This window comes from Nicotiana tabacum, chromosome 22, assembly GCF_000715075.1.
Source record: "Nicotiana tabacum cultivar K326 chromosome 22, ASM71507v2, whole genome shotgun sequence".
Lineage (NCBI taxonomy): Eukaryota > Viridiplantae > Streptophyta > Magnoliopsida > Solanales > Solanaceae > Nicotiana > Nicotiana tabacum.
Genome location: NC_134101.1, coordinates 50857510 through 50929598, shown reverse-complemented (window position 1 = coordinate 50929598; position 72089 = coordinate 50857510). Strand labels below are relative to the sequence as shown.

At 38.4% G+C, this 72089-nt stretch overlaps 3 protein-coding genes across 7 annotated transcripts; 1 reads left to right on the top strand and 2 right to left on the bottom strand.

Annotated features, from left to right (window-relative positions):
• Nucleotides 1-34569: 34569 nt before the first annotated feature.
• LOC107768397 (uncharacterized) lies at nt 34570-35112 on the bottom strand. Its single transcript, XM_016587523.1, has one exon. It carries the CDS (start codon nt 35110-35112, stop codon nt 34570-34572), a length of 543 nt encoding a protein of 180 aa, XP_016443009.1.
• An 18619-nt stretch (nt 35113-53731) lies between these two features.
• Nucleotides 53732-64489, top strand: LOC107768396 (uncharacterized). Of its 3 annotated transcripts, none has more exons than XM_075243618.1 (10): nt 53732-53868; nt 54520-54598; nt 54896-55001; nt 57636-57774; nt 59203-59311; nt 59415-59551; nt 60305-60441; nt 61594-61700; nt 61951-62078; nt 63908-64489. In XM_075243618.1, exons 2-10 carry the CDS (start codon nt 54554-54556, stop codon nt 63966-63968), a joined length of 969 nt encoding a protein of 322 aa, XP_075099719.1. In that variant the 5' UTR covers nt 53732-53868; nt 54520-54553; the 3' UTR covers nt 63969-64489. The 3 variants fall into 3 exon arrangements, with proteins under 3 accessions (XP_075099719.1, XP_075099721.1, XP_075099720.1); XM_075243620.1 differs by having other exon boundaries at nt 53763-53868; nt 54549-54598; XM_075243619.1 differs by having other exon boundaries at nt 53765-53868; nt 54554-54598.
• A 470-nt stretch (nt 64490-64959) lies between these two features.
• LOC107790740 (putative carbohydrate esterase At4g34215) lies at nt 64960-67748 on the bottom strand. 3 transcript variants are annotated; one of them, XM_016612695.2, is made up of 4 exons: nt 67610-67738; nt 66351-66398; nt 65495-66079; nt 64960-65403 (listed from the first exon to the last, which is right to left on the bottom strand). In XM_016612695.2, exons 3-4 carry the CDS (start codon nt 66032-66034, stop codon nt 65182-65184), a joined length of 762 nt encoding a protein of 253 aa, XP_016468181.1. In that variant the 5' UTR covers nt 66035-66079; nt 66351-66398; nt 67610-67738; the 3' UTR covers nt 64960-65181. The 3 variants fall into 3 exon arrangements, with proteins under 3 accessions (XP_016468181.1, XP_016468180.1, XP_075100503.1); XM_016612694.2 differs by lacking the exon at nt 66351-66398 and having other exon boundaries at nt 67610-67748; XM_075244402.1 differs by lacking the exon at nt 66351-66398 and having other exon boundaries at nt 67554-67668.
• Between the last annotated feature and the right edge of the window lie 4341 nt (nt 67749-72089).

Here is a 72089-nt window from a genome sequence, read left to right as displayed (position 1 = left end):
ATTTGAGGCAGCGTAAGTGGCTTGAATTACTGAAAGATTACGACGTCGAGATATTGTACCATCCAAGTAAAGCCAATGTTGTGGCAGACGCTCTCAGTCGTAAGTCAATGGGAAGCTTAATACATATTAAGGCAGGTAGACAAGGGTTGACCAAAGAGCTTCACCAGCTGGCCAATATGAGAATCAGATTGTTGGACTCTGATGACGGAGGTGTTACTGTACAGAATACAGCAGAATCATCTTTGGTAGCCAAGGTAAAAGCACGGCAATATGAAGATCCTACCTTAGTAATATTGAGAGAGGGAATTCAGCAGTGTAAGATTACAGCTTTCAAGATCGGAGGAGATGGGACACTGAGATACCAGAGCCGATTATGTATGCCTAGTATGGCAGGGTTGCGAGAGAAGATTATGATTGAGATTCATCAGTCCCGATATTCTATCCATCCTGGCTCGACAAAGATGTATCATGACATTAAGGAGCAGTATTGGTGGGATAACATGAAGAAGTCTATTGCAGAATTTGTAGCCCAGTGTCCTAATTATCAACAAGTAAAGATCGAGCATCAGAAACCCAGTGGATTGATTCAGAATATAGAGATTCTGACCTGGAAATGGGAGGTGATTAATATGGACTTCATTATTGGATTACCTCGCTCTTATCATAAGTTTGACTCCATCTGGGTGATAGTTGATCGACTTACAAAATCTGCCCATTTTCTACCAGTTAAGACAACTTACACGGCTGAAGATTATGCGAAGTTGTATATCAAGGAGATTGTTAGGCTTCATGGTGTGCCGGTATCTATTATATCAGACCAGGGAGCTCAATTTACGGCTAACTTTTGGAGGTCTTTTCAGAAGGGTTTAGGCACACAAGTAAATCTCAGCACTGCATTCCATCCGCAGACTGACGGACAGGCTGAACGTACCATCCAGACGCTTGAAGATATGCTACGAGCATGTGCTCTAGATTTCAAGGGGAATTGGGGTGACCATCTGGCACTTATAGAATTTGCCTACAATAATAGCTACCATTCCAGTATTAAAATGGCCCCGTATGAGGCACTATACGGGAGGAGATGTAGATCACCAGTTGGATGGTTCGAAGTCGGTGAGACAGAATTATATGGGCCAGATTTGATTCACCAAGCCATTGAGAAGGTGAAAGTGATACAAGAGCGACTGAGGACGGCACAAAGCAGGCAAAAGTCTTATTCCGATGTCCGACGTCGTGATCTGGAATTTGAGGTTGGTGATTGGGTTTTCCTGAAGATCTCGCCGATGAAGGGTGTTATGCATTTTGGGAAGAAGGGTAAGTTGAGTCCGCGGTATATTGGGCCGTACAAAATTCTTTGACGAATTGGACAGGTTGCTTACGAGTTAGAATTGCCATCTGAATTGGAATTTGTCCACCCGGTATTCCATGTATCTATGTTGAGGAAATGTATTGGAGACCCTTCTCGGGTCGTCCCTATCAAATATGTACAAGTTACAAAGGATCTATCATATGATGAAGTGCCAGTGGCTATATTAGATCGACAAGTCCGCAAGCTGAGAACAAAGGATGTAGCTTCCGTGAAAGTATTATGGAGGAACAAGAATATAGAAGAAATGACATGGGAAGCAGAAGAGGAGATGAAGTCTAAATACCCTTACCTATTCCAGAGTGAAGATAACGAGGATGCCGGGGGAAAGAAGGACGCATTATAAGGTGAAACGGCTCTATGAGGTAAGCAATAGCTTGTGAATACTCTTTTTTTAATACAAAATGGTGATATGCAGATAATGTACATATCCATAATGCTTTGTATAGTCTTGTAAGGCCATAGGTTGGGTTTAACTGCTTGCAAGTTTGGCTAGTGTCAATTTTATAGGGAAAACTCAGCCGGAAATTTCCGTCGGAATCCACGATGAGTTAGATACCCCATAAACCCTTACATTCGAGGACGAATGTTCCTAAGGGGGAGAGGGTGTTACAACCCAAATTTACGTACCTTAGATCACGCCGTAAGTTAGTCGACGTAAATCCAAGAAGATATTATCTTTGAGATGATAAGAAGTTAATCCTATTGGTCTTAAACCATACAAGGGTGTATAAGAGTGGTTAACAAGTATTAGAAGTTAAACGAATCAAGGATATTGTAACCCGTATTTTCAGGTAACACTAGATGTGATTAACTGTCCCAAGAGATCTTGTTTTAATGTATTTGAATCATATAATATCCGTATCATAAGTCTTGAAGTCAAGCGAGTTATGAAACAAAAGTCGATAAAAGTTATCGCAACTTAGGTTTATAATTTTACTTAAACTTTAGGTCAAATGTTACTACATTTTTCTCCCAATGTGCTTGGAATTATGGGGTGATCTACCTATCCAATTGAAGATCTATGAGTCTAGTTTCCAACGCATTAAATCGTTTGTCGATACGATCTCGGAATAGAGAGATATTCGCGTTTTCGCGAGAGTGCGCCAAGCTACTCTCTATGGGGCCCACAAAGGCGGTTTAAGACATATGGACATATATAAGATATCTCAACCCCGTTTTAAGTCATTATTTTTCAGTATATTCAGACCTTATAACCCTAAAAACAGTCTCTCAAGATTCTCTCATGATCCAAGACCCAAACAAAGGGCAAACAATATAAATCAAGTGTCGGGAATCCCGTGGCGCTAGTAAGTTTCTTGTTCTTCTTGTTGTTGCTGATTTTTGTGTTGTTCCAGCTCGTGTGGGAGGTTGTTTTAAGTGTTTTATGTTCTGTAAATACTCCTTCAAGTTTTTAATATCAACCCTAGGTGATTTCAAGTCTTCTAAAGTAATTCTAGTGCCGAAAAATCCGAATTAATTGCTAGTTTCGCTTCCTTGTTCTTGTGGCAGAATTGAAGGGATATTTCATGGAAAATTAAGGTCAAATTGGAGTTGTTATTTCTTTTTAAAGGTAAGGAACCTCTTACTCTATATATATTTAAGATTATCCAAGTTGTGGCTAAGTCGTTGATGCTAGAACTTGTGAAATATATATCGAAAGGCTTGGTAGTAATGTTGTTAGTTGGTGGACTATTTTGGAGGCTCAATATGATTATTAATGATGTTGTTTGGGCTGTTTGGTGATTGTATTGACTTGTGGGAAGTCATATAAATAGGGGAGGTGCTGTCCGTTTCATCGTAAAATAGGTTGCGGTCGATACATAATAGTTACGACGCTTAAACAATAATGATAGTGTCATTTCTCTTATTGTAGACTAAGGAGTCGTGACATTTGCATAGCTTGAGGTTGGGCAGTATATACAAGGTATGTGAGGCTATCCCCTTCATTCTTTTGCACGACTCCGATTGTACATAATGTAATGAACGAGCTCCCAGAGATACTCTACTCTTAGAAGCTAGCAGTACTTACATTGCTGCCCTTCTTATGAAACGATTGATATTGATGTTACTTCTCTTATTCTTATATTATCAATGTTGTTGGTAGTTCCTGATTCTTATAAGATTCTTGATGAAGAGTTAATCCTAATAACGTGTACGAAGGATACCGACCTTACGTCACTCCGAAAGGTTCAAAATGTGATTCCAATGAGTCCAGAATGCATCATATATATGTATCTATTTTACTCTACCGAGCCGCGCTATAGTCGGCCGGGTATGGCACCTATTGTGAAACCACTTATCAGTTGGGTTTTACCGAGCTCCACGTGGCCGAGTACGATTCTACCGAGCCCTATGATGGCCGGGTACGTTTTACCGAGCCTATTATGGCCGGGTACGATATGATGATGATGATGCCCACAAAGGGGTACGTTTTACCGAGCCTATTACGGCCGGGTACGATATGATGATGATGATGCCCACAAAGGCGTATGTTTTAAAAGTTTATGTATATATATATGTATGTATCATGTATTTCATGTCAGTAGCCCTCAGAGGTACCCAGATGTCACAGGTTGTATATTCCCTATCACTGTTTACATTATTGTTCTTACTTATGCTTTCCTGCCTTACATACTCAGTACTTTATTCGTACTGACGTCCTTTTTATTTGTGGACGCTGCATGTCGTGCTGCAGGTCCTGATAGACGGGTAGATGCAGCTCCCCCATCACAGTAGGCTATCCGGTTCAGCGGTTATTGGCGAGATCCCTTCTCCGGACTTGCCGTGGTCTTGGTATGCATTTTTGTTATAGACATTATGGGTATGTCGGGGCCCTGTTCCGGCAATATTGTAGCACTTATGTTCTTTTAGAGGCTCATAGATAGGTGTCGACTCATGTATGGTTTGGAATGCCTTGTCGGCTGATTTTTGTTGTATAGTCTTTCATGGCACCATGGTAGCTCGTACCTTATATATAGTTTCTTGACAGTCTTGTCGTCCCATGTTACGTATGTTCATGACATTATCTTTCATTGTTGGATGTTCATGATCCATGTCTACCATTTATATTGGTCTTGTCGGCCCTTAAAGATAATAAGGAAGGTTAGATAAAATGAACGTTGGTGCTCGGCAAGTATGGCCCGGGTTCTAGTCATGACCTTCCAGTTGGGTCGTAACACTTTTCTTCCTCCAATATGGGACAATGTCCCATTGCCAAGGAGGGAAACTCAAATATTTTATTTTCCTTCCATTTCCCATTTACCCTCTTTAAGCTATACCAAGATTAAAATTAAGCTAAGCCAAGCTTAAAAGCCCAACAATCCCCCACATGAATGGGGAATGGCTATAAAATAAAGGAATGCACGGACATGTGTGTGTTTTACATGCAAGAATTAATTGCATCTGGATATACTCGGTCATTCAGAATATTTGATATCTTTGAACCGTCGAGATTTGTTGTATACCTAGACAACATAAGTCACACAATTAACTCTTAACCATCTATGGTTCTCACAGTTGTGTTCGTTTCAGCCATGAACACCGCCTGGTTTCATGAGTGCTTAGTGAATGGGCCTTTACTTTCATTCCCCTTCAAGCGGCTTACACTTCACACTTACATAGGTGATTTCTAAACGTGTAATCCTATAGACACACTATCTGGTCATATCCTGCCAGACTTAGCAAATCATTAAAAAGCTTTAAGCTTTATTGACTCATCAAAAATCCTTAATGTTTTACCTCGATTTCTGAACATTATCTTCATCACGAGAATGGGTTGAGTTATTTGACAATATTGAACCATCATTCATAACTTTGTTTGATCTCTTTGAACCTAGCTCTTGGGATCTCCAGTCTGCTAGGTAGGATTACCGCCATGATGACTTGTCCTAGGCCTTAATCCCATTCCCTTTGATGATCTTTCAACTGCCTCTCTAGATAGGCCTTTTGTAAGTGGATCCGACACGTTATCTCTTGACTTTACATAGTCAATCGTGATAACACCACTAGAGAGTATTTGTCTAACGGTATTGTGTCTCCGTTGTATATGACGAGATTTTTCGTTATACATAACGCTCTGTGCCCTGCGTATTGCCGCTTGACTATCACAATGTATACAAATAGATGCCAAAGGTTTGGGCCAAAATGGAATATCTTCCAAGAAATTCCGGAGCCATTCAGCTTCTTCACCGGCCTTATCTAAAGCTATGAATTCAGATTCCATTGTAGAACGGGCGATGCACGTTTGTTTAGATGATTTCCAAGACACTACTCCACCCCCAATTGTGAAAACATATACACTCGTGGATTTAACTTCAGATGATCCAGTGATCCAATTTGCATCACTATATCCCTCGATCACGGAGGAATATTTGTTATAATGCAAAGCGTAATTTTGGGTATGTTTGAGATACCCCAAAACTCGTTTCATTGCCATCCAATGTATTTGATTGGGATTACTTGTAAACAGACTCAGTTTACTAATAGCACATGCTATATCTGGTCGCGTACAATTCATGATATACATCAAACTTTCCAATACTCTTGCATAGTCCAGTTGTGAGTCACTTTCACCTTCATTCTTTTGAAGTGCATAACTCACGTCAATTGGAGTCTTGGCAATTTTGAAATCCAAATACTTGAACTTGTCAAGTACCTTTTCAATGTAGTGAAAGTGTCATAATGCTAGACTTTGAGGAGTCTTATGAATTCTGATTCTTAAGATCACATCAGCAACTCCTAAGTTTTTCATGTCGAATTTGCTAGCCAACATGCGCTTAGTAACATTTATATCTACCATGTTTTTGCTCATTATCAACATGTCATCAACATATAAACAAACAATGACTTCATGTCCTGGAGTGTTTTTAATGTAAACACATTTGTCACACTCGTTGATTTTAAACCCACTTGCCAACATTATTTGGTCAAATTTGGCATGCCATTGTTTGGATGCTTGTTTAAGTCCATAAAGTGACTTAACAAGTTTGCACACTTTCTTTTCTTTACCAGGAACCACAAAATCCTCAGGTTGTTCTATGTAAATCTCTTCCTCCAATTCTCCATTTAAGAAAGTTGTTTTAACATCTATTTGATGGATTTCAAGACCATACACGGCCGCTAGTGCCACTAACACCCTAATAGATGTTATCCTCGTTACTGGCGAGTAAGTGTCAAAGTAATCAAGGCCTTTCTTTTGTCTATAACCTTTGACAACAAGTCTTGCCTTATACTTGTCAATAGTTCCATCAACTTTCATTTTCCGTTTAAAGATCCATTTCGAACCTAAAGGCTTATTTCCCAAAGGAAGATCAACCAATTCCCATGTATGGTTATCCAAAATTGATTGAATCTTACTATTGACTGCCTCTTTCCAAAACGCTGAATCAGAAGATGACATAGCTACTTTAAAAGTTTGAGGCTCATTTTCAAGCAAGAATGTCACAAAATCTGGTCCAAAGGAAGTAGATGTTCTTTGACGTTTGCTACGCCTTAGATCTTCTACACTTGGAGTATTTTCCTTTGGTTCTTCCCGAGGTCGTTTAGGTCTTTCACTTAATGACTCGCATTCAGTTTTATACGGATAGATGTTTTCAAAGAATTCTGCATTATCTGATTCCATTACCGTATTAACATGAATTTCGGGATTATTGGATTTATGAACCAAAAACTGACATACTTTACTGTTTGTAGCATATCTAATGAAAACACAATCTATAGTTTTTGGTCCGATTTTAACCCTTTTAGGTAAAAGAACTTGTACCTTTGCTAGATACCCCCACACTTTGAAATATTTCAAGTTGGATTTTCTTCCTTTCTATTTTTTATATGGAATAGATTGTATTTTGTTGTGGGGTACTCTGTTGAGTACTCGGTTAGCTGTAAGGATAATATCCGATTTTTTCTTTCTGCAATTTCATTAGATTGAGGTGTGTAAGGTGTAGTAGTTTGATGGATAATTTCATATTCCAAACATATTTCTACAAACGGAGATTCATATTCTCCACCCCTATCACTTCTAATCATTTTGATCTTTTTATTCAATTGATTCTCCATTTCATTCTTGTATTGCTTAAATGCTTCAATTGCTTCATCCTTACTATTAAGCAAATAAACATAACAATATCGAGTGCAATCGTCAATAAAAGTAATAAAATACTTTTTCTCACCTCGAGATGGTGTCGACTTCATATCACAAATGTCAGTATGAATTAAGTCTAAAGGATTTGAATTCCTTTTAATAGACTTATAATGATGTTTTACAAACTTAGATTCAACACATATTTGACATTTTAATTTATTACACTCGAATTTAGGCAATACTTCTAAATTAATTAACTTCCGCAAGGTTTTATAATTGACATGTCCTAAACGGATATGCCATAAATCATTTGACTCCAATAAATAAGAAGAAGCTGAAATTTTATTCATACTGTTAACAACCATTACATTTAGTTTGAAAAGGCCCTCTGTGAGGTAGCCCTTTCCAACATACATTTTATTCTTGCTTACAACAACTTTATCAGAAACAAATACACATTTGAATCCATTCTTAACAAGTAAAGAAGTAGAAACTAAATTCTTCCTAATAGTAGGAACATGAAGAACGTTGTTGAGCGTTAACACCTTGCCGGAAGGCATTTTCAAGAATATCTTCCCATAAACTTCAATCTTGGTTGTTGTAGTATTTTCCATGGAAAGCTCTTCTTCGGGACCAGTAGTAGAGTAAGTCGCAAATGCTTCTTTGACAGCACAAACATGTCGAGTGGCTCCAGAGTCAATCCACCACTCTTTCGGATTTTAAACTAGGTTGATTTCCGAAAGCATTGTACACAGATCATCAATGTCATCATTCTTCTCCACTATGTTGGCATGTCCCTTCTTCTTATCCTTTTTTGGGAGACGACAATCAGGGGCTTTGTGATCAGCTTTTCCACAATTGTAGCAGCTGCCCTTGAATTTCTTTTTGTTCTGCTCCTTAGTCTGTCCAGAAGACCTCTTTCTCTTCTTACTTTTTGGAGCAATCTCCTCAACAATATTAGCTCCCATGATCGTTAAATTTTCACAAGACTTCTTCTCGGCTGTTTTGTTGTCTTCCTCAATCTTGAGACGAATCACAAGATCTTCCAACTTTATTTCTTTGCGCTTGTGCTTAAGATAGTTCTTGAAATCTCTCCACGAAGGAGGCAATTTTTCAATCATTGCAGCCACTTGAAATGCTTCATTCACGACCATACCTTCAGCAATAAGGTCGTGAAAAATAAGTTGAAGCTCCTGAACTTGGGTTCCAACAGTTGTGTTGTCTATCATTTTATAGTTTAGAAATTTGGCAACCATGAACTTCTTCAAGCATGCATCTTCAGTCTTGTACTTCTTCTCAAGTGCGTCCCATAATTCTTTCGAAGTATTCATCACACTGTTCACATTGTCCCTTCTTGAATAGGTAGGCACATAAGTCATCCTCTAAAGCGCTTAAGATATAGCCTTTGCAAAGAAAATCTGCTTGTTTCCACGCCTCAACAATCAAGAATTTCTCGTTGTCCGACATGTCCGCAGCAGGCACTGGAGGTTCTTCATTAGTGTATTTTTGCATACCAAGTGTGATAAGATAAAAGAACACCCTTTGCTGCTATCCTTTGAAGTTGGCTCCAGAAAATTTCTCCGGTTTCTCGGCCGGTGGAACAGCAGTTCGGCTTGACGAGGCTATCATTGTTGCCGCAATAGTCGCAGAAGGATTTTCGTTATCAATTGCTATTTCTCACTGTCAATAACAAAAGAGTTCAATTAATGGCAGAAAACAGAATGGTAAACAATACTGTAATTTACAATAAATAGTACGTTTAATAAATAAAAACCCAAAGTTTTAATATTTGTTTCACAGAAAACGATGAAATTTTTATATTCTTCAAATCGTTTCTGAATTTCAATATTCTGATGAAGTTTTTATATCTTCAAGCCAGAATAGTAAAATTCAGAAGGAGTAGAAAACCACATAGGTTTTAATCTCCATAAACAGAATACATAATACAATAAAATAATTTCCTTAAGATTGTTAACCACTCTGTATTACTGTAATAAATAATAAAAAACTATTAAACTTTGTGAAATAGAAAAAGAAACAGAAAGTTAGTAGAACCAGTTTCACGAAATAAATTCTGAAAAATTAATATTGGAATAAATCGAGTCCACTGAATACACAGTGTGTACTTAAGAAAATTATTCCCCTCAAGTACCTGAGGTGTTGGAATATTATCCTCCCATGATAGAACGATTTAACTCACCAGCGTATTGGTACCAAAAACTCCGGTGAACTTCGAACCACTCAATGGTCGCAAAACACACTGAAAAATGTTGTGCAGAAGAAGAAGAAGATAATCAGAAAATTTAGTAAGTAAAGATTCCGGAATTCAAGGCATATTTATAGACCATTTGGCACTACTTCTGAAAAGGTTTGCAACCTTTCAGAAACAGCCATAGCTGTTGGAACAGGTGGAAATATTTCTGTTGAAATATTGCGAAAAAATAGAAAAAAGGATTTAAAATAATTCGGGAAAGAAAACGGGCCGGACCGGACCGGGTCGCAGGTCATGGGTTATTCCGAATTAAATTTTTGTTAATTAATTTAATTAATTAGTTAAATAATTGAAAGGAATTTTGTCCAAAAAGATTAATCAATCCGAATCCGAAGCCGAAGCCGAAGCCGAGCCAAGCGACGACGGCGACGGCGCGAGGCTTGCTTTCTTCTTAACTATTTAAGAGCTAGAAGAAGAGCAATCGTATATATACCCATCAAAAACCTTTTCTTCCTCGATATGAGATAATGTCTCTTTGCGAAACTCAAATATTTTATTTTTTCTTCATTTTTCATTCATTATCTTTAAGCTACACCAAGCTTAAAATTAAGCTAAATGAAGCCGAAAAGCTCAACACAAACTGCCTTAATGAGACGAAGTGGGAAAATCTGGAAATATTTTATACCGATGTGTCGCATAGGGCAACGCGGGGCGCGTCGCATCTGTGTATTTTGCATTTTTGCTCAATTGTCAATTTTCTGAACTTTTCACAAGTCTGTTTTGTTGTCAGATGCCCCAAACTCCAAGTCTCTGAACTTTTTAAACTTTTGACGAAATTGTGTACTAACGCGTCGTATTATGCTACGCCTTATGCGACACACTAACGCAACCTATCCCAAGTTTATTTGACCAATATATATTGGTCGATTCAAAAAAGTGGTGTAGCAATAACCCAACGGCTCATCTCATTTTCATTTTAGGTGTATTAGTACTAGTACGTTCAGAATGTACACCTACTTTCACTTTTCTAAAACTTTACAAGATTTTCAAATAACTTTTATTTGTTTGACTGGTTGTACTATAAATATTCAAGTTTACGCTTAATTAATTCCCTTCCCTTTCTGAATTAACAAATCAAAATGAGATTGAAGAAGCTATAAACAGCAACTAGGGGAACAAAATTCTATTTTCATTTCAAAGTTTATAATACAATCTAATATTACAAAACTTGCCGTATCTGAGTATGAATTACTATGGTTTAGGTCAAATGAAAAGTTAACCTTGAACCCACTCAAAAGCTTGTGGAAGTAACCGATGTTGGAATCTAAGAGAATATAACTGATTGATCACCTTAAAGAGAATAGTACTAATTAATCAAGTAGTAAAATTATTAAATTTCCTTATGCTGTTTCCATAGAATGGGAAAGTTACATATTCTAGCCGAAGAAGCATTATGGATTGACGAGATGCTCAATTTTGTCTAATACTCTCACCGTTTCAAATTAGATGAGTTACTTTTCTTTTAGTCTTTTCCAAAATAAATGACACATTTCTAAATTTGAAAATAATTAACTTTAAACTTTTTATTTTATCCATTTTACCTTTAATGAGAAATTTTTGTAACTATAAAAATATCATGGTCCCACAAAGCTTTTACCCCTTAAGCTTTTAATACCACAAATTTCAAAAATCTTTTTTTTCTTCTTAAATTTCGTGTCAAGTCAAACTACCTCATCTAAATTAAAACGGAGATAGTATTATTAAAGCAAAGAAATGCAAATTTTAGTGTACGCAATATGTTCAAATGAGATTTTCTGTAGTTCTAATTTCCTATAACTTTTGTATGAACTGCTCGTCAAAAAATGAGAGTGGTTATTTAAATGCCCATAATTGAGTCTCATCAAAGTCAAAACTAATACTATAACTTTAGTTTAAGGCTCTTTTCTTACTTGAAAGTGAACTTATAGGTCCCACTTGCTTGTTTTAAAACAAATTTAAATAAAAAGATAAGTTTAAAGTTCAATTTTTTTTTAATTAAGATAGATTTTGGCTTTATTTTGTCAAAAACAAATTGAAAACATTATTTGTTTATAAAATATGATTATATTTTGGAAAAAATTTTCAAGCTCCCAAAAACTAATTTAGGGCAGTTTTTGGGTGCAATTTTTTCTTCCACTCACAGAACTTCAACTTTTTTTCAAATAACATATATGTCCAAACACAACTTCAACTTTCAAAAATTATTTTTTTAACACAACTTCAAACACTCCTAATAAAATTTAAGGGTCCACCAAACTATATAGAGAACCAGGTTCTCTATAAGTTCCCACAGATATAAGTCCCTACAGAAACCACGCACACTGCAGTGAGTAAATGACAGGAGGAATTTTACGTGAAAAATTTTCTGCTTAACGGGAATAAAAATCACGACCTACCCTTGTAGGATTTCAACTTCACTACTGAGCAACTTTCAGATTACAACCTATTGTAACCTAGAAATTAACCTCTTAATCCCTCACTAACTTGTAACACTCTATTACAAGCCACTTTGTAATAACTCTATTATAAAGACTTTACGACTCGACTAACTCTAGCCAAGACACAAACACAAGGGTTTATGATTTACAAAGGGTTTCCTACGCAAAGCTTCTAAACAAGCTAAGTAGGAATTACAATTGAATAACTATTATAAAGTTACAACTCAACTAAGGACATACAATAACTTGATATGGGGAACTAGTCCGTAGTAGTGTTGTTCTTTGTTCTTGATGCACTTGAGAATCATTTTCTTGATGATCAATCACAGTGAGTGTGCTTGAGTAAATTCTCTAAGTGTTTTAGTCATTTGTTTTACCTTCCTTGATGTTAATAGTGCATTTGTGACATCACTAGGATAATGTAAGCAAGGTAGGTAAAAGACACTCCCCATAAAGTTGACTGCTACACTGTTTATGCGCTGTAACGTGTGCAGGCAGCAACTTTACAGTTAGGACAGTTGACTTGTGCAGTTTTCTCGGGAAACGGTAGCTAGCTGTTCCCTCTGTTGTTCCTTTGACTCTGAAGAGTTGAACCATATCCCAAGCTAGAACCTTTTGATCTTAAGGTTTTGAGAATGTGTAACACGTTCCTTATCTAGTTCTTGACAGTAAGTTTGTTAGATCATCAAAACATAACAGGGATATACATATAGCCTATCAATTTCCATTTTTTGATGATGACAAACTCATAATTCAAGTTCCCCCTAAGAACCAGCATTTCCTGAATTACCCCTGAATCTGTTTCCCATCCTGTTCTCTCTGAATTATTTTTTCCCTTTTTGGCATCATAAAAAGATTAGTAACAGCCTTATAGCAGATAGAAGTCTAGCTTGAGTTAACTCATGCCACTTGTGTGCACACAATATGACTAAAAACAGAGCAGAAAGACAAGACATATACAGCAAAAAAAGAAAAAGCTTCCATTAAACAATTTGGATTTGAAAACGGGGAGCAGAGTCAATGTTACTGACAACCATCCAGAATTCAGAACAACAAAAACAAATACCACAAATATCATAAAAAAAAATAATCATAGGAAACCAATACTTAAGACTTGACACTGAGAGGACACTGTTTAGGGAGCACTGGAAGGAGAGGGCTTAGAGTCAGAGGCAAGGGTTTGGAGGACGAGATCCATTCGAGCATTCGCCGACATTTGCTCATTGAGAAGTTTCTTTTTCAGGTCCTCCACCTGTTTCTTGAGCTCAGCATTCTCCTTGGTCAGACATGCAACCTCTTCACTTTAAGAGATACTGGAACCAGGTGCCTCCTGAAGCTGACTCAACTGACTCTCAAGAATAGCATTTCTTGCTTTTAACTGCCTTATCTAAGCAGTAGCACTGTTCTAAGCATTGATCAACTGAGAAATGGTAGAAGTGCTTCCAACTCCTCCAACCCTATCAATGCACTCACATTCTTCCATAGTGGACTTGGAGAAGGTTTGCTTCTTAGTGCCCACTTTAGCTTGTCCCAGAGGAACCTTGAAGTACTCAAAGACCTTTATGAGAAGGAACCCATAAGGCAACCCATGATTACCATCTTTAAAATCTACCACTTTCTGCATGTGCTCTATCATGATCCCAGGCAGGTTGATGGTAGTGAAGTTGTCCAGTGCTTCCATGAGGAACAGGTCTGCACGAGAAGTGATAGATCTTCTCTCAGCACGAGGGAGCAAGACCTTGTTCACCATCTCAAATAGCAGTTGGTACACTGGAATGAGGGCCTTCTTTTGTACCTGTTTCCCTTGCTGAACTGCTCTGTCCTTCAAGATGGCATTTCTGAAATTTTGAGAACAAGATCCCTGAACACTAGACATCCCTTCAGCAGGCACACCCAAAATAGATCCCAACAAAGCAGAGTCCATTACCATATCAACTCTATTCACCAGCACACAGATGTGATCATCCTCAACTTTGAAGAGGTCGGCATAGAAACTTTGAACTTCCTCCTCATACACCTTTGGAGCATCACTTGTGAACAAATGTGTCCACTGTTGAAACTCACAAATTTCAACCAGCTGTCTCATACCAGCCTTCTCCAAAATGTCAGGGGCAAATGTGCGGCCCATAGAACCTTTTGATTCCTCAACTTTTCTTTCCATGCACTCCTTTGATCACTAACCTTGGCCTTCTTTGAGGAACCAGGTTCCTCATCAGTATCAATTTTTCTCTTAGCAGACTTTTCCTTTTTCATCAGAATTCACAAACTTTTCACTCAATTCTTCCATCACCCTGACAGCAGACTCTTCTATCAACTTATCACCAGATTCTTTCACCATTTTTTCACTAGCGACAACATCATCGAACTTGTTCGGATTTTTAGCAGACACAGAGATACCCTTTTAGGCTTGGGGAGACCATGCTTCTGTGAGCATTTTATAGTCAAGGAACCAAGTTCCTCTTCTACTTCATCATCCACATTCACAACTGGCACTGCCTTCTCGCTCACAACTTTTCCATATTTCACTAATTTTCTTCTCCTTGACTTAGCTTGGTTGTTCTTGAGCGCAGACTCAAGAGCCTCCTTCCTTTGCAACCTTGTAGTAGGTCGCTTAGGAGTAGACTCTTGAGCAACTATTGGTCTATGCCTAGTCAAGCTAGAAATTGGCATATCATCAGAATTCTCTTCACTTTCCCCAACTACTTCTTCAGAATCAGATCTTATCTCAAGCACAACCACAGACAAAGGCTCAGCATCGAAATGAGGGGAGGGAGCAGGATTAATATTGACCTGGGGCTCTTGAGAGGACCCCTGAGTTGGATCCTCTGAGGAGGGATCGGGTCCCTCATTTGGTACCCCAGTAGTATTGTCATGTGCCGATTGTTCAACAGGTACAAGCTCTCTACCCTCTACCACAGTCTTAGACTCTTCCCCTGAGCCTCAGACCCATCCGCACTTCCTTCGATAATAACCCCTTTATTAGCTATAGATAGCATGTTTTCTATTTGTTCTTTCTCTTGTAACTCTATGGAAAACGCAAAAGAAGAAGAAGTTGTACTTGTGGGCTCAAGATTAGGAACTGAAGCATTCTCAGAACCAACAGTTTGGTCTGCATTTGAGCCTTCATACAAAGGAAGACTGGAGATTTCCTGATTTTCTTCTTCGTCAACTGTACCCTTTTCACCCAGATTTTTCGGAGAGGCAGTAGGAGAGCTCGTAGCCACAAACCTTTTAGGAGTCGAGATTTTGTGACTCCTATGAGAACCAGAACTTGATTGGGTAGGAGAGGAAACTGAGAGTGGGGGTGATTCTATCCTAGGGTTTTAGCTAGTAGTAGTGGGGAGCGAGGAGTCCAGCATTGGTGTTTTAACTGGTGAGGACTCAGTTGGGGTATTACTTTGAACACTCGAGTTTTTATGATTTTCATCCATAGTGAGAAGTGATGAATTGAAGAAAAGGAATGGGTAGTTTGAAGAGAGGAAGAAGAAGGGAGAGTTTGAAGTTTGATGTGAAGAGTTGTGACAGTGATGGATGTATTTAAGATAGATGAGGGACCGGTTAAGAAAGGGCGACAGTTTTGGGAGTCGGGTCGATTATTAACGGGTAAGACGTTTGGGTTCAAAAGAAGCAAGGAAAAGAAACTGACGCACTGATGATGTGGCACTTGTTTTAACCGTTCAAAATTGTGCATAAGAGAACAAAAAAGGTACTAACCTGTGTCAGGAGAACCAGGTTCCCTGACTAATCTTGCATCTATAAGCTTTGCCCTTTTTACCAGCGTGTACTGCATCTACTACCTATTTGCTTTGTAATCATCATGCGTGTCTATCTGTAACGGTATAGAGATGAGTTAGACTTAGCCAGAAAATACTTTTTAACTAATTTTACCTGAACATTTCTTTCATAGCCAATCATCGAGGGACCAGGTTCTCAATTGGGTTTTATCAACCCCAGTGCCAGGCTATTTCTTTCAAAATGTTCTCTGCTCAAGGCCTTGGTAAATATGTCTGCAATTTGATCTTCTGTGCTGTAGAATTTCATGCAAATAAGCCCCTTTTCAACATTGTCTCTGAGGAAGTGGTGACACACATCAATGTGCTTGGTTCTCTTATGTTGGACTGGATTTTTGGCCATATTGAGTGCACTTGTATTGTCACACAGGAGGGGCACACAGTCAGAGAACACTCCAAAGTCCTCCAACTATTGTTTGATCCACAACAATTGAGCACAGCAAGAAGAAGCTTCTACATATTCCGCTTCTGCAGTTGAGAGTGCCACGGAGTTTTGCTTCCTTGTACCCTATGAGATTAGACAGGAACCCAGGAAATGTGCCATTCCAGACGTGATTTTCATGTCCACCAGATATCCTGCATAATCAGTATCAGCATACCCAACAAGATTAAAGCTGTCACCTGAGGGATAGTAGAGAACCAGGTCCGGCGTTCCTTTGAGATATCTCAATATTCTCTTGGTAGCCTTCAGATGAGATTCCTTTGGATTAGATTGAAATCTTGCACAAAGACCCATGCCAAATACAATGTCTGGTCTGTTTGCAGTGAGATACAAGAGTGACCTTATAATCTCTCTATACATGGTCTAATTTACAGGGGAACCAGGTTCGTCCATGTCTAGATGAGTAGTTGTGGCAATAAGAGTGTCAATAACTTTTGATGCTTCCATGTCAAACCTTTTCAGCAGCTCCTTGATGTACTTCTGTTAACTTATCAATGTCCCCTTTTGAGATTGCCTCACTTGAAGTCCCAGGAAGAAATTTAATTCTCCCATCATATTCATCTCGAACTCACTCCCCATGAGTTTTGCAAACTCTTCACAAAGAGAGTCAGTTGTGGCTCCGAAAATGATATCATCAACATATACTTGAACAATGAGTAGGTTCCTCCCTAGTTTCATCAGAAAAAGAGTGTTGTCAGTTTTCCCTCTTGTAAAGTCATTTTCTAGAAGAAACTTTGACAACCTTTCATACCAAGCCCGGGGAGCCTGCTTTAGCCCATACAGTGCCTTGTCCAGTTTGAACACATGCTCATGATGCTCATGACTCTCAAATCCAGGAGGTTGCTCGACATAAACTTCTTCTTTTAGGAAGCCATTCAGAAATGCACTTTTGACATCCATTTGGAACAGTGTGAATTCCATATGTGATGCAAAGGCTATAAAGATTCTGATAGCTTCCATTCGAGCAACTGGAGCAAAAGTTTCATCATAGTCAATCCATTCTTCCTGATTGTAGCCTTAAACTACAAGCCTTGCCTTATTTCTTATTGTGTTTTCAAACTCATCAAGTTTATTCCTGAATACCCACCTGGTTCCTATAACGGTTCGATTTGTAGGTCAAGGAACCAGGTGCCATACTTTGTTTCTTTCAAATTGATGCAGCTCTTCTTGCATGGCATTGATCCAGTCTGCATCTTTCAAAGCTTATTTGATGTTTTTGGGCTCTATTTTAGAAAGAAAGGCTGAGAAGGCAAGTGAGTTTCTAGCTTTTGACTTAGTCTGAATTCCTGAGTCGAGAGGAGTGATTATGTTGTCAAGAGGATGTGAGCTTTTGTGCTTCCAATTTGGTACCTGAATCTTATTGGTAGAGGAGCCATGTATATCTGACTGAAGTTCTTGGCCTCTTCTTACTTCAGCAAGTGGAGTACCTTGGACTGCATCAATAACTCTATTTTCAGCTTCAGTTGTTGTGATTGTGGGACTAGGTTCCTCTCCAATGGATGGAGATGTATTTGCACCATCTTCACTGGATTCCTTGACATGACTCAGTATGTCTGCCTTTCCATTTGCCATGTCAATAACTTCACCTGGAACAGATAAAGGTTCTCCATCTTGGTCAACACGTCTGCCCTTCTCACATGAGAGGTGACATTCATCAAAGATCACATGTATACTCTCTTCAACACATTGAGTCCTTTTGTTGTATACTTTATAAGCTTTGCTTTGAGATGAGTATCCCAAAAAGATTCCTTCATCATTTTTGGCATCAAATTTTCCAAGAGTTTCCTTTCCATTGTTGAGGACAAAACATTTACACCCAAAAGTCCTTAGATAAGTCAGTTTGGGCTTCCTTCCATTCAGTAGTTCATGTGGAGTCTTGTTCAGAAGGGACCTGATCATGCACCTATTCACCAAGTAGCAAGCAGTATTGACCGCTTCTGCCCAGAAATTCTTTGAAATCCCACTGTCAACCAATATTTTTCTTGCCATGTCTTCAAGAGTTCTATTCTTCCTCTCCACAACACCATTTTGTTGAGGTGTTCTTGGAGCTGAAAAATTATGAGTGATACCATTTTCAGTACAAAACTCATCAAATTTGGCATTGTCGAACTCTATCCCATGATCAGACCTGATGCAGGCTATATTATTACCCATCTTCACTTGAATCTTTTTGACGAAGACAACAAACACTTCAAAGGTTTCATCCTTGGTTCTGAGAAACAGAGTCCAAGTGAATCTAGAGTAATCGTCAACTATAACGAAGATATATTTCTTTCATCCCCTGCTTTCCACCCTCATGGGTCCACATAAATCCATGTGAAGAAGATCAAGTGGCCTTGAGGTACTGATTTCCCTTTTGGGCTTGAATGAGGATCTGACTTGCTTGCCTTTTATACATGCATTACACTCTTTGTGATCCTTGAAACTTGACTTGGGCAGACCACGAACCAGGTCCTTCCTAACCAATTTGTTCAGCAACGTGAAGCTTGCATGACCCAGCCTCATATGCCATAATTCAGCATCATTATCAACAACACTTAGACAACTGAGATCACCATTCTGCAGAGACTCAAAATCAGCAACATAGATATTTTTGTATCTTTTTGCTACTAGCACTACCTCACCAGTCACTAGGTTTGTGACTGTACATATTTTTGACACAAATTCCACCTTGTTTCCCTTGTCACAGATCTGAGAAATACTTAGCAAGTTGTACTTCAACACGTTCACGTAGTACACATTTTCAATTAAGTGTGAGAGAGACTTCCCAATCCTTCCAACTCCCAGAATATATCCTTTCTTGCCATTTCCAAAGGATACACTCCCTCCTTGCAGGACCTTAAGTGAAAGGAAATCATTTGTACTTCCAGTCATATGCTTTGAGCAGCCGCTATTCATGTACCATTGTAGGTTGCTTCCTTTCACTGTTCCCTTCCATTATAGGCTGCTTCCTTTCCTTTCAGGAGTTAGATTTACGAACCCAAATGAGTTTGGGTCCCTTGTAATGAGGAAAGGGGTGAATGAGGGATCTTCTGGTCCAAGCAGGTATCATGCGTTTTTTATATGAGGGACTGGGTTCTCTACTAGTAGTTACTTTTTCAGCGAAAACTTTATTTTTCTGCTATGACTGAAATCTGGCCTTACAATTTTCTTTAAAGTGCCCAGTGTTGCCACAGTGAGTGCAAAGCCAATTATCAGGTACAGTAACGTACTTGCTATGAGGATTGTAAGGAATCTTTTCCCTTTGGAACCTAATCCCCTGCCTGTTTCCCCCATTGTTGGTGTACATGGCAGTGATAGCATCAGAGGACCAGGTCCACTTGACTGATTTCTCAAGGTCACTCTTCACTCTTTTTAGTTCTTCATGAAGTTGTTTGTTTTTATCAAGCTCAGCACACAGACTGGACTTCACTGAATTTAACTCACTTTCAAGCTTAATGTGTGCCTCACTTGCAACTTCCTTTCCCTTTTGACAATTTTCAAGCCTACTCTCCATTTTAAGTTCCCCAATTATTTCCTTCAAGTCCAGTAGCACCACTAATAGGTCATCTCTCACATGCTCAATGTTAGCAGCCCTCTCAATTAAAACTTCTTTTTCTTTTCTTACACACTCAATGGTTTCTTTTAGGTCTACCACAACGACCATTAGATCATCTCTTTCATGTTCTATATTTGTAATTTTTTCATCTAAGGCATCCTTCTCTTTCTTCAGTTTCTCAATTGTTTCCTTTAAATCAACTACAACGAATACTAGGTCATCTCTGGTCTATCCTGCTTCTCCTAATTCCATAGTTAAAGTATCTTTATCATTTATATGACTGTGATAAGCATCAATTAATACATTTGCCAAAGACATGAGTTTTTTAGGAGAATAAGATTTCAGATTTCTCTCAACATCCAGAAAATTTACCTCATCATCGTCGTCATCTTCATCATCATCAGACTGAGCCATCAAGGAAAATATTGAGTCATAATCATTTGCTTCACTTTCTACTGCCATCATTGAACTATCACCATGATCATTTTCTTCTTCAGATTCGCTGGAGGAATCTTCCCGTGCAGCAAGAGCTTGTTTCACAACATTGTCAGCAGCATTCTTTCTCTTGAAGTGTTTATCAGGAACCGGGTTCCTCTTGGCTGCTTTATCTGTGTTTTGCCTGAATTGATCCTGCTTTAGGAGGGGACGGTCCTTGATGAAGTGTCCCAGCTTGCCACACTTATGACAGAGGTCATAGCTTTTTGGCATGCTAGAACTCACCCTTTTGGAATGCCTCCATTTCTGCGAACCGTCTTCTGAAATCTTCTTGTCAAGTAAGCCATATCACCATCCTTACCACTTGAATCATTGTTGTCCGTCTTGAGGACCAGGTTCTTCTCTCTTTTGTGCTCTCTTCTTTCACTGTCCTTCTTTTTTTTCATTTCATATGTTCTCAGATTGCCAACGAGTTCATCGATGGTCAGCTTCTGCAAGTCCTTCGCTTCTGTAATGGCGTTCACTTTGCTTTCCCAAGAACTGGGCAGTACACTAAGAATTTTACTGACAAGCTTGTTTTTTGGAATAATTTCACCAAGAGAGTGGAGCTCATTAATGATAGAGGTGAAGCGAGTAAGCATATCTTGGATGGATTCATCATTTTTTATCCTGAAGAGCTCGTATTCAGTTGTAAGCATGTGGATTTTGGATTGCTTGACCTGTGTTGTTCCTTCGTGAGTTGTCTGGAGAGCTTCCCAAATTTCCTTGACTGACATACATGCCGATATCCTATTGTATTCATCAGGACCAGTACCACAGACAAGGATTTTCTTTGCACGAAAATTCTTCTCTATGGCTTTCCGGTCGGCATCATTAAATTCTTTTCTTGTTTTGGGAATAGTTACAGCAGGGTCACCACTGGTTTTTGTGGGAACGAAAGGTCCATCAAAGATGACGTCCCAGAGCTCGGAATCTTCATCCATGATAAAATCGTGCATCCTTGTCTTCCACCATCCATAATACTGGCCATTAAACCTTTGTGGCCTGTAGGTGGACTGACCTTCTTCAAAGTTTGGTGGAGCAGCCATGAGGATCCTTTCTAGGTATTAGCTTGATAGAAAGAATATACTCTGATACCAATTGATAAAATTTAAGGGTCCACCAAACTATATAGCAGGTTCTCTATAAGTTCCCACAGATATAATTTTTCACAGAAACCACGCAAACTGCAGTGAGTAAATGACAGGACGAATTTTACGTGGAAAATTTCCAGCTCAACGGGAATAAAAACCACGACCTACCCTTGTAGGATTTCAACTTCACTACTGAGCAACTTTCAGATTACAACCTATGTAACCTAGGAATTAACCTCTTAATCCCTCACTAACTTGTAATACTCTATTACAAGCCATTTTGTAATAACTCTATTACAAAGACTTTATAACTCGACTAACTCTAACCAAGACACAAACACAAGGGTTTATAATTTATAAAGGGTTTCCTACGCAATGCTTCTAAACAAGCTAAGTAGGAATTACAATTGAAGAACTATTACAAAGTTACAACTCAACTAAGGACATACAATAACTTGATATGGGGAACTGATCCGTAGTAGTGTTGTTCTTTGTTCTTGATGCACTTGAGAATCATTTTCTTGATGATTAATCACAGTGAGTGTGCTTGAGTAAATTCTCTAAGTGTTTTAGTCATTTGTTTTACCTTCCTTGATGTTAATAATGCATTTGTGACATCACTAGGATGATGTAAGCAAGGTAGGTAAAAGACACTCCTCATAAAGTTGATTGCTGCACTATTTTTGTACTGTAGCGTGTGCAGACAGCAACTTTAGAGTTGGGGTAGTTGACTTGTGCAGTTTTCTCGGGAAACGGTAGCTATTTGTTCCCTCTGTTGTTACTGCTGGAAGAGTTGGGGAAGTTGACTATGAAGAGTTGAACCATATCCCAAGCTGGAACCTTTTGATCTTAAGGTCTTGAGAATGTGTAACAGAGGTTCCTTATCTGGTTCTTGATAGTAAGTTTGTTAGATCATCAAAACATAACAGGGATATACATATAGCCTATCAACTCATTTTTTCAAGTTTTAATCAAATCTATGTCCAAATGCTAGCCTAAGTTTCTCCGCACAATATCCTTTTATAACAATAAATAATTTGTATCCACCGGTCTCAATACTTGCTGATCGTTAAATTTCCCTAAAATAACCATTAGAAAATTCAGTACTACTGATCAGTTAATTATATAGAACTTCTTCTTCCCTATGAGTACACATTGATGTAATATTTTTTAGGATGAATACATGTACAACCCCTTAAATTTGTCGAGATTTTTTATTTAGACTCTTGAACTAATGATCGTATCTATTAGACACCTGAACCCAACCTCAAATATGCTTATTAGACATGTTTTGCAGTGCTCTCATTCTCAAACTCTGTCAATGCACAAGAATTAATGACTGGGTATTACGTGCACATTCAAGACAATCATCAAGCAAAGAACATAAGTTCATAATGTGACTACTACTGTAAAGATAAATCCTTAATCAACAAGATCAAACATAGCAGGGTCTTTCCATATGTCTTTTTTGCTTTCAACTATCAAGAATGAAATTGACAATTCCTTGGTTCATGTTAACAGTTAGGGAACTGAGAGCTAATGATGTTATTCTTGCTTGAAGAGTTGAATCAAAACCATTGAAATTCTGTATCTTTTTCACATGCTGATTGGTATGAGCTTAGGTCCCGTGAAACATTAGAATTGAATCTAGTTTCTGGTCGTGACGCCGTTATTGCCAGCGACGAGCCAAACTTGCTGGTTAGTTCGTTGAAAATGGGGCGGGAGCTAGCCGATAGCTCCGACAAGTAGACAAAAGAAAAAAAAGAATAAAGTTTATTTATTACTATTCTAAGGTCAAAGGATAAAGTTTATTTATTTCACGCATCTTATTTTTTTGGAAAAATACATAATTGCATCTTGTACAAAGTCAGTTTCACGCTTTATGGGTGTCCTAAGACCTCCCTTTTCTTGTTCAAAGTGGAATTAACACCCTCCTAAGACATATAAAGCCTGCTGCGTATTGGGAGATGTACTTACACACTCGCTCTTATGTCTTCTCATTTTCATAGTATAGAGGTCGTAAATGTGTGATTTTAAAATATACAAGGTGTATCTAAAATTGAGTCATATTATAGAGGTGTTAGTATAATTAACCTTTTTTTTTCTTTTGTTTTGAATAATGTGATAATTCGATTTTTTTTTAAAAAGGTGAAGAAAGAGAGAGAAAACATATTTGTTACCATCTAATGTTTACCCGTAAAACAGTACAGTTAAATTTATATGTGGTTTATAGACAAGTGAATCGATTTGATCCCAAAATAATAAATAAATTAAACAAGAATGTAAGACTTAGCATTGAAATTGAGATAAGACAATAGAAATCTTGGTTCCGGAAGCAGAGCTTCCGAAGGCAATAGTAACGATATTAATAAGCAAGAAGATAAGATATTATTGAGCTTTGAACAGTATATAGTATAAGCTTGTCAGAAAATTCGTCCTCTACAATGGATGTTGAGCTCACTATTTATAGTTGTCCCTAGGGAATAAGGTCATAGGATCAAGACCCTCTTAAATGATAATTATGGGGGTCATTGAGGAATGTGTAACGGTAGGCAATAAATGTCATATTTTTTGTAACGGATGACGTACTTAATGCTATAGAATATTCTCCATTAAATGCTACCCGGTGGAAGGCATTAATTTTGTCTTTATGAGCATCATTCCCTTCAGGAACAAACGAGATTGTTGCCTTCAGACCTAATTGTCATTTGTCTTTCTTTCCATCTGCCTTCGTCTCCGCGTGTCGCTTTATTAAGAGATCATTTAATATGAACATATTTTACCCTATACAGATAGTCTCCCTGCTTTCCGGTGGTACATCCTTGAGTCACCGGGAAGTTGGCGAAGATACCTTTCTTGGCGGAAAGTTCTCTAACCCCCTCTGAAAGGTTTTTGACGATTGATTAGACGCATGTCTCACCGCATTTAATGCCCCAAACACGCATCATCCCATGATTCAGCAACATTTTCTCCAGTTCTCGAGGTAATTATGGCCACGAGTTTAGCCGCATATTCCTTTACTTATACGTATCAATCTTCTCTTTTTACGCTTCATAATTTTCTAAACTCTCTCAAACTCTTTTTACTCAAATCACACTTGTTTTCAACTTCCTTTAATCTTCTTCTTCAGATAAAAAAACCCTTACTTCCTTCTGATAACAATGGTCTCCTCTTCCAGAAATTCCAGTGCTTCAAAGAATAAAGAAAACACTGATGATGATGCTCCTCCGATGGTGATCACCATTATCCCCCAGAAGGCTTACTACAACTAAAGACTTCAAAGAGAAATACCCTTCTGTTAACCCCCGCACATGGGTTGTTGGGGTATATCCTTCTTCCATCCTTCCTTCTAGCATCCCTGTTGTGAAGGAAGACTGTGGTTGTCAAGACTTGAACATCATCGCTCCTGACCTAGCAGAACGGGTAACCTTATCCAAGAAGGGTTTTATGTATGTTTATACGTACCCCTTCACTTTGGGCCCATTCTCATTGATCGGGGGCTTGACTCCGTTATCTTGGAATTTTGCTTCTGTTACCAAGTATGTTTAGCACAGGTGAGCTTTTATGTATGGCGGACCGTTGCTTGTCTTCGGCGTCTATGCTAACATACGGGAGAAGAGTTATCCCTGGCTCGACTGATGAACCTTTATTCCCCCAAGATTTTTTGTGGGGTAATGATAAACTTCAGCAAACGTGGTCATCGTGCTTTGCTAACTAGCATGGACGATGACAATGACCGTGGATGGATGAAGTGGTTTGTTGCAGTTGCCAACAGGGATATCACCCCCACCACGACTCCATCCTTTCCTAAATCATGGAACCGTACTCGTAAGTTCACCGTCTATCTTTCCTTCTAGTTAAAGATTACCCCATGCTATTACTGATCCTTCTTCTTTCATTATTTCAGCAACTCGGTGGACACCTCCAAGGGGTTGAAGGCTTGGACTAGTGGGTCCAGAAGATTTTAGATGTCACTACGCCTAAAACCCGCAAGTGAAAAGAACTGGCTCTTAAATACGGGTAGAAGGCCAAAAATCATGGTAGATTGAACTTATCTTGTTTTTACTTTTTGTATAGGAAAATTGGTTAACTTTTCTTTCTTGTTAAATTCAGGTCTTCCATAAGGCTCTGTTATCGTCTCCGATGAGGACGATTTGGCTGATCTTACTGATACGGCGAGGTTGCTGCAGGAGGCTTTCCCCCAAACGGGTATCATCAGGCCTGCTTTCGATGCAAGTGCTTCTTCTCGGAGTCCCCGGCCGGAGAACAAGCAACAAAAAAGGTGACGTTACTCCATGGCCGAGGGCAAAAATAAAAAGGCGAAGAGCACCTCGCCCGAGCCAGCCATAAACACTGTGGTGATCGATGATAATGGAGAGCCAGTGATGAGAGGGCTTCTCTACATAGAAGACGATGACCTTCATCATCTTAGACAGAATGCTTAATCTGTTGAGCTAGTTACGCCAATCGAGGATGACGTCCCGGTGCTCTAGGGGAATATGATGTAGTTGAAGATGCTAACTCTCGTTTCCGAGTCCCAGTTGCTTTTCCCGGTACCGTGAGGCTGGGTACTAGGTCTCTTCTATCTTCGGTTGATGAGAAACCAACAAATAGCATTGCTTTTGCCGCAGCTGCTTCTCAACTTACAATGCCATCAACTTCATCTCCTTTTTTGCTAACTTTGCCTTAGCCACCAGCAACTACTACATCATCTCCACCGGCCGCAGTCATCCGAGAGGAATATGTACCTCTTCCCCAGTCACCAGTTCATCAAAATTTGGGGCATGATTATCTTGCCCCCACCTAAGATCCCTTGTAACGACCTGATCGGTCGTTTTGATTTCTAGATACATGTTCCCCTGAATAAGATACCCCGTATATGCTTTTACTATTCTATGACTCGCGGGGATGGTTAGTTTGGGATTTGGACGGGTTCAGGTTGAAATCAGAACACTTGGTTCCTTAGTTTAGCTTTAAAAGGCTAAGTTTGACTTTGGTCGTCATTTTTAGTAAACGACCTCGGAACTGGGATTTGACAGTTCTAATAGGTTTGTATGATGATTTTGGACTTGGGCGTATGTTCGGGTCGGGTTTTGGCTGACCCAGGAGCGTTTCGGCGCTTAATATTGGAAGTTGGCGCATTGAAGGTTTTAATGTTCTTTAAATTTGGTTTGGAGTAGGTTTTGGTGTTATCGAGGTCCGTTTGGGATTATGAGCCTAGGAACAATTGTGTATGGTGATTTAAGACTTGCACGCAAAATTTGGTGTCATTCTGAGTAGTTTAAGTATGAATCGGCGCATTCGGAGTAAGTTGGAAGAATTTGAAGTTCATAAGTTGATCCTATTGGTTTTGGGTTGCAATTATTAGTTTTAATATTGTTTTCCACATTCCGAGGGTTCAAGCAAGTTCGTCTCGTGTTTACAAACTTATTGGTATGTTTGGACGAGGCCTCGAGAGGCTCAGGTGCAATCCGGACGATGCACAGATCGATTTAGAGCACAAAAGGGCCATTGGTGCACCAGTTCTGGTGTGACCGTATCTGGGAGCTTTTGGCCGCAGGTGCAAGCCCGTAGATGCGAGCTCTTGGCCGCAGAAGTAGCTTTGGGCATTTGGCCAGTGGTCTGCATAAGTGGAGAAACACGCGAAGAAGCGGCCTCGCTTCTGCGATGAGTAGCCTGCAGGTGCGAGGGGGCTGTAGATACGCTTCACCATCCGCAGAAACGGGACCACAGAAGCGAAGCCAGCCAGCCTAGGCATTTCCGTAGAAGAGGGCCTTGTTTCGCATAAGCAGTGCCGCAGTTGCGGCCCTGTGACCGTAGATGCGGAAGTCCTGGAGGCAGAAGGCTTCATTTAATATGGGACTTAAGCCATTTCTAACCTATTTCTCTCACTTCTTGGGCGATTTTAGAGCTTCTTAGAGAGGGTTTTTACCTAGCTATTGGAGGTAAGTAATTTCTATCTAATGTAAGTTAAATACATAGATTATGGGTAGATTTTAACATATAACATTGTAGAAATTATGGGTTTAGTTGAAAAACCTAGATTTTGATAAAAATGGGATTTAACCACGAAAATGGTTGTGAGTTTGAGTGAAAATTATATATTTGAGTTCATGAGGTTATGGGTAATATTTATCTTTGAAAATTTTTGAAATCCGGGCAAGTGGGCCCGGGGAGTGAATTTTAGGAATCTTTCAATTTGGGTTGGGTAATTACTTTAATAGTTAAATTATGAACTTTTGAACATGTATTGATTAATTTATACAACATTTGACTAGTTTCGGATTTTTCAACACCGAGTTGAGGCTTTAGAGTGAATTTGAGGTCGCAAAGCGATCTTTGAGACAAGGTAAGTCTCTTACCTAACCTTGTAAGAGGGAATTTACCCCATAGGTGATCTAAATTGCTATTTGCTTCTAATTGTGGGGGCTACGTACGCACGAGGTGACGAGAGTCTGTATGTAGCTACTAATTATGCTTATGTCTGGGTAGTTTAGGACCTGAATCATGAAATACTTGTAATTTTTGCACCATACTTGTTAATTAAAAAGCCTAAATTATATTGGAACTTGATAAAGGAATTGTAAAAGGCCGAATTTTACTTACTTGAGTTTTGGCGGGTTACTTGACCGTTAATAGAAATTGTGCTTCTTTGCGTATTAACCTTGTAATAACTTTTAAATCGGACGGTCATAAAGTATCATCTCTTCTTGTGGAGCAGGCCGAACGCCTCGGCAGTATATAGATGCATCTATAGGTCATGCCACACGACCCTCGGTAGTGTATATGTTATTCTGGATCGGGTCGTGCGACCTCGACATAATCGTGCATGATAATACTCAGAGTTTGATTATATTTGATATGTTTTTAATGGCTTGAGAGGTTAAAATTATATAAGGGAGAAATTGATTTGGGATGTATCATTTTTAAAAGGATTATTTATTTTCCTGTTTGTTATTGAGTTATTATTATTATTTACATAACCCATGCTTATTTAGAACTTCTGTATTTCTTTATTGTTAGCCCATAGTAAGTGTTGATATCGACCCTTCGTCACTACTTCTTCGAGATTAGACTTGATACTTACTGGGTACATGTTATTTATGTACTCACCCTACACTTTTGTACTAACCGTGCAGGTTCTGATGCAGGTGCATCTGGTGGTTTTCCCGGCACGCACTCCTGATACTCCAAGACTTAACGGTGAGCTGCTTCCCAAGAACGTTCTGCAGCACCCGAAGTCTTTCTTTTGTACTTACTTTCTGTCTACTTTATTTCAGACAGTAGCTTAGTGTTTTGTATATTCTACTAGTAGCTCATACACTTGTGACACTAGGTCTTGAAATTTCACTAGTAAACACTTGATGACTTTGAGTATTTACTTCACTACACCATATTTGTTCTTATAATTGTTTACACCTCATTTTACTAAATTTCTCACCTCTTACTTACTTAATAATTAAAAATCAACTATTTCTAAAATATTAAAGAATACACACATGGTTAGTACATCGTTGGCTTGCCTAGCGGCGACGTTGGGCGCCATCACAGCCTGTAGGGAAATTGGGTCGTGACATCCTCGGAGGAGGAGGAGTGTTTCCCTCTCGATTTCTACTGAATGTCATATGATGTCCTAGCAGGTGGAACTTACTAATTATCTGAAGCCTCTAGCTTCAGAAAAGTATAGGAATAAAACACAATCTCTCTCGATAGAGTGTATGGTGAACAATGCCATGCATAACGCAACGGCGGTATAATCTTTGTTTCCTCTATTGTTTCTTTCATCTTTGTTCTAGCAGGATTTTTAGTTTGTACTTCTATTTTTCAGGCTAACTTCTTTGTTTCTGAGGTCCTTCAGAAGTTGATCCTTGACAAGAAGAAACTCACCTACGAGCAGGATCAATTGTTGGCCGAGCGGGAATCAAATTGATGCTCGCCTCCCGAAAGTGGAAGCGCAAGTTGCTGAGGCCGTTGAGTTGGAGGCTCTGTTACAACAAAGCGAGCAAGATGTAGTGACCCTCGGCCAAGAGGCCGCCCTGTTAAGGGTAAAATTTGAAGAAGCTAAGGCAAAGTGGTTTGAGGTCCAGAATGTCGTTCTTGCTACATCCGATCATGAGGCTGCCTCTACTGAAAGATTGAATAATTTGGAGGCAGCCTTGAACTCCAAAGCTGAAGAAGTTTCTGCTGTTGAGGAGAAGTACGGTCGGTTGGAAGAGCGGCATAAGAGAGTTATAGAGCATAATAAAGTTTTTAACTCCACTATCTGTGACCTCGATGTCAGCCTTCAAGCCATTAGGTCTCAGAGGAATAACCTTTCAACTGAGTTTGAACAGCTTAAGGAAGAGCTTCAGCGCCGAGCATCTTCCCTCATTGTTGAAAAAATGTACTCTATGTATAGCATGAGGAGAAAAACCTTGGAAGAGGCCAAAATAGGTGTCATTGATTTTAATGCCGAGATCACCAAGGCCCGTGAGCTGGAGTCAACTGCCCGAAGAGTTCTCCCGGTCTAACCTGATGTTACTGACTATTTTGGTTCCGGTTTCGAGTTCTCGAGAACTGAAAAACAACTAAATGGGATGATGGTGAAGGCCAAGATCTTGAGCCAGCGGCGGATCCGACTACTTCTCCTGGGGTACAAATGCTTCTCTCCCTCCAAATTTTGGGGATGCAGTAGCTTAGCTTTTTGTTTTCTTTTCATGAATTTGCTTTTCTTTTCCATACTTTTGTACTTGTGTTGCTTGGAACGTTTGTTGTATATAGAAGTACTTTTTCGTTTAAGTATTGTGCAAGTATTTCTCTTTGCGTACTTTGCATTTAAGTATTGTGCATGTTTTACTTTTTTGCGTCGAGTTATGCAAGGCTTCAGGTGTATTTTTTCCCGATAGCATTTGGAGGGCATAAGTTCTTCCGAAATCAACTCTTTACTGTAAGGGTTTCATAAGAGAGGGCCCTATTATGTTTACGATGATCTAGAAGAGGGCGTCTTCTGTTCATTACATCACTTGCATTTAAAGTACTTGTTTAACTTTCAAATGATAAAATTAATTCACCGATAGGACAAGAAACAAGATAAAAATAAAAGAACTTTACATTATTCCTTCCATTTTCAAAAGTACATAAGCATTCATTGTGCTAAAAAGAAATTGTCATTACTATGGCTAACTTGTACAATGTGTTTTTACTGGGTTGGTCGTGTAGTCTCCGGTCCCGATGATAAAACTTTGTTCCCGGATTTCGTAGTCTCGGTCGATGTTGCAGTCATTGCCATATTCTCATATCATTTCCCAAGTGTTCGAATGCGAATAATGCGAATTTGAACACTAGAAGTCTTGCTCCTTTGAAGATTCCACTAATGAATGGTTGGATAATCTTTAGTTCGATAGCAAGCTTCACTTCGCCTTAGGAACTTCGCTGTAGAGCCAAAGATTATCTAACAATCCCCTAGTGTCTTGCACTTGTGAACGGTCGGGTAATCCTTTGCCCGATAGCTAACTTTACTTCCCGTAGGAACTTTGCCACCGAGCAAAAGACTATCTAACTACTCCGTAGTGGATCGTTGCCTGCATGCCTTGTCATTTAAAGGTCTTATTTCTGCTAACGAAGCTTCCTTCGTAGTATGCTTTCCGTTGCTGCCTCATTAAAAACCTTGCCAAAAAAATCCAATCGGGACAAAAACTGGACGAAGGGAAAAAGAGTGCATCATATACTTTCAGTAGAGGCGACGCTCGTCAACAACAGTACCTTTCGAGGTGTGGCATTTTCCAGTTGCTTGGCAATTTTACTCCATCTCGATTTTCCAATTTGTATAACCCTTTCCAGGTGATAGTTGAAACCCGGTAGGGGCCTCCCCACGTCGGACCTAGCTTTTCTGCGTTGAGCTCCTGGGTGTTCCGAGTTACTTTCCTTAAAGCCAAGTCTCCTACTTTGAAATAATGGAGGTTGTCTCTTCAATTATAATATCTTGCCATTCTCTATTTTTAGGATGCCATCCTTATATGCGCCAAGTCCTTGCGTTCGTCGAGCAGCTCCAATTTGACCAACAATGCTTCGTTGTTTGTTTCTTCGTCTGCCCAGAAATATCTCAAGGTAGGTTCCTCTACTTCCACCAAGATCAAGGCTTCTGCTCCGTATACAAGAGTGAAAGGATTCTCCCCCGTGCTTGATTTGGATATTGTTCGATATGCCCATAATACTCCTGGTAGCTCTTCGGGCCATTTGCCTTTGGCTGCTTCCAATCTCTTTTTGAGATTTTGGATAATCACCTTGTTTGTTGATATGCTTGACCGTTTGCGCTCGGGTGATAGGGTGATGATGTGATCCTTTTGATTTTCAAGTCTTCAAGGAATTTTGTGACCTTTGCGCCTATAAATTATGGCATGTTGTCATAGGCTATCTCTTTTAATATCCTGAATCTGCAAATTATATTCTCTCACAAGAAATCTACCAATTCGCGCTCACCGATTTTCTGGTAAGGACCTGCTTCAACCCACTTAGAAAAATAGTTAGTTAGAATCAAAAGAAATCTTACCTTACCGGGGGCCAACGGCAGCGGACTGACTATATCCATTCCATACTTCATGAATGGCCAGGGCGACAAAACCGAGTTCAGTAGCTCTGCTAATTGATGTACCAACTATGTGTGGCGTTGGCATTTATTAAAATTCTGAACATAAGCTTTGGCGTCTTGTTCCATCCAGGTCCATTAATATCCTGCCCTAATGAGCTTTAACACTAAGGAACCCACGCTTGAGGGGTTTCTACAAATCCCTTCGTGGACTTCTCTCATGACATAATTAGCTTCGGAAGCTCCTAAACATCGGGCCAACGGGCCTTGGAAAGACTTTCTATACAATTGGCCTCCCTGAAGCAGTAACCAACTGCTTTAGTGCGCAGTGCCCGGGATGCCTTTGGATATTCGGGTAGTTTTCCGTGCTCGAGATAGTTAATGATCTCATTTCTCCAGTCCCAGACCAAATTGGTCGCATTTACTTCATAAATAGCCATCTACGTCCAATACGGAATACATAAGTTGCACGACCGTACCGGACTATGATCTCTTCATTTTGGTGGACGATCCCAGATTGGCTAGTGCATCCGCCTCAGCATTTTCTTCCCTCGGGATGTGAGTAATTGACCATTCCCTGAACCGCGCGAGCAGAGTCTTGACTTTCGCTACATATTGTTGCATGCGTTCCTCTTTGACTTCGAAGATCTCGTAAACCTGATTTACTACTAATTGGAATCGTATTTGATTTTTATGACCTCAGAGTCCAATATTCGGGCTAGCTCGAGTCCTACAATCAAAGCTTCATACTATGCTTCATTGTTAGTCAGAGGAACAATTCTTAAGGCCTGACTTAGGGTTTCCCCCGAAGGCGTGATTAGCAATACGCCGAGCCCGGACCTTTTCATATTGGAAGCTCCGTCCGTGAACAAAGTCCAAACTCCTGATGTCATTTTGACACCAACACTGCTTCTTTGGAAGCCAAAGGTAACAGTCCCGGACTGAAATCGGCCAAAAAGTCGACCAAAAGTTGTGACTTAATTGCGGTCCTAGGTTTATACTCTATGTCAAATTCACTCATTTCGACTGTCCATTTGGCCAGCCAACCTGAAGGTTCAGGTTTATGAAGGATATTCCACAGGGGAAATGTTATCACCACGGCTATCGGATGACATTGGAAATAAGGCCTAAGCTTCCGAACGACGAACATGAGAGTTATGGCCAATTTTTTCAAATGCGGGTAGCGATTTTCTGCTCCCATTAAAATTTTACTAACATAATAGATAGGAGATTACGTATCTTCATCCTCACAGACTAAAACGTCACTTACCGTTACCTCCGAGACTGCTAAGTAAATCAGCAGATGTTCACCTTCCTCCGATTTTGATAGTAATGAAGGACTCGATAAATACCTTTTTAAATCCTTTAGAGCCTGTCGGCATTCTAGAGTCCATTCGAATTTGTTCTTCTTTTTGAGGAGTGAAAAGAAGTGATGGCATTTTTTTGAAGACCGGGAAATAAATCTACTTAAAGCGGCCAGTCTTCCGGTCAACCTTTGAACCTCTTCCACACTTGATAGTTGGTTAGAGATGTCTTTGATGGCTTTAATTTTATCGGGGTTAACTTTGATCCCCCTCTGCGACACTAAGAATCCAAGAACTTACCAGAGCTGACTCTGAATGCACACTTCTCGGGGTTAAGCTTCATGTTGTGCTTCCTTAGGATGTCAAAGATTTCTTGTAGGTGTTTAAAATGATTGCATGTGTTCAAAGACTTAACTAGCATATCATCTATGTAAACTTCCATGGATTTCCCTATTTGTTTCTCGAACATTTTGTTTATGAGCCGATGATAACTGGCTCCAGCGCTCTTTAGCCCGAAAGGCATCACATTATAACAATATGTGCCGAAGTTCGTTATGAACAAAGTTTTTTTCTGATCCTTTGGGTTCATCTTGATTTGGTTATACCAGGATTAAGTATCGAGGAAACTCATTAACTCATGCTCGGCCATCGCATTGATCATTTGATCAATGTTTGGCAATGGAAATGAGTCTTTGGGGCACGCCTTATTTAGATCCTTATAGTCTATGCACATGCGAAATTTATTATTGTTCTTTGGAACTACTTCTACATTAGCTAGCCATTCATGACACTTTACCTCTCAAATTGAACCGATATCAAGCAAATGGGTTACCTCTTCTTTGATGAATTTGTTTATGACCTCGGCAATATGATGTTTTTTCTGCCTCACCGGAGGGATGTTAGTATCTAGGCTTAGTTTGTGCATGGCAACTTCTGACGGAATATCTGTCATATCCGCATGCGACCACGCAAAATAGTCAATGTTAAATTTAAGAAATTCTATAAATCCTGACCTGAGCTCGGGGTTTAGTCTTTTCCCCAAGTGGAACTTCCTCTACAAGAACTTTTCGAACAACGCAACTTGTTCAAGTTCTTCCGTCGTGGGCTTTGTTGCGTCCGTTTCTTCTGGTACCTGAAAATATCTTGGTATCTGATAGGATTCCAATGACTTATCCCTCTGGTTGACTTCGCTCGGCTCGGGAACAAACGTCGGTTCCTGTAATTGCTATGCCGCATGCTCCTTCTCTTTGCTACTGCAAACTGAGATTACATCCATCTCCCTCGATGCCGGTTGGTATCCTCTTATTTGTTTAACTCCCTCGAAGGTTGGGAACTTCAGTAATTGATGATATGTTGATGGCACAACCTTCATTTCGGGTAACCATGGTCTTCCCAGGATAATATTGTAGCCCATATCGCCATCTACTACCTCGAAAAGGGTCGTCTTCATTACCCCATCGGCATTTGTGGGCAGCAGGATCTCTCCTTGGGTTGTCACGCTTGCCAAATTGAATCCAGCGAAGAGTTTTGTAGATGAAATGATACTTTCGGTCAGCTTGGCTTGCTCCAGCACTCTCCACTGGATAATATTGGCCGAACTTCCTAGGTCTACCAAAACGCGTTTAATTTTAAAATCTACAACATTAAGAGAGATTGCCAAGGCATCATTGTACGGCAGCATTAGTCCATCTGCGTCTTTCTCCGTGAAAGTAATGTCGTCCTCAGTGACTTCCCGAAGTTTCTTACTGGGGGTTACTGATACCTTCATTTTTTTTGCCGCCAAAAATGTCACCATTAATCTCGTCCCCCCCCCCCAAAATTCATGTTGATCGTCAAACGAGGAGGGTCTTCTCCCGCTTTTGAGGATTCTGCATTATCATGATTGCGGCCGTAGTTGTTTTAATCCCAATCACTTAAGAACTCTTTGAGATGGCCGTTTTTCAGATACGTCACCACCTCTTCGCGCAAATGTCGGCAGTCTCGTGTCCGATGGCCATTGGTCCCATGGTATTTGCACCACAAATTAGGATCCCTCTGACTGGGATCAGATCTCATTGGCTTCAGGAATCATGCTTACTTAATGTTCCTCATGGCCAACACTACCTCTACTATGCTGACGTTGAAGTTCTATTCGGATAGCCTGGGGCAGGAGGAATCTCGGAACCCCGATATCTCCTTGTCCAGCAATGATCTGTTATTCCTGCCACGATCAGCTCTCCTATCGGTAGTGAATCTATCCATCGACCAAAAACTTCTGCCGCATCCTTCGGCCATTTCATAAGGCAAAAACTGACCTCTTGAAGACCATCGATCTGTGTCAAAATTATCCTTTGACTTCTTCTTGTTCTTCTCCTGGTCCCGACCCTTGGTTGATGTCGGGTAAGCGAACTGATCGTCCTCAATTCTTATCTTTGACTCTTACCAGTTGTGAACATCCACCCATGTTGTTGCCTAAAACTCGAGCAGACTTTCTTTCAATTTCTGGGAAACATCGGAACTTCTCGGATTCATCCCTTTAGTAAATGCTTCAGCTGTCCATTCATCTGGTACGACTGGTAGCATCCTCCTTTCTTTGTGGAATCTGGTCACGAATTCTGATAGCAATTCAGACTCTCCTTGTGCAATCTTGAATATGTCAGCATTACGGGCATGTACCTTTCTGGGCCCGACATGGGCCTTGATAAAAGAATCCGCGAGCATCTCGAAGGAATTTATTGAATACTCAGGTGTTACACCCTACATTTTCGTATATGAAAGCACGCCATAAATAAATTGATGAGAGCTCGGAAATGAGATGTTACATCCCGTATTATTTTTTGTACGCTAATATTTCGTCGTAAGTTAATCGACGTAAGCTCAGGAACGAGATTATTTTGGGATTATAAGTATTATGTTATTCCAAATAAGTGATGAGAATATTCATGAAGGAGAGAGGGTAAGCGAATCAAAGAAAATAAAATTCCTCGAAGTTTGACAATTTAGGATAAAATACGGTCCGAGCTATAATACCCGATATTTATGGATTAGTGCCATACAAGGTACCATATGGCCATGATAGTATGATGTATAAAGTGTATTAAAAAGGAGTAGTATTTTAGGTAATTCTTAATTATGCGGGTAATTGGTTGATTACCGAGTAACGAAATATTACCTAATTAATTAATTGGTTATGGGATAAGATTAAAATTATCCCCCCACCCCTACGTGGCAGCAAGCCACTTCATAAAGAGATGACTCTTAGTCATTCTTGATAGGTGGCAAAATGATGTGTTACCAAAACACGTCAACAACGTGAAGTGTTACAAAAACACTTCAATTCCAAAGATCTTTCAAAACAAAACCATAACTACAATCAGATCCTAAACCTCATTCCTAATAATCTCAATACCAAGACCTTACAACTAGAAGTAAACGTTAGCAATTCTCCTTGCAACAAATTCCAGCGAGAATGTTTAGAGTCTTAGCAACGGAGAAATTTTGCGGTTCTAAAGAAGTACGGTGCAACCTTTTTCAAGAATATCATATAGAGTTTTCCATACTCCAGGTATGTTAAGGCTATCCCTTCTTTCTTTTTGGCATGATCTATATGAAACGAGCAAATGCACAATTTCCATAAATGACTCTATTCATAGAAATATTAGGGGTGTCTATATTCTTGATTCCCGATGTTAATTATTATTATATCTTCTGTTCATGGGTCTAAAAAAAATACGTATTTGATAAAATTTATCCGACAGGCATATTATTTTTATGACATTCCGAGAAAATCTTATTAACGTATTTCTTAAGGCATATTATTTTTATGACATTCCGAGAAAATATTATTAACATATTTCTTATGCATTTATACATATACGTTGACCCATGACAAGATGGCGTTATATACGCGTATATATATATATATATATATATATATATATATATATATATATATATATATTATATGTATATGGGATATGAAAAAAGGTTACGGCGTTATATACGCACCACCACCTGATCAGCTGGTATACGTTGATGATTTGCCCACAGTGGCTGAAATGATATGATGGGATGCCCTAAGAGGCTTGATGATGCTATGAATGCATATACCTATGCATGGTATGATATTTATACGCATATGCATGACATTATAAAAATGAAATGACTCACATAGCTATGCACACGTACATGTCGAGTCTTTTACTCCATATTTCTCTCATGTCTATTATTTACTGATTTTCATTCCTTACATACTCGGTACATTATTTGTAATGACATTCCTTTTGCCTGGGGACGCTGCGTTTTATGCCCGCAGGTCTCGATAGACAGGTCGAGAGTCCTCTAGGTAAGCGATCAGCTCAACATAAGATATTGGTGCACTCCATTTGCTCCGGAGTTGCTTGTTTGGTCAGTATGATTTAGAATTGTATGGTTTGGAATGGCGGGGCTCTGTCTCGACCTTTATGATAGTTATGTACTCTTAGAGGCTTGTAGACATATGTTGTGTACGTGAAAGATTGTACGGCCTTATCGGTCTATGTTTTGAGTTTATAAATGATGATATTGGCCTATTAGGCCTGTATGTCATGTGTATATGATGATAGTAATAAGAAAGATACGTTACGGTGGTGCTCTATTGAGTAAGGCACCGGATTTCCATCGCGGCCCATCGGTTTGGGTCGTGACATTGGGCAAGAGAGAATACCATGACAGGGCCCCCTTTATGAGGGGCTCCCCGAATTTTTTCAATAAGACCGACTCAATCTCGTGCGGAGCTAAATTGTTCCCTTTCACCGCCATTGTATAGGTGGTGATGTGCTCCTACGGATCCAAAGTCCCATCATACTTCGGCACGTCTGTCATCTTGAACCGCTTCGGGATCAATTTTGGTACCACACTTAGTTTGAACGGCAACTGGGTGTATTTCTTTGAGTCCGGTTATTTCAATACCGGTGGTGCGCCCGAAATTTGATCTATTTAGGCATTTATTTCCCTCATAAACTGCACGAGTTCGGTTTTAAAGGGATTATTCTCATTGTTGTTACAGAATCCGATGTCGTTCCCCTCGTCCCTGTCAAAGCCGACTTCGCCCCTCGGGGTATTGTTGTCGACCCTCTACGTTGCTTGGTTTGCGGGAGCACCGGGAGGTACTGGACCTCATCCATTCGCGTTGTTAGAAGCACCATACAACGCCTTCCTCAACTCCATCATGACCTGATCCTGTCATGAGAGGTGACCCATAATAGCCTTTTGTTGCTCCATCAAGATCCTTACTGTTTCAGCGACGTGCTCGTCTTCAGCATCATCAGGAGTTGCCTCTCGAACATGTCGTGGCTATTTCCAGCCATGGACTGGCATGGCCTCATCCCCTTCGTTGCGAGTATCACTGATCGAATCTTCATGCTGAGGCTAATTTCCTTGGGCCTCAATATTGTGTGCGATATTGACATCGTTATCAACCATTTTCTATGATTTTTTCTAAGAACAAAGAATCAAACGAATTAGTAATAAATGCGAGGATCAACTCAATTACACAACTGTCTAAGCCCCACGGTGGGCGCTAAACTGTTTACTCGTAAAATGGTACAGTTGAATTTATACATGGTTTATAGCCAAGCAAATCGATTTGATCCCAAAATGATAAATAAATTAAATAAGAATGTAATAATTAGCGTTGAAATCGAGATAAGACAACAAAAATCCTGGTTCTGGGAGCAAAGCTTCCGGAGGCAGTAGTAACGATATTAATAAGCAAGAAGATAAAATATTATTGAGCTTTGAACAGTATATAGCCCGATGTGAATTATTATTATATCTTCTGTTCATGGGTCTCAGAAAAATACGTATTTGATAAAATTTATCCGACATGCATATTATTTTTATGACATTCCGAGAAAATCTTATTAACGTATTTCTTAAGGCATATTATTTTTATGACATTCCGAGAAAATATTATTAACGTATTTCTTATGCATTTCATGCATTTATACATATACATTGACCCATGACCAGATGGCGTTATATACGCGTATATATGTATATTATATGTATATGGAATATGGGAAAAGATTATGGCGTTATATATGCACCACCACCTGATCAGATGGTATACATTGATGATTTGCCCACAGTGGCTAAAATGATATGATGGGATGCCCTCAGAGGCTTGATGATGCTATTAACGCATATACTATGCATGGTATGATATTTATACGCATATGCATGCCATTATAAAAATGAAATGACTCAGAGAGATATGCACATGTACATGTCGAGTCTTTTACTCCATGTTTCTCTCATGTCTATTATTTACTGATTTTTATTCCTTACATACTCAGTACATTATTTGTATTGACGTCCCTTTTGCCTGGGGACGCTGCGTTTCATGCCCGCAGGTCTCGATAGACAGGTCGAGAGTCCTCCAAGTAGACGATCAGCTCAGTAGAAGATATTGGTGCACTCCATTTGCTCCGAAGTTGCTTGTTTGGCCAGTATGATTTAGATGTGTATGGTTTGGTATGGCGGGGCTCTTTCCCGACCTTTATGACAATTATGTACTCTTAGAGACTTGTAGACATATGTCGTGTACGTGAAAGATTGTACGGCCTTGTCGGCCTATATTTTGAGTTTATAAATGATGATGTTGGCCTATTAGGCCCGTATGTCATGTGTATATGATGATAGTAATAAGAAAGATATGTTATGGTAGTACTCGGTTGATTAAGGCACCGGGTGCTCGTCGTGGCCCATCGGTTTGGGTCGTGACAAAAGTGGTATCAGAGCAGTTCTGTCCTAGGTAGTCTACAAGCCGTGTCTAGTAGAGTCTTATTTATGGGTGTGTTGTGCACCACACTTATAAGCAAGAGGCTACAAGGCATTTATGATTGTCACTCTTTATTCTTACTCTATATCGTGTGGTAGAGCTCAGTTGTAAGAACTCAATTTCCTAAACTATATCCTATTCGTAATACAACGATGCCTATATTCAGAAAGGCGGTTGGTAAGAGATATAGCTGTGGAAGAGTTGAGTCAGAGGAACTTGATTTTTCATAATGCCTATGATGAGAAAATGTAAGGTTTTCAGTAGATCATGTGTGTACTAAAACGTTTAAGCCTCTTGATAAAGAGCCTTAAGGCAAGGATATCTATCCACCCCTATGGTGAAAGGCAATGAGAATTCAGAAGATAGTACAAGTCTCAACAAGTAAATGAAGCAAGGTGAAGAAGGGTACGAGGCGCCCAGTTAATAAAGACTATCATTATTTACCATTCATGACGGGAGATATAAGCATTTTGAGTTACCTTCAATAGTAGCAGAGGTATACAACTGGCCACACCCATCTCATTTATGCCATATGGAAGCTAATAGAAGTAGTATAAGAGAAGGACGGATATCAAGGTCCGACTGGGGTTAGAGTGACCCAAAAAGGGTGGATGGAATATTTGAATTGGTTGACATTTCCGAAGGATAGTGCAAACATGGTAATGGATCTCTTGGTGAGACACCTCGATGGTGCACCCTAAAATAGTACAGCTAGATATGAGTACTACAAATATAAGCACTGGAAGCCTAGAAAGGATAAATATTATCTTAGTATGGCTCCCGTACCTAGTAGAGAGAGAATGTTAGGCAACCCAAAGAGCCAGTAGATGGAGCAAGGGGAGCTAAAAGAAAGAGAATGTCTTGTTGAAGTTTTCAGAATAAGGTGATAGACAGAGATGTTAGCAGGGAAATAAGAAGAGAGTTAATGAAGCATTATGGGTAAGATGTCAACATAGATGACAATGGTAGATCAAAACAAAAATTGCAGTATTATAGAGTCAATAGTCAGGGGAAGAAAAATACGAGAGGTGACAGGCCTTGAGGCAACAAAAGAGTATAGGCCATAAAGTCATATCCTCAGTTCAAAAAATAAATTTGTGACTCCAACGCAACTACCGGAAGGAAAAGTTAGACCCCAAAATAATAGAAATCAGTATGGGCTGGTGAACAAGATAAATTAAACATGAATTAGGGACTGAGTGACTTGATAATAGTTAGCATCACGAGAATTTTAGATTTCCATTCCGGCGATAATAGAATGGACAACAGAAGACGATTCATGAGAAATTCATAATATGGTCATTCAGGGAGACGCTTCTCTAAAGCAAGCAATATGAGCAAAGTTAAGCTTAAGGGATTGTATGTGCCAGTTGCACTAAGTGTCACCATTGCGAGTAAGGGAATTTGTTATCCTTGGTACAGAAGGATTGCCGCAAGGCGAGTAAGGGTCATTGATGTTGTAAAACGATGCCAAAGATGAAGAGGTAAAACATCTATAGGTAGATCGTCGTGGCTTCAGCTCTTAGTACTCCCCTAAATGGGGAATATGGAGTTACGTGGCATTAAGTCGGAATTAAGTAATTCTAGTAACTATGGAATGGTAAAGGAAGCGTGCGACAAAAATGAAAAGGGGATGAGATTGCACTTATTCAAATCCTACAGATGTGCTACGATTCCAGAATATTATACAAGCACGACGTCAAGGAGAGGAAGTAAGGGTTCCTGCCTGAGATGTTATTGATAGATAAGGAGCACGTGCAAGACATAAGTTAAGATAAAGGAAATGACCCAAGAAAGATTACGCGGAATATTGATATGATAATGGGCCAACGAGTAGTTAGTAATTGATTCAGGAAGAGCCTAGTTATGGCTAAACATGAGGTTACAGACGAGGTAGCAGACCGTGCAAGATAAACATAGTAAAACCCAATATGGGGAATTCAGTCTCGTAGATATGACCTCGGAACCCTTGAGAAATATTCAGATAGAAGTTGGGGTAGTTAAAGGTGACGTATAAGTGTTACGAAAATAAAAGAGGATGCCACTGGAAACAGACAAAATTTAAGTTCAAAAGCAACCCTACAAGTACACGAGCGTAAACTATGGATAATTATAGGAGAGAAAGGACATTAAGTATTCGGTGTAATTAGCTCGCAGCTTTACAAGAGTCAGAAAATCCTCCCTAAATACTACAATGAAAGACTGGCTGAGAAAGTAAGGAAGGAAGCTTTAACCTAAGCTGGGTAACCTAAGGAGGAAATGGTCTTATAACAACAGTTTCACAACAACATTGCATGCACTCCATAAGAAAATAGCACCTACTGTGGCTAATGAACGGGAAGTAAAATCAGAAGTGATATTCAAGATCATATGAGTTGTATGGAATTCCAATATGCATGGGCACGAAGATAAGCTAAGTATGTATGCAAAAAGGGGGCAGAAAGACCAGGAAAAGTAATTGCTTACGTTTGAAGAAAGCTGAGATGGAACAAAAAGAATTATTAGATTCATGATCCAGAGTTAGTTACATTATGAATGCACTTAAGAGTTTGAAAGTTTTATACATGCAACATATATATCCGTAGAAGATTCCGGTACAAGTTAAAAGAAAGAATTGAGCCCAGGTCATAGATGAAGGATTGTATAATTAAAGGATTGTATCATGGACATTCCTCAACGCCCATGAAAGGTTAAACGTAATAACTAATACCATGAGTCACAGATCAAGAGATAGCTTAAGCCTACATAAAGGCTGATCAGAAGAAGGAGGAAATTAAAGAGTTATATCAACGAAGTAAATCAAGAATCTGATTATTGGACCCAGAAAATTATAGAAATCGTGATTGAGAACATTACAGGATCACTCTTAATATCAGAGGTACCATAGGGATAGTACAACAACCATATTCTATAACGGCCCTACGATAAAGCCGATTAGAAAAGTACCAGCCTCATAAGAAGTCAGTACGAAACTCCCACCGGATTGTATATGCACCAGAGGTGCAAGTATTATAATAGAGCTTCAAGTTATGGACGTGAATTATACCTATGTGGAAGGGAGGTCATGAAAGAGATAGAAGATACGATGCGAGATTTTAAGGTAAGTAAGGTAAAGGTGAATAACGTACAAGATATTCAAAGGCAGAAGATCGTGAATTGTCCATGCTTAGGATAGAAGGCTAGAAGCACTGGTATTCAATGCCCAAGAACGATAGCAGCGTCATCAGTGGCGTACCTTCTGGCCTATGGTTTCTAAGTACCAACAGATCTAGTCAAGAGAGTAAAGAAGAGTTAGAGACGATGTGATGTCTCGCTTAATGTTCCAGAATAACATAAGGGAATCAATGGTGCAAGCAAGTTGAAGGAAGGTTATGAATAGTATGAATAGATACGTAGAGGTCGCAAGCTAAAGTATAGTAAAGCGACAAGGTTTTATGACAGGAGTAAGGATGAGAAAGGGCGAGTAAGAAAGTGACAAGAATAGGTCAGTTCTCGGGATTAAGCTCATGAAAACATGAGAGCCGATGGGTTCTCTAAGTTATAGAAGGCTCAGTATAGCCTGAATAAACTCAAAAGAGTCTAAGACTAGTAGCATTTAGAAGAGATGGAATGATGCCCCGGTAGTGAAATGAAGGTGTAATTGTGACAGATAAAAGATAACGGTTGGGCCTTCGACTGAATAATGATTTGAAGAAAGAAAAATAAATGGGAGAAGGAGAAAAGATTTCGCGAATGACACGAGATCAAAATACCCCCATAAGGCGAATCATATCGAGATACTATGAAATACGATTACAGAAATCACTTCAAATATTCCTTGATGCAACATAAGCCCTAGTGGAAAGGTTTTACGTAAGAAGTTTCAGGCTATCGGTGGTATATTATAGATCAATATTGAGGTGAATCAATAATGGATGGACAAAAGTCACAAAGTACGAGATGAGATTAGACCGTCGTTCTTAAGATGAACAGTAATGAGGAAGCATTAGAGGACTTAGATTTATACATATGGGATAAGCAACGAGAATAACCTGGAGTTTGGTAGCAAGCCTCAGTAACAATAAATCGAAGTAAGTGTTATGGTATATTATGACCTACCTAGATGCAGTAAAGTCACACGGATGGATAACTGGGGCTATGAAACAATATGTAGCAATAGTAGTAAGTTCGACAAAGTACCGAGGGAAGGACTTCAGTATACCTATAAATGCCCAGAGGGACATCTTTAGTTCTGTATATGTTCACAAAGTGAGACCTAGAGATTGGCTAAAAGCCGAAGGAAAGAGTCGCATCGGCGCATTTACAAGGTCAGAGTCGTACATGATGCATGATAGAAGGTAGAAACAGTTACGAGATTGGAAGAATTCTGACCACAAGTCGTGGTATGAGAAAGAGGCCTAAAGGGAGGGGATGCCCTGGCCATTGGATTTATTCACAGAACAGTTGCCTAGATGGCAAGGAGAGTAATAAAGTATTTGGAAGACATAGTCTATGAAAATGATCAGTGCATCAGTCAACATTCGAGGACGAATGTTCCAAGGGGGGAATGATGTTACACCCCACATTTTCGTATATGAAAGCACGCCATAAATAAAATGATGAGAGCTCGTAAATGAGATGTTACATCCCGTATTTTTTTTGTACGCTAATATTTCGTCGTAAGTTAATCGACGTAAGCTCAGAACGAGATTATTTTGGGATTATAAGTATTATGTTATTCCAAACAAGTGATGAAAATATTCATGAAGGAGAGAGGGTAAGCGAATCGAAGAAAATGAATTCCTCGAAGTTTGACAATTTGGGATAAAATACGGTCCGAGCTATAATACTCGATATTTATGGATTAGTGCCATACAAGGTACCATATAGCCATGATAGTATGATGTATAAAATATATTAAAAAAGAGTAGTATTTTAGGTAATTCTTAATTATGCGGGTAATTGATTGATTATCGGGTAACGGAATATTACCTAATTAATTAATTGGTTATGGGATAAGATTAAAATTATCCCCCCACCCCCACGTGGCAGCAAGCCACTTCATAAAGAGATGACTCTTAGTCATTCTTGATAGGTGGCAAAATGATGTGTTACCAAAACACGTCAACAACGTGAAGTGTTACAAAAACACTTCAATTCCAAAGATCTTTCAAAACAAAACCATAACTACAATCAGATCCTAAACCTCATTCCTAATAATCTCAATACCAAGACCTTACAACCAGAAGTAAACGTTAGCAATTCTCCTTGCAACAAATTCCAGCGAGAATGTTTAGAGTCTTAGCAATGGAGAAATTTTGCGGTTCTAAAGAAGTACGGTGCAACCTTTTCCAAGAATATCATACAGATTTTTCCATACTCCAAGTATGTTAAGGCTATCCCTTCTTTCCTTTTGGCATGATCTATACGAAACGAGCAAATGCACAATTTTCATAAATGACTCTATTCATAGAAATATTAGGGGTGTCTATATTCTTGATTCCCGATGTGAATTATTATTATATCTTCTGTTCATGGGTCTCAGAAAAATACGTATTTGATAAAATTTATCCGACAAGCATATTATTTTTATGACATTCCAAGAAAATCTTATTAACGTATTTCTTAAGGCATATTATTTTTATGACATTCCGAGAAAATATTATTAACATATTTCTTATGCATTTATACATATACGTTGACCCATGACAAGATGGCGTTATATACGCGATATATACATTGACCCATGACCAGAAGGCGTTATATACACATATATTATATGTATATGGGATATGGGAAAAGGTTACGGCGTTATATACGTACCACCACCTGATCAGCTGGTATACGTTGATGATTTGCCCACAGTGGCTGAAATGATATGATGGGATGCCCTCAGAGGCTTGATGATGCTATGAATGCATATACCTATGCATGGTATGATATTTATACGCATATGCATGACATTATAAAAATGAAATGACTCACAGAGCTATGCACACGTACATGTCGAGTCTTTTACTCCATATTTCTCTCATATCTATTCTTTACTGATTTTCATTCCTTACATACTCGGTACATTATTTGTATTGACGTTCTTTTTGCCTGGGGACGCTGCGTTTTATGCCCGCAGGTCTCGATAGACAGGTCGAGAGTCCTCCAAGTAAGCGATCAGCTCAACATAAGATATTGGTGCACTCCATTTGCTCCGGAGTTGCTTGTTTGGTCAGTATGATTTAGAATTGTATGGTTTGGAATGGCGGGGCTCTGTCTCGACCTTTATGATAGTTATGTACTCTTAGAGGCTTGTAGACATATGTCGTGTACGTGAAAGATTGTACGGCCTTATCGGCCTATGTTTTGAGTTTATAAATGATGATATTGGCCTATTAGGCCTGTATGTCATGTGTATATGATGATAGTAATAAGAAAGATACGTTACGGTGGTACTCGATTGAGTAAGGCACCGGGTTCCCATCGCGGCCCATCAGTTTGGGTCGTGACATCGGGCAAGAGAGAATACCATGACAGGGCCCCCTTTATGAGGGGCTCCCCGAATTTTTTCAATAAGACCGACTCAATCTCGTGCGGAGCTAAATTGTTCCCTTTCACCGCCGTTGTATAGGTGGTGATGTGCTCCTAAGGATCCAAAGTCCTATTATACTTCGGCACGTCTGGCATCTTGAACCGCTTCGGAATCAATTTTGGTACCACACTTAGTTTGAATGACAACTAGGTGTATTTCTTTGAGTCCGGTTATTTCAATACCGGTGGTGCACCCGAAATTTGATCTATTTGGGCATTTATTTCCCTCATAAACTGCACGAGTTCGGTTTTAAAGGGATTATTCTCATTGTTGTTACAGAATCCGATGTCGTTCCCCCCGTCCCTATCAAAGCCGACTTCGCCCCTCGGGGTATTGTTGTCGACCCTCTACGTTGCTTGGTTTGCGGGAGCACCGGGAGGAACTGGACCTCGTCTATTCGCGTTGTTGGAAGCACCATACAACGCCTTCCTCAACTCCATCATGACCTGATCCTGTCATGAGAGGTGACCCATAATAGCCTTTTGTTGCTCCATCAAGATCCTTACTGTTTCAGCGACGTGCTCGTCTTCAGCATCATCAGGAGTTGCCTCTCGAACATGTCGTGGCTATTTCCAGCCATGGACTGGCATGGCCTCATCCCCTTCGTTGCGAGTATCACTGATCGAATCTTCATGCTGAGGCTAATTTCCTTGGGCCTCAATATTGTGTGCGATATTGACATCGTTATCAACCATTTTCTATGATTTTTTCTAAGAACAAAGAATCAAACGAATTAGTAATAGATGCGAGGATCAACTCAATTACACAACTGTCTAAGCCCTACAGTGAGCGCTAAACTGTTTACTCGTAAAATGGTACAGTTGAATTTATACATGGTTTATAGCCAAGCGAATCGATTTGATCCCAAAATGATAAATAAACAAGAATGTAATAATTAGCGTTGAAATCGAGATAAGACAGCAGAAATCCTGGTTCTGGGAGAAAAGCTTCCGGAGGCAGTAGTAACGATATTAATAAGCAAGAAGATAAAATATTATTGAGCTTTGAACAGTATATAGTATAATCTTGTTAGAAAATTCGTCCTCTACAATGGCTATTGAGCTCACTATTTATAGTTGTCCCTAGAGAATAAGGTCCTAGGATCAAGCCCTTCTTAAATGACAATTATGAGGGTCATTGAAGAATGTGTAACGATAGGCAATGAATGTCATATTCTCCGTAACAGATGACGTAATTAATATTATAGAATATTTTTCATTAAATGCTACTAGGTGACAGGCATTTATTTTGTCTTTATGAACATCATTCCCTTTGGGAATAAACGAGATTGCTGCATGCGGACCTAATTGCCATTTGCCTTGCTTTCCATCTTCTATCTCCACGTGTCGCTTTGTTATGCGAGCATTTAATATGAACATATTTTACCCTATATATCTAATGCATTGGTCTTGTTTTTTTTTTCTCGGTTCCTTTAATTAAGTATCTTACTTAAGAAAATCTTTGATTATAAAGTTTTCTTTTGGTTTTATGTTTTAAAGGTAGCAAGTGGGACATATTAATTCACTTGTCCACAGAAAACATATTGCTTTTTCTTCTCTTTTTTTTTTTTTTGCTAAAAAGCATGTTAGGTTTTCCTAAATGATTGTTGTAAAGTATACCAAAACAAAAAATTTCAGGAATTTATAGCGTTGGGGCCGCGGGCATGGCTCATGTTGTCATGCATACATAGTGATTCACTAAGAAAAGAAAATGTTAAGTGTTCATGGCAAAAACACTAAGAAAAAAAAATGTTAAGTGCTCATGGTAAAAAGGGATTAAGGCTTGAGGCAAGGTATTTTCTTCAAATATCTAAACTTGTTTTTTCATAAAATATATAGCAAAGAAGCATATTTATGTATATAATTTTAGAGAAATGGATCTAACATAAAAAAAATCAAACCTAAATATCAAAAATCTTATGAAATAATCTAAATTGAATAATCTATATGAAACATATAGTGCTTCAAAGTCCCATTAGTCCCCTTGTGAAAAAAACGCTCTTGGGTGAGTTGGGTTATTTCATCAATTCTTTGATTTCAAAGAGGCTCAATCATACCCAATAATTGAACAGAAAAGAGGCCCCCAGTGATATCTCACATTGCTCCCATAAATTGAACCACATTGAAATAACTGCATCCATGTAAATTCCATGAAGTTATAATCTGACTTCTTATCTTGTAGGTTAATCTCCGAATATTAAAAACAATACGAAGTACTCATAAATAGACTTCCTAAGTATTTCTAAATTTATAATCCAAATAATACAAAAAAACTATACCTTCAAAATGCTGAAAGAAAATTTCTATATCATAAATTTCTACACACTTTTATTCAATACTCTCCCTAATTTTTCAGATATCAGAGTCAATATCTCGAATCAGATGACGGCGTCTGCATTGTAGCAATCAAATCTTATATGCTTCATTATTCTCATTTTTATAGTTAGGCTCATGCGAATTGAATTGTTAATCATCTCCCACATTCAATAGAAACAGATTCAAGTTAAATTCTTCCTGAATCAGCATAAGATGTACCACATAACCGTCGAGTCGATTGAGTGTTCAATCTATTTGTAACGATCCGACCGGTCTTTTTGAGAATTTGCACTTCGCTCGGTGGTTTAAGGGCATAAGTAGCCTCGTATGATGTATTATGACTTGTGTGAATCGACGATTTTGGTTTTTGGGTTATTTGGAATCGATTTGGAAGAATGAACTTTATTGTTGAAGCTTTAAGTTGGAAGAGTTGACTAAATTTGACTTTTGTGAAATTGACCCAAGAACAGAGCTTTGGTGGTTCCGTTAGGTCCGGATGGTGATTTTGGACTCGGGTGTATGGCCGGGTTTGCATTTGGATATTTCTAGAAGGATTCGGCACTAATTGGCAAAAGTTGGAAATTTGAAGGCTTGGAAAGTTCATAAGTTTGACCGGGAGTTGACTTTTATGATATTGAGTTTGGATTGTGATTTTGGGAATTGGAATAGCTTCATTATGTCATTTGGGACTAGTGTGAAAAATTTGAGTTCATTCCAAGTTGATTTGATATGTTTCGGCACGAGTTTTGGAAGTTGAAAGATTCAAAGTTTATTATATTTGATTTGAGGTGTGATTCGTCGTTTCGATGTTGTTATGCGTGATTTGAGGCCTCGAGTAGGTCCGTGTTATATTACGATACTTGTTGGTATATTTGGACGGGATCCCGAGTGGCTCGTAGGAGTTTCAGACGAGGTTCAGATCGTTTGGATCATTTTTGACTATGCTGGTTTGGTAGGGATCCTGGTGTGACCGCACATGTAGAGCCTTGGGCGCAGGTGCGGCACTGCAGACGTGGTATTTGCAGCGCAGGAGCGAAAGTCTTATCCTTGGAGCAGAGTCCGCATGTGCGGAAGTTGGGGCGCTGAAGCGGGTCTGCAGGTGCGAACATTTTGATCGCAAGAGCGAAAATGGAATGTGGGCGAGAGGGTCGCAAATGCAGTGAATTTAGCGTAGAAGTGCGACAGCAGAAGCGGTGGCTGCTGAGTTTGGGCCTATTCGCAGGAGCGAAGGCAGGGTCTCACATGCGACTCCGCAAAAGCGGCTGGGATGTTGCAGATACAACGAGGACTGGGCAGAACAATATTAAATCGAGGCTTTTGATTATTTTATCATATTTTGAGATTTGGGACTCGGATTGAGGCGAGTTTTGAAGCGATTTTCATCACGTGGATTAGGATAAGTGTTATACACTCGGTTTTGATTATATTTCGTGATTCTATCTTCGTTTTTGGTAATTGGATTATGAATTTTACAGAGAAATTGGAGGTTTTAGCCTAAAGTTTCATAGAGAGAGTTTTTGAGTTTTGAATATCAGTTCAGAGTCGGATTTGGGTAAAACTAGTATGGTTGAACTCGTAATTGAATGAGTTATCGGATTTTATGAGTTTTGTCGGGTTCCGAGGTGCGGGCTCGGGTTTGATTTTTTGGTTGATTTTGGGCTTTTGAGTAAAGATTCGACCTTTATCAATTGGGCTTATTTCCTTTGGCATTATTTGATGTATTTGAGTTACTTTTGGCTAGTTTCGAGCTGTTTGGAGGTTGGTACGTACGGGATGGCATTTTTAGAGCATCGCTTGGCTTGCTCAGTATTGGATTTGGCTTATTTGAGGTAAGTAACACTTCCAAACTTGGTGCTGAGGATATGAACCCCTGAATATACATGTTATGCGCTTAGTGTTAAGGTGACGCACATGCTAGGTGACAGGCGTATTGGCATGCACCGCGTGAATTATGACTCGATTGATTCTGTGATACTGTGTAGTTACTTAATCTTGTTTCTATCCATGAAATTTTCACGTGTTAGAGAAATTGAGCTGTGAATCATATTAGAAATCATGTTTAGGCTATATGCTTATTCTGTTGGTACCTACTAAGATCATATCTGCCATTGACTTATTTGCTTAAATTTCATCTATATACTCAGTCATGTTCATTCATTTACATATCATATCTCAGTCTCTGTTATCATTCGTTGTCACATCATATTGTTGTCATTGTTTGGGCTGATTGGCATGAAATTTGTAAGCCCGAGAGACTGTAGAGATTGATTGCTGAGTTAGGGCCTGAGGGCCAGATTGTGAGTGATATTGATGGGATCGGGCTGCACGCCACAACAGGTATTATATATATGTGGATCGGGTTGTATGCCGCAACAAGCCTTATGGCTATACATATGTGGATCGGGTTACGCGTAGCAATAAGTCTTACGGCTATATGTGGATCGGGTTGCACACCGCAGCAGGTTATATTAGCGCTTGGGCAGGATCCGCCCCTCCGGAGTCTGCACACCCACAATGAGCGCAGGTTCTATTGATTATGATGGGATCGGGCTACGCGCCACAGCAGGTACCATACAGTGCTGAGTGACCGAGTGTGTTGGGTGATTGAGCGTGATGAGTGGGAATGTGAGACAGTGAGATTGAGTACTCTAAGAGTGTGGGTATATGAGTTCATCACTGTGGTGCATTGCATTGACATGTATACTTGGCACACAGGCATAGAGATGCATCCCCTCTTGTTACACGGTTTTGTGACATTTATGATATTCACATGCACATTGACATGTAGGCATAGAGATGTACTTTCCTCATGCCATCTGATAATGAGACTTCTTAACTATTGTTGAAAGTTTTTGGGAGAAATCATAGTTTTCAAACTTACATATATTTTTGGTGTTTTCGGTGAAAGATTTGAGATTTACTGTTATACTTGAAAAGCATGCCTATTTTCCGTAACTGTGAACAAGATGAGCTATTTCTTGAACTATCTTTATTATATTGTTATGAACTATTGCTGGTTATTGAAGTTTGACTTTGACCCTTGTTCCAGCTTATCACTACTTTCAACCTAATGTTAGGTTTGTTACTTATTGAGTACATAGGGTCGGTTGTACTCATATTACACTTCTACATCTTGCATGCAGATGTTGGATGTTGATGTTGCTGTGTACGGCGGGAGCTGGATTTGAAGATGTGCCTGCATTCCGGTCATAGCTTCCCTCTTGATCTTGGTTACTTTAGAATTTTAATCTGTTCGCGAATAGTTCAAACAAATGATGTACTTTATTTCATACCAGCTTTGTAAATTCTAAATCTTAGAACCTCATGATTTGTACTACTAGTCCTTGGGGAGTTATATAAAATTCAGTTATCTTATCTTTGATTCACATCAATTTTATTATATTATGTTATTTTGTTAATTAGGTTATCTAGCGGGTTGGGTTAGGTGCCATCACGACGTTTTGAATTTTGGGTCATGACACTATTGCATTACGATTCCTGCTGAGTTTCTCCATCTCCCTTTCGATGCGTTGAATGAGTTGATGGAATCTATTGTTTAGAAGTCTATTTCAAATACAATCAAACTCATCCGGCTCTACAATAATCTCTCTCTATTCGACAAATGCTTCCAAATCAGTCTTCACAAGCTTCAAACCTATACAGTAATGGATTATCTTATTATTTTTGTTCGTCCTGTCCAGCTGCGACTGCCTTAATTGTTTGATCTCGCGCTTATATGCTTTTCATATCGTTGGCGGCTAATTCAGGACCATTGTCATTTTTTAAAATTTTCCACTAGTTCCCTCAGAAAATGAGACGATCAGTAAATTCATACTTCTCGCACATGTGCGATCGAACCATTTCGAGATCTTCCATGAGATTTGTAAGGAAAATATCATATCATAAAATTTTGAGAGTATTGAATTCATATTATCCTTCGTAATTGCCATTTATAAGAATAAGCTCGAGAGGTAGATTGGAACGGGAGACTAAGTTTAGGTCAGAAATTGAAACATGGTATGAGAAACGTTAATGAGCGCAATACTACTATATATTGGGAACAAGCGAGCGACTGCTATGTAAATTTGAAATATGGTGTGGAAAACATGATCAGAGTACTCGTTCATTTAGATGAGTGACTGATTGAAAAAAGAATTGTGAATAATCAAATGGGAAACTTGAACCTTGCCTTATACATTAGAATCATCGGTATGGTTGTGTAGGTAGGATTGTGTTAGTTGCACAAAGTTTAGAAAATATTTTTATTGCAAGTTTTTGGTATCAGCGATATACATGTTAAAATAATTAAAATAACAGAATTAACACTTATGTAGTAAATAAAGCTTTATATGGTTTAAAAAGAGTAAACATATATTATAAATTAAATATTGTGTACTAATCTATCGAACTATAATTCATCAAAAAATAATTTATGCATTACTAATTTATACATAACGAATTTATGCATTACTAATTTATGTATTAGTAATCTTTGTATCGTTAAGAATAATTGTTTCTTGATATGTTTTGACTTATTATTTCATTATATGTGTGCAACTTTCTACGCATAATCGAATAGAGTATATAAAGCTAAAAAATATATCTCAAACAAACTAATTCTAGCATTACTAAAACAGTACTATTCTTACATATACAACCAAACGACTCCTAAGTTTTGTTGTTTAATTCATTAATCTTTTTAGCCACCAAATTCTGCAAAATGACATTTTAATCCTCGAGTGTTAGTAGGAAAGGCGTTAAGGCCAAAATTTCAACCACACCAATATTCCGCCGTGGTTGGTTTGCCGCCGGCTTGGCAAATTCTTCCTCTCTTTTCAAGTCAAGGTCAGTAATCAGTATAAACTGTTGACCAGCTCTTTAATCTCATTCCTTTCTGGTCAATTTGTTTAGAGATAAAGATGGGGCTGCATTGTTTTTATTTTCCCGTATTTTCCTTTCTTTATTACTGGCCATATACTGTAGGATCCGAGGCTATCTATTACAGTGTATTTGTTGAAGGCTATATATTTGCAATTGATGAAACGTAGATTGAGGTTGGCCGAGTTATTTCATGTATATATTTCGAATAATTAGAAAGCATCCTGGTTTTATTGACAGCTAATAATTTTTCAAATTGAATAAAATTTCTGTTCCTTACTGTCCATATGCTGTAAGATCCAAAACTGTATATACATTGTGTCTGTTGAAGCCTAGCTGTCTATGAATTTGCAATTGCTGAAGCATAGTTTGGGAATACTTTGTTGCTCATATTTATTTTGAATAATTAGAGCATCCAGGTTTAGTTTGATCGTCTTTATGATTTAGCCACCTTCCGTTTTACCTGGCACTCTGCATGTGAGCTGTAGCAGGCTGCCCAGTAGATCAGTGTACGACGTTAGAGGAATTGTGTACAATTAGAAGCATAACGGCTATAACCTAAACTGCAACTCTTTTGGTCAAGATACTCAATTTGGTCAGCATTTGTTATTATCTCAGGGATTGTACTAATTTATCCGCCTTATCAGAAAAGATGGAGTACAGAAACAAGCTTGTCTTGGCTCCAATGGTCCGAGTGGTAAGCATCTTCAACTGAAATTGATGAATTAGAGCATCTTTTGCTTCTTTCTTTCTTTCTCTTTTTTTCTTTTTTTCATTTTTTGATACCTGTTACTTGTTTCTTCTATGGTTGCTTTCTTATTCATGTTCCTTGTCGCTAGATCTGTGTTTCTCTTTCTGAAACTCAGTTCTGGCATTCTAGGAGCTATTAACTTCACTAGGAACATAGTTAAGACTGCTCTTAGTATGTCTGTTCTTTATCATGTGTTGTTCGTAGATGCTTATGGATCTTATGCTTTCATTGACTTTTTGTCAGGGTACATTGCCGTTTAGGCTGCTTGCTGCCCAATATGGTGCGGACATAACCTATGGAGAGGAGATTATTGATCATAAAATCATCAAATGTGAGCGGAGAGTTAATGGTAATTTCTTATTCATCATTTTTAGCGGCATTCTATCTGTATTGTCCTTTAACCTTAAGTTTGTTATATATCTTAAGTATCATGTAGTATGTAGAGATATACTACTTATGTGAAAGGATGAAATCAACAACTTCAAAAACTACCAATGAAGCAAGGACATTGCCGGTCTTGATTTTATGCAAGATCCTTTATTTGATGAGTATAACCTTGCTCTGAATGTGTTGTATATGTCAAATATTTCTATATTTAGTGGATTATCAAGTTGTTACTCCCTCCGTTTCAATTTAAATGACACGCTTTCATTATTAGTCTGTTCCAAAAACAACAACAACAACCCAGTATAATCCCACTAGTGGGGTCTGGGGAGGGTAGTGTGTATGCAGACCTTACCCCTACCCTCGGGTAGAGAGACTGTTTCCGATAGACCCTCAGCTCCCTTCCTCCAAGAACTCCCCACCTTGCTCTTGGGGTGACTCGTTTCTATATTAGTCTGTTCCAAAAAGAATGACATATTTCTATATTTGGAAATAATTTAATTTTAAACTTTTTATTTTACCCGCTTCACCCTTAATGAGAAGCTTTTATAGCCACGCAAATGACATGATACCACAAAACTTTTACCCTTAAGCTTGTGGGACCACATGTTTCAAAAGACTTTTTTTTTTTTCCTCTTAAACTTTGTGCCAAGTTAAACTACATCATCTAAATTGTAACAGAGGGAGTATATGTTAGTGAATGAAGGATGAGGACTCTGAACTTCATTATGTTATGGCTCTCTCTATCAAGAAATTGAGCCTTTTGATTGAAGATATTTGATGATGAGAAGTTTTACCTGGATACTTAGCTTAAGTGGAATATTTGAGAGATGATTGAACCTTTACTGATGATAGTTATACCAGAACTTTAAAACAAAAAACTGGATGTTTTTAGTGTGAGTGGTCATTGCCCAAATTGAGCCTTTTAATTGAAGATATTTGATGATGAGAAGTTGTACCTGGATACGTAGCTTAAGTGGAATATTACAGAGATGATTGAACCTTTACTGATGATAGTTATACCAGAACTTTAAAACAAAAAACTGGATGTTTTTAGTGTGAGTGGTCATTGCCCAAATTGAGCCTTTTAATTGAAGATATTTGATGATGAGAAGTTGTACCTGGATACGTAGCTTAAGTGGAATATTTGAGAGATGATTGAACCTTTACTGATGATAGTTATATCAGAACTTTACAACAAAAAAACTGGATGTTTTTAGTGTGAGTGCTCATTGCCCCTCGAATACCAAACACAGATTTGTAAGCTATTATCTAGGCCCTGTACATTGACATAGTATAGATGTCATATGATAACTGATTCAGTAGCTTTCCAAGTGGAGAAGATTGATTCAAAGACATTTTTCTGCGTAGGGTGAGGCTGGATTCACAATTTATCGCTAAGAAAGAGAGTTTCAAGTACCTTGGATTTGTAATCCAAGGTAATGGAGAGATTGACGAGGATGTCACACATCGAATTGGAGCAGGATGGATGAAATGGAGGCTCGCTTTCGGGGTTTTGTGCGATAAGAAGATGTCACCAAGACTTAAGGGTAAGTTCTACAGAGTGGCGGTTAGACCAACTATGTTGTATAGGGAGGAGTGTTGGTCTATTAAGAACACCCATGTCCAGAAGGTGAAAGTAGCAGAAATGAGGATGTTGAGATGGATGTGTGGGTATACTTGGATAGATAAGATTGGGAATGATGATATTTGAGACGAGGTTGGAGTGGCCCCCGTGGAGGACAAGATGTGCGAAGCTAGGTTGAGAGGTACGAGCATGTGAAGGAGGTGCATAGATGTCCTAGTGAGGAGGTGAGAGAGGCTGGCCATGGTGGGGCTGGAGAGAGATAGAGGTATGCCAAAGAAGTATCGGAGAGAGGTGATTAGGCATGACATGGCGCAACTTCAGCCTACTGAGGACATGACCATTTATAGGGGGTATGTAGGTTGAGAATTAGGGTAGTTGGTTAGTGGTTAGGCGGGCATGTCTCATTTTCATGCTGGTAGCATTAGTATTAGTCTTGTATTTTCGTTTCTCTTTATTCGCAAATTTCTTTTACTAAATGTTGTTTCCTTCGCGTCGATTAATCTATCACCTTATCACATTTGCTTGTTGTTGTTAGTTGTTACTACTTGTCATTTCTGCTTTTTTTTTTTTGGAGCCACGGGTCTATCGGAAACATTTTCTCTAGCTTCGTAAGGTAGGGGTAAGGTCTGCATACACTCCAGCCTTCCCAAACCCCACTTTCTGGTATTACACTGTTTTTTTTTTTTTTTTCTTTTGTTGTTGTTGTTGTTGTTGTTGTTATTACATTTGTCTGCGAAGGCTTTATGAATTGCTGTTTTTTGAGATCGGTATTATTAACTTAGCACTATGCTTTATGCCTTGCTACTTTACTTCATATTTTTGGGTATTATGAGCATGGATGAATAGGATTCATGGACACTTATTTTTTAAGGGGAAAAAGAAATGAAAAGATAAAATATCACAGGTGAAGCTTCGCATTTAGTGCAGGTTAAGATGGCAAAAAGAAAAAAAAAGTTGCTAAACTCGGTGCATCTAAAATGTTTCTCACGAGTTTTACCCCTTATTCCTTAGATGTCTTAGGGACAACTGACATATTGGAGAAGGGAACTGATAATGTTGTTTTCAGAACGTGCCCCGAGGAAAGAAATCAAGTTGTATTTCAGATGGGCACTTCTGATGCCATGAGAGCTCTCAAAGCTGCTGAAATAGTGTATGTTTCATTCAGTTCTTTCTTCTTTTTTCCCCTATCATAATCTTTGTACTTTAATTCCTTCTGCTCCACCCCCAAACGCACACACAATCTAATGTTCACATGGTCATACACACATCCACAGTCCTATAGACAGCCAGATTGGATTGGATGCCTATGATAAAATTGCACTTCTATTTCCACTTATTTTATTATACGTCTTCTGGCATTTTGGTGATATTTCCTTAAAGTAATGTGATGCATTATGTAGAATATCCATTGGTTATGCAACATCATTGCATAGAATTGTGATTATGAACAAGCCAAGCAATGCGAGATGTGAAATCCCCCCCCAAAAAAAATAAAAAATAAAAAATAAAAAATAAAATGAATTGCATTCATCAGGAGCAAATACAGATGCCATTAGTTAATAACTGCTTTCCACCGGCATGCGGGTCCTAATAAATTTGTACCATTCTCTCTCTGACTATAAATGGTACCAGCAGAAGTCTTCTTGTGCCATGAAACATTTTCTTGATAACAGTAGATCCTATTGGTGGAAAAGTAAATATCCCCTGCCCCAGGTAGGGAGAGATGAGGGGTGAGGTAAAATTTAAATTTAACGTTCATGGGCCGAGGGTCTTTCGGAAACAGCCTCTCTACCTTCATAGGTAGGGGTAAGGTCTGCGTACACACTACCCTCTCCGCAGATGGATTGTTGTTGTTGTTGTATAGGTAGACTTCATATTCCTGGTCCCTATATTGTACATCAATGTTATAAATGATCTTGTTGGATTTCTTTTACTAATTTGCTCGAGGAACTGTCCTTGAAGCGGACTCAGTGCTTTTGCTTTTCATTTTCTCAATGATATCATATCCTTTTTCTGCATTGGATGTCTAGTTTTTGAGGTTAACATGTTAGCAGTATTTACAATCGAAGTTTCTGACATTATATGGATGATGGGTGTAGCTGATGTTTGTTTAAAGTAACAAGCTTGTCTGAGCTAAACTTATTAATGTTGAACTGCAACAAGCCACATTGTTAAGAATTTTATTCTTTAGGAATTCTTTTTTATACTGAATAGCTATCGTAAAATTCCACGAATCACATTCTTGTAAGGTTCAGGATCTACTTCTTAAGATAATGAAGAAACTTCAAAGGACTTGCTTGATTTTTTTTTCTAGAGGTCTTCAATCATGATCTAGGCGTGAAAGTTTAAATCAGCAATTATGCTCAATTTCAACAGGAAGTTACTGCATCTGATCAAAATACTGGGCAAAATAAAAAATTGGCCGGTCAGTCAAAACTAATTGCATTCGCTAGCCAAAAAGTGTACAACATTTTTGTATATAATACACATATATACAAAAAAACATACATGTTGGCTATTAGTTTTGAGAGCGGCTAAAAATTTAGATTTCTCTAAAATATTGTCTGTCCCTTCTCAGGTGTAATGATGTAGCAGCAGTGGACATAAACATGGGATGCCCCAAGTCATTCTCTATTAGTGGAGGCATGGGTGCTGCACTGTTGAGCAAACCAGAGCTCATTCATGATGTATGCATTCGTTCTTGCTCCTTCACCCTAGTAGTAAAATTTCCTTCTAATTCAGTATGGAAGTGCATGTCCTGTTCATGATGTTCCTTTCTTCTGAACTCAGATTTTGACAACATTGAGGAGGAACTTGGATGTACCAGTAACGTGCAAGATTAGATTATTAAAATCTCCGCAGGATACAGTGGAATTGGCACGACGAATTGAGAGGACTGGTGTCTCTGCCCTTGCTGTCCATGGAAGGTAGGTTATTTTTTGTATATCTGCTTCTCATTGTTCTTTTTAAACCTAACCTTGTGCTGTGTCATCAACCAACCCTTTGAACGTTCAGATTGCCTTCTTTAGGGGGTCAAGTTATTTGATATGGTTATTGGAGTCTTTTTGCCAATATGAGGTGGGGATTGCTGTAAATTCAAACAGTCCACCTTATAAGTGGGGCGGGGACCAATTAGTCTGCTTCTTGGTTATATTGGAAAGTATTGTCTGTCCATGTTTTTGGTTCCCCCACCTCTCTGTCCTTTCATTATTTGTGTTTTTAACTGATGTTTAAATTTGAATGAATTAGTAACCGCATCTCTGGTAAACAGGATTGTTTTTAGTTCTGATCTTCCTTTCATTTGTGAGGGTGGGTTGTTCCGGGTGAGTGGGTAGGTTGATGCACACAATTGCCTTTTCTGTGAATTATGTCTGTGCTGTCATTTTGTGTAGTCCGTGCTAGATGATTTAAATACAGAAATTGAACATGCTATACTTGGAAATGATGTCAGAATTGATTTATGAGGGTGCAATTTGACAGTTCTCTAAGCGGCTACTCTGATTATGTCTCTGTTTCCATGGAATATGGTCATCGGTCATTTTTTGTTTTGTTTCGGATAGATAGTCATCACTGATTGCTTGTTTGTGCTTTCTTCTATTTGGGGCTTTTAATTTGAGGTCAAGTGATATTGATATTTCCTCTGACTAGCAAATGCGACATGCTTATTGATTAAACTATAGGAAAGTTCAAGACAGGCCAAGAGATCCTGCAAAGTGGAGTGAGATTGCTGATGTTGCTGCCGCTCTCTCTATTCCAGTTATAGCAAATGGTGATGTTTTTGAATATGAGGATTTTCAACGTATTAGAGATGCAACAGGTGTGCTTATACTTCTCATAAATGTTCTTGTTCTCACATTGTTCTCTGATGAATCCATTTGCACTTTCTGGGTGGAGTTTTCTTTAGATGTTAATAGATCTGAATGTTTTGGCACAACTATTTTGTCACAATATGACAAGAAATTATATGTTTATTAAGATAAACATATCCGTATATGGGTATATATCTTTGGTTTTCATCAGATGTCCTTAGATTTAAGGAAACAGGATCAAATAGCTTATATATTTTTTAATATGCTTAGTTGGCATTATGCTTAGACACTTGATGGTTCCTTCTTGTGAAAGATGTATACGGACATTTTGTATGCAGGAATTTTCCCGTCAATCACTAAGTTAATTACTTCTACAAAAAATGTAGAAAAAGCTTGAATTCTTGCTTCTGGATACTTCTTTCTTTCGCTCTAAAGAATTGTGGATGCATTTGACAGTTTTAGGTGTTCAAGATTAAGGATAGATGCTATATATAGGTTTCATTTTTATCCAGCTTTTATCAGTACAGTCTAAGAACTTTTTTTTTTTTTTTGGGTTTGGGGGGGGGGGATAAGTATATATGGGTTTTATATGGTCCAACATCAACTGATCGTCACATGGAAGCTTTGGTTCTTCCTTGTCTTCCTTTAGGGACAAACATGTTAATGCACTAAAAAGGAGTTTTAGCACAGCTCTGCAACAACAATAGCTTCATGCGAAATTGTTGATGGTTGATTTGCTTGAACTAAGTCTTATAGGTCCTCTAACTGCTTAACAAATTCATCATGGATGCTTGCAGCTCAGGCCCATTAACTCTTTTAAGCTATGTTGTTCGGATCCTCCAAAAAAGCCGTTGCACCCGTGTCAGACCCTCCAAAAAATGCATTTCCGGAGGATCCGACATGGGTGATGATATTTTTGGAGGTTCCGAGCAATGTAGCTTCTAATTCAAAAAGCTATAATCAGAGAGATTTTATGCCCCAGAAATACAAAATTAATCTTTGTAAGCATGCTTCCTATTGACACAGCAAATAATGAACAATCTGTGTGTGAAATGCATTGTTCTCATTAACTTGATGATTGTCTTTCTATCTGTTTTTATGAATATCTACATGGTTGTTTCTGCTTATAGTTTGCAACATTTAACAACTTTATTTTATAGGTGCTTCATCTGTGATGGTTGCAAGAGGCGCCATTTGGAATGCTTCTATATTCTCTTCCGAGGGGAAAATACCACGGGAAGATGTCAAAATAGAGTATGTCAGAAAGGTATTAGGACTGTGAAATCAGATGTGAATCAATCTTTATTACATGTTAAAATTAGACTCTGAATTAAGTAGCCACTTTGTCCATCCAGCGTATTAGTGAAATAGACTAAAATGTATTCAACATTTGTTTGAAATTGAAGATGATGAAGTCATTGGCTTCCTATATGTTTGGTGAAAAGGATTAACTCATTGGCTTCCTATATGTTTTTCACTGCAAATATAAGTAACAGGTCTGGGTGCTTTGGTTGCAGAGTATACTGTGGGATAATGATATCAAAAGCACAAAGCACACCCTGAAGGAAATGATAATGCAGTATTCTTCCCTTGGGCTCCCAGAGGGACAGGCGGTAATTAAATCGGATACCTTGGCTGATCTAGCGTAAGTTTTACTGTCTGCTGCTCTTACTTCTATCCGTAGTTCCATGTGTCCGGAGCAAAATTTAGTTTCTGTTCAGTTAGTTTCCGAATTATGTTCGTGTTCTGATTCCTACTATGGGTAGTTTGGATGCTGTGGTCTGGTATATACATAATATATACAGACATCTTCTTCACCCTCTCTCCTTTCCTTTATTTTCTACGTATTCACATTATTTGCTCATTTGAACAGTTGCTCAAAATTTCTGACTCAATAGAAACAAGGATTTAACTTTTGAGAAGGTGACATGGTGACTTTTACAATTCATGAGGTTCTTAATCATTCTTTCATCCTTGTACCATTATTCACTTTGAGATCTGTCCAACATTGGGCATGGTTCATAAGTCCACAACATTTACTACTATTTCCATTGTTACAACTCTTCACATTTAAGCTGTATATTGATAGAACTAGTCAAGTGACAATGATTGGACTAGTTAGTTCTGAAATATGTTATCCCGGGGCCTTTGTTATTGTGGTTAGTGCTACTTTGGGTAGGAGGTAAGGAGAACAGAGAGAGTATTGATACCTTTTTCAACCCCTCTGTAAGTGGTCAGAAATGAGTTTAGAGGGCATTTGGAAGATATCATCCCTAGAGATTTCTTCCTTGGATGGGAAGCTGCATCTGAAGCAGTACTTATCCAAGACAATCTTCCCCAAAGTAAAAAAAGAGGAAGATTGTGGTTTAATAGATAGTTCATTTGGGTGCTGTGGTCTGGTATATACATAATATATACAGACATCTTCTTCACCCTCTCTCCTTTCCTTTATTTTCTACGTATTCACATTATTTGCTCATTTGAACAGTTGCTCAAAATTTCTGACTCAATAGAAACAAGGATTTAACTTTTGAGAAGGTGACATGGTGACTTTTACAATTCATGAGGTTCTTAATCATTCTTTCATCCTTGTACCATTATTCACTTTGAGATCTGTCCAACATTGGGCATGGTTCATAAGTCCACAACATTTACTACTATTTCCATTGTTACAACTCTTCACATTTAAGCTGTATATTGATAGAACTAGTCAAGTGACAATGATTGGACTAGTTAGTTCTGAAATATGTTATCCCGGGGCCTTTGTTATTGTGGTTAGTGCTACTTTGGGTAGGAGGTAAGGAGAACAGAGAGAGTATTGATACCTTTTTCAACCCCTCTGTAAGTGGTCAGAAATGAGTTTAGAGGGCATTTGGAAGATATCATCCCTAGAGATTTCTTCCTTGGATGGGAAGCTGCATCTGAAGCAGTACTTATCCAAGACAATCTTCCCCAAAGTAAAAAAAGAGGAAGATTGTGGTTTAATAGATAGTTCATTTGTGAACGGTGTGACAAAATTTGCTAATCATCTTTCTTTGCAAAATGGGCGTGGTGAAGGATCAGTCGAGCATGTTGCTTTTTGTTTGGGATAGAGTGAGTATCGCTCAGGTCAGTGATGAATTGTTTATTTAGTTGGATGGGTTATACTGTATGTACGACTATCTAAGAATTTTGGACACTTCTCATAGCACGGTTTGATATTTAAAAATTGCTTAGTCATAGAATGGAGTAACAAGCACTTGGTTGTACATGCTCATTTAACCTTCACTTGGTGGGATTATACTGGATATTGTTGTTGTTGTACATGCTCATTTGCTTCCGAGGCGCTGGCGCTGACATAAAGCCATGTCACCTATACCTAGATTGAATTACTTTGATATATGATTTCATATACTTCCTCAAACATTTTTACCCTTCCTCTGGGTGGTCTGGGGCACCTAATATTTTACTAACTGCATATTTATTGTCTCTCAGGCAACTTTATGGTGAAGAAAAATACTACGAATATGTTGCAGAAAAACGGAAGAGTAGATGACATATATAAATGGTTTCTCCCTCTCTGATCGTAGAATTCAATATACGAAGATGTTGCTCGGTGAGAAGACGGCCAACTATAATTTATAAAGCTAGTGGAGTGTTTGAAGCAAGTGATAGAGGTGGACCTTGCACATGAGGTTGTTAATGAGTTGAAGAGTAACGTATTTGTGGCTTCGTTCCGAGCTCTGTGACTCTATACCCGAATGATATCTCTTGTTTGAGTTTAACGAAACATTCAAAAAAAAACTGAAGAAATCCCCCGACTGCAAAAGTCCGAGCAATATTCATTGCAGGCCTTACACCAAATTGAACAGGTGGATTACCTGCATAAAACGATGCAATAGCTTTGTATCTTTTGGTTGTAGAAGGGGTACTATTGAAGTCTTTGCTTTATTCCCTTGGTTCATTTTGCAGACATCCTTTGCAAATTTAAGATATTTATGGGGAAGTGAGATACTGAAATCATGTACACTAAACAATTTCTCCTAGTATATTTCTTCAAGTTTGTGATTTTGTTTTTGATAAGACTATCTGCATTTGAGTAATCATGATTTATCCCAATTAATCGTGATATGCCTGGGGTAGGCCAACTAAGGAGGTAAAACACTCTCTACCAAGAAATTTTCCATTTCTGGTGCTCGAATTCGAGACCTCTGGTGAAGGGTGTGGTTGGATGCAAACCATCCCACCCCACCCCTGTTGCTGATGTATTATTTTGTTCATTTCCTTAGGATTGATATGACTATCCAAGATAGAAAACGATCCATGCATATGCACCCAACTCAGAAAAATGGTGCTGCCTAAGGTGCTAACTGGTACACTCATTTGGACTTCTTTGTATATACGTGACGTTATTAACAAAAAGACGAAAAGAGGTTTTCAGACGATTTACTGCATTAATATAATAGTATTTGTTACGTGACTGATATAACCAAAGCAAGGAGTCTTATTTTAAAGTAAAGACATGAAGAGACAGAAAATGAGTCAACTTACTTCAAAGTAAAATACTTCATTTAGTCAAATTTCATGAATCAGAGTTGGAATCAGCTTTCAAATAGTAATCCAACTGACGGGATCAAATTGCATAAAAATGAATGCCCAAACTATTGAACCTGAGGAAATTTTAGTAGAAGAGATTGGTTCGCAAGAAGCTTCTTGGCAGAGTTTAGTTTCATTAAATATCTTTTAGCTTACATAGTACAGCAAATTTCTCAAGATGAAGCCACAGAAGGTTGTTGTGGTGCAAAATGAGTAAGGTATGCATCGGCCAACATTTGGCCTAATTTAACTTGGGCCTCTGTGGTTAAATGGAGGTTATCTTCCTTAAGCTGCAATCCCATGGCATCAACACATACAACATTTGGGAGGTCAATCCCCTTTTGCGCTTCTCGAATCTTTTCAATGTACTTCTCATCTCCTGATGCAATTGCAACCTGTAAGACAATGCAACCGTTACGAGTACATGTGAAAATGACATTGGACCTATCAATATTCCATAAAAGAAAGCAAACTATATTAGCTAACCTGAATAATTGGCAGAGATGGCAGATGCAAATCAGCGCGAACATTATGTATTAACTTCTCCATATTAGCCTTATAGGTCTCAGCGCAATGCTGAGATAATGTATCACTCTCCCCTTGATACCAAAGCAGTGCCTTGATTTCTAAACCTTGATGCACTGAAGCTATTGCTCTCTTTACCATATTCTCATACAAATGCTCCCCCTGCGCCCACTCTTTTATCGCAGTTCCACCTACAGCACATGGCACTAACCCAATAGCTTTTACACGGTCCTTGACCGCATTTGCAAATGACATTCCAGGTCCAACACCACAAGTCTTCTTGGCGTCAATATCATGGTGGAGCGGCTCACGTGCAACCTCCCAGTGGAGATCTGCGCTAAGACGGAAGATTCTAGAAGCATCGGGAGAGCACTCGTTTGGTACGACGCCATCCCAATGCTTATGCTTGTCTACTCCACCACGACCAGCCATGTTACTTTGGCCAGATAGAATGAATATACTTTGGGGGGAAGGAGCTTCATTTTCCAGGGTTGAGGCCATAGCTCACAGTTCAAGATACTGTGATTAAAAGCGGTTGCTGCTAACCTAAAACAAAGATGGTGAAACAGCTCAAAATCCCTCAAATTTGGACTATCTGTCAGTAATTCTTCTCAATTCAACACATATGCTGCTGTTATACAGATTAAAAATCATATATCAAAGGCCTAAAACTGATAGGACCCGCATTGAATATCCCTCTTACATATCACGAGACTGACGGAAAAAAAAAAAAAGGCAGCTCGGTGCACTAAGCTCCCACTATGCGCGGGGTCTGGAGAAGGGCCGGACCACAAGAGTCTATTGTACGCAGCCTTACCCTGCATTTTTGCAAGAAACTGTTTCCACGCCTCGAACTCGTGACTTCCTGGTCACATGGGAACAACTTTACCAGGAGACTGATGAGATAAAGATGATATTTACATACTTCAATGAAAACTACTAGGAAATTGAAAAGGATACAGTCAATCAAAAAGGATAAACCCCAATTGCATTTATAATTATAGCAGAAACTTTGTTTGGCAATCATAAACAACAACCAGTTGAGGTCAACTACATGAATCATCACTAATCACGTTACTCCATTTAAACTCGATGCTGATTAATCCAATCAACAATTATAAATGCTGATTAATCCAATCACATATTCCAAAACAAATTAAGTCTTAAATAAACTTAAGAAACCTCTGCAGTAAAATTAGATCTCTGCATTTCATGTCAACAATAACAGCAAAATTAGACACAGATTGATTTGTCTTTGAAAATAAAACCTAAAGATTTCACCTACATCGAAAAATTACACAACTTGCAATATTAAAGGAACACTTTAAAAGCTTAATAAAAAGTATATTAGGAAGCCAGAAGTCGCATTCTTTTCTTTTATATGAAAATCTGCAGGACGAATATTAATAGATTAAATTCTTGAAAGCATCCAAATATATTTAACAAAGCCTCTAAGCAGCTCTAAATGACAGCTCCCAATAGAATATTTATGTCACACTCCCATTACTCCGTTTCTAAAAGAATGATACACTTCTATATTTAGAAACAATTCAACTTAACTTACTAGTTTACCCTTAATGAGAAACTTTTATAGTCACAAAAATAATATGACATGTTTAATACCGCAAGTTTCAAGATGTCTTATAACCACTAAATATTACGGCATGTTTAAGACCAACAACAACAACAAAAAAAAAAAAAAAAAACTCAATGTAATCCCACAAGTGATGTTTGGGGCATGTTTAAGACCATAAGTTCAAAAAAAAATATTTTTTCCTAAAATTCGTGAAGAGTTAAACTATCTCGCATAAATTCAGTACCTTAAAATATCACGGGAAGTCAATCCTCTTATACTCATCAAAAATCAGCTTAAGCCACCAAATTACACGAAGTCAATGATCCAAACAGGTAAAATAAGACAGCAAAAGTTACTGAATCAAGCTATTAATGCTAATGTAAGGGTTTATTTAAGTTAAGAATGAAAATTTCAGACTGAGGATCCAATTAGTGGAATACTAACATACGAAAAAATGGAACAAATAGTAAAGAAACTCGGCAATGGAAATGGGAGATCACCAGAGAAAAGGATCCAAGTAAATTCCCACAAAGAAAGCTGACACCCGGATCAAAGATTGTGCGTAATTGTGAAACAGATTCCAATGAAGAATATGGATAATTTGAGAATTGCGTGGATTGCCTAGAAATGGATTGTAACGATGTCGTAAAGGTTCACCTACTAGACATGTGGGACACAATGCAAATAGGTGAAATAGTACGGGCTAGCCAGTTTTCGGATTGGTAATTAAAAAATAGTTAACGTTTGCAAAGTCATTAAAAAATAGTCATTATTTTGCTGTAACACGGAAGTTTCAGCATAATATACAGGAGATTGGTGCATCTATGTATGAACTTCCACCATATTATGTTGGAACTCCAACACACGGAAAGTTCCAGCATAATATACCGGAGATTTGAACACATGTGTATGAATTTCCAGTATATTATGCTGGACCAGTTTATTATGCTGGAATTCCAGTATATTATGCTGGAAGTCTAGTATATTATACTAGAACTCCAGTATATTATGCTGGAATATTTTTCGGATTTTGAACAATGTTTTCGTTCAGATTTATCTTTACATGAAAAGTGGCTAAATCTTGATTATTTTTAAAACTGTGGCTATTTTTCAATTACCACTTGTAAATTTGACTATTTTTAAATTTCTCCCATACAAATATTATGTATGGGCCGATCAATAAAGAAACATTTATTATACATGGATTACTTATTTTAAAAGGATAGTTTTGTCTTTAAATAGCTTAATTCATAAGTTTCTAATACTCATCTTTTTCTATATATTATCCAAATAAAAACTACATAAATTCTCGCATGTATAATGCAGATATTATTTTATATCGTAAACCAAACACTGCATGAGTTATTTAACGATTATTTTGTTTAAGCAGCCAACCACATATTGCAATATCTTATACGAAAATTTATGCAGAAATTAATTACTCTAATACAACAACCAAACGTCCCTTAAGGGTTTTCCTATTGCCTAAGTCTTGACATCATGACGTGTTTGTGGAAAGGTATACCTACCGGACGACGACAACTATTATAAGATGAGTAGTAACACAAAATTCACTATCGTTTTCTCTAATTACAGAAACACTGCAATCTTTTTCTTTTTTTTGGTAAAAAAAACACTCTAAAAAACTGATACAGTTCTGATACAATATTGTATTATACTTGTATCATTAGTATATCATGTATTGTTTCACATATTGATACATCATATACAATAATTCTGATACAAATTTGATACAATCCTGAAAGAATTCTGACATAATTCTGATACAATTATGATACAACTTAAAGTTAACTCTAAACTTAAACTGATACCTATTGTATTATACTTGTATTAGTATTGTATCATGTATTGTTTTAGGTATTGATACATCAGCTACAAGTTTGATACAATTATGATAGCTTCGTGACACAAATCAAAAAAATTGTGATACATCTCCGATCTTTATCTTCTTCAAGTTTCAATCTGAAATTTTCTCCTAAAACCAACTCTAAACTTAAATTATAATACAATACTACTCCCTCTGTTCCAATTTATGTGAACCTGTTTGATTGGACACGGAATTTAAGAAAAAATAAGACTTTTGAAATTTGCGGTTCTAAACAAGTCAAAAAGGGGTCCAGAGTATTTTTGTGGTTATAAAAGCTTCTCATTAAGGGTAGAATTGGAAGTTTAAGCTAAATTATTTTTAAATTTAGAAAGGGGTCATCCTTTTTGGAACGGACCAAAAAAAATAGGTTCACATAAACCGCAACGAAAGGAGTATATTATAGTTATATTAGTATTATATCATGTATTATTTTAGGTATTGATGTATTAGATACAATTCATATGCAAAGCTGATACAATTATTATACAATCGTGATACAATTCTGAACCGTATTCTTCTTTGAGTTTCAATCTACAATCGTGATGTGTTCTTCTTGTGTAAATACGTACACCTAAGTCAAAACTAGGTGTGTTAACCACAACTTTTTCAGTATATTTTCGGGGAGATCTTCGAACTGTTACCTATTGGTGTATTACCAACGTATTATTCGCTATGTTTTCTCTAAGATTCATGATTTGGTTTCTTACCCCTTGTTAATTCAAACAAGGTCGAAGCCAAAAAAACCATTGCAACTCCACAATATTAAAGAGATATTGTTTAAATAGATAGATAACATGAAGAAGAGAAAATATAGAGAAATTGGTACAGAGCCATTGTTAATGTAGAAGAAAGCTTGAAAATTAGAAAAATTAAAGAAAGAAAACTAGATTCAAAACTTACCCACAACTTGATTCTACAGCAATATAGCGAATTTCGTCGGTATTGTATCAAAAAGAAAGAGAGATTTTGGGTGATTAGTAAGAAGGAGGGAGATTGTGTTTGAAATTCGTTGGAAAAGGAAAAGAATCGGAAATGTAAGGGGGTTATTGAAAATGGGGATAGGTATCTTGCATAGTAACAGATAATGATTAAATTTAAGGGATCTTCAATTTTTTTTTTATTTTTTTTTTTATGATTTTGTACATAAATTGTAAATATAGATATACAATGTAATTAAGAAGGAACCTAAATAAATGTGATAAATATGTTTCTATTATAGTATAGCTAAGTAAATTTTCCTTCTAAAAAAGCAGTTGTATCATAACAAAAAACAGGCGATTAGGACCATAACTACGAACATGCGCAACAGTTTTGGAAATTTTAACTTGATTAAGAGCCGCTTTGGATTGGGTTAAAATTATCACGACCCGAAATTTTTACCTTCGGGATCGTGATGGCGCCTAACATTTCACTTGTTAGGCATGCCAACGTTAGAATATAATTATCCATTTTAATTTATTTAATAACAAAAAAACAAATACGAAAATAAAATCTGGAATAAAGAGAATAATCCATAATAATCGCGATATCTAAATACCATCCAGAACTGGAGTCACGAGTGCACAAGCTTCTAGAATAATACAAACAAGGGTTTGAACGAAATAAAGCTGTCCGAAAGAAAGCACACAGCTAAAATACAGTAGAAGGGGACTTCAGAGCTACGAACGTCGTGCAGCTATACCTCAAGTCTCCACTGGTAGCTGAATCCGAGCAAGTCTATGATACGTCGCTGGGACCAACTCCGAAATCTGCACAAAAAGTGCAGAGTGTAGTATCAGTACAATCGACCCCATGTACTGATAAGTGCCGAGCCTAACCTCGACGAAGTAATTACGAGGCTAAGGCAGGTCACATACATTAACCTGTATGCAATAACAATAATAACAACAATAATAGAAATAAAACAAGTATCTCTTTTCAACAGTTGAAACCAACTCGGCAGTCATAACCAATTATTATTTCAATCAGTTTTCGTTGCGGCGTGCAACCCGATCCCACAACATATTCATAGTCAATTTTGTTGCGGCATGCAACCCGATCCCAATATATCTTTTCAATCAATTCTGTTGCGGCGTGCAACCCGCTCCTCCAATATATTCATTTCCATCAATTCTGTTGCGGCGTGCAACCCGCTCCTCCAATATATTCACTTTCATTTCTGTTGCGGCATGCAACCCACTTCTCAAAAAATATAATTTACTAATTCTTATAAAAGAAATTACACCAATAAATGCAACAATTAATATAAAATTATAAGATAACAAGCATACAATAATTATGATTTATTTAGAAATAAGTGATGACAAGTAGTAATTAATTCACCCCTACGTACGGCAGGCCCTTCTTCAAGAGTGCCCTTTCCCCAGCCTCCAATCGTCTCAGAAGAGAAGACTAAGCTCAGACGAATTGCAGTCCGCCCCGGCCCCTCCTTAGTGACTTTGGTCAGGAAAGGGAATAGGGCAATAAATAGAGCTTCGGCTCAGAATTAGACCTTCTGTAGACGGAACTTCAGACTTCTGGATAGGCCTGAGAAAGCCTAGACCAAAGGTGCCTAATAGCCTAGCCAGACTCATCGGGTAGGGAATCCCATCCTCAGCGAAGCCAGTAAGCAAGCCCAAGTCCATGCAAGAAGGCCCACTGGATCTATCCAAATTCAAAGCCCATCAAAGACTCTCCTAATCTTTCTTGGTATTAAAGTCTTCAATCTGTGAGGAAGTAGCCCATTCTTCATCTACGCAAAGATGAATTACTGCTTATTCGACCGGTCCTACCCCGGCTTATTAGGATAGGACCTTCTCTTATCCCGGATGACTTGAGCTTGTCTTGGCTCTCTTCTTTGACAAATAGGACTTTGCTTAGATGGTTTGGCACGCTTAGCTTTCGATCGAGAAAGACGGGAATTTGTGAAAGCGGGCTTATTGCTTAAAAGCCTTTTCGTTGTCACCACTTACCTAGATCGATATGGCTAGTTTTCTAGCGAGATTTCTAGCTTGAATTAAGGCTTCGAAGCTCTAAAAACCAATATATGAACAAGAGAGCAGACGGGGTAATAAAAAGTCAATCAATCGAATAGCTAGTCCTTCCTTTCTTTC

Excerpts from the sequence above, each read along its gene's own strand:
- LOC107768396 (XM_075243618.1), top strand. The coding sequence starts at position 54,554 with ATGGAGTACAGAAACAAGCTTGTCTTGGCTCCAATGGTCCGAGTG. Across the intron at positions 59,312-59,414 it reads AACCAGAGCTCATTCATGAT|ATTTTGACAACATTGAGGAG; the intron begins GTATGCATTCGT and ends TTCTGAACTCAG. Across the intron at positions 59,552-60,304 it reads GCCCTTGCTGTCCATGGAAG|GAAAGTTCAAGACAGGCCAA; the intron begins GTAGGTTATTTT and ends ATTAAACTATAG.
- LOC107768397 (XM_016587523.1), bottom strand. The coding sequence starts at position 35,112 with ATGAAGGTATCAGTAACCCCCAGTAAGAAACTTCGGGAAGTCACTGAG.
- LOC107790740 (XM_016612694.2), bottom strand. The coding sequence starts at position 66,034 with ATGGCCTCAACCCTGGAAAATGAAGCTCCTTCCCCCCAAAGTATATTC. Across the intron at positions 65,404-65,494 it reads CATCTCTGCCAATTATTCAG|GTTGCAATTGCATCAGGAGA; the intron begins GTTAGCTAATAT and ends ATTGTCTTACAG.